This window comes from Lepisma saccharinum, chromosome 25 (assembly GCF_977018435.1).
Source record: "Lepisma saccharinum chromosome 25, izLepSacc3.1, whole genome shotgun sequence".
Lineage (NCBI taxonomy): Eukaryota > Metazoa > Arthropoda > Insecta > Zygentoma > Lepismatidae > Lepisma > Lepisma saccharinum.
This window is the reverse complement of record NC_139253.1, coordinates 41,152,272-41,224,360: the sequence shown is the minus strand read 5'-3', so window position 1 is coordinate 41,224,360 and position 72,089 is coordinate 41,152,272. Positions and strand designations below refer to the sequence as shown.

At 38.2% G+C, this 72,089-nt stretch overlaps 1 protein-coding gene across 1 annotated transcript; it reads right to left on the bottom strand.

Moving 5' to 3' along the window:
• Positions 1–30,867: 30,867 nt before the first annotated feature.
• On the bottom strand, positions 30,868–45,221 carry LOC145978969 (uncharacterized). Its single transcript, XM_083112008.1, has 3 exons — positions 45,109–45,221; positions 43,482–43,961; positions 30,868–31,426 (listed from the first exon to the last, which is right to left on the bottom strand). The coding sequence occupies exons 1-3, from the start codon at positions 45,124–45,126 to the stop codon at positions 31,151–31,153; spliced, it is 774 nt and encodes a 257-aa protein (XP_082968134.1). The 5' UTR covers positions 45,127–45,221; the 3' UTR covers positions 30,868–31,150.
• Positions 45,222–72,089: the final 26,868 nt, after the last annotated feature.

The following is a 72,089-nucleotide window of genomic DNA, read 5'->3' as shown; positions in this document are numbered from 1 at the left end:
CCGATTTTAAAGTACCAAGATTATTGTAACGAGGGAAAAGGTATGCAATTTGATGTTAAGAACCTAATTTCATGATTGCAACTCTGCTAATACTTCCAATTAAGCTACATTTTGTACATATAAGTGATAATCTTGACTTATAGAAGTTAGAGTTGCCACTAACTTAGCTTCGAAAGTGGTGAGTGACGATCAAGCATTCCACAAACTGTAACATTTCAATATAATAACACATCTCCATCGAGTTCGTATATTCTGACATGTCGCATACAAAACGATAGTGTTTGGTGGTACAAGGAAGAGAATACATTTAAAACAACAATGGAGAAATCTTATTAGCTTACGATCTTTGATTTGCAACTTACACAGAGTGGATTCTTGATTGGAAATTCACTCAACATACTATCCAATGCAAACATTACTAACCAGGACAGACGTTATGTAAATAAATAGGTCACATCCTCGACACTAGGAAATATTTAGGTACTCGCACTTGTGAGGACTAGCCCGTTGCTGCCTCGAAATCCGCCATTGTTCCCAGCATTCCGTGCGTTGTTATGTCGTTGAAGCATGCTCTCTTCGGACAGATCTTTTGTCTGCAAGACTCAAGCTGCCTTTGTGTTCCGTTGCTGGACAAGTGGGTACTTTTGCTTCGATGGCGTTCCGCACGTAAGGAAAAGCTTCCTGATTCAAATAAGCGTTCTCAAGAGAAGTATTTCTGTCTGCGAAATTTCTTATTCACACCCAGGAAAAATAACTTGCGGTTCCAGAGACTGTCGCTGCGAAATTTCCCCCTCCAGGTTTTGCCCGCCAGTCTTATCCATTCTGGCCACAAAATTTTCTTCCTTGGCGCGCGTGGTCTACAATTTTTCAATGTTCGGAGCATTTTGACAAGCCACAATGATAGGATGTGAAATTCGAGGGCCCTTTTCTTAACTCACTTTTAACACACACCATAAGCGTGTATTCTGTGTGGACACATGTAGCCTATTATTAACCCCCCCCCAGAAAGGGCGTCGCCAGATTTTTTTTTAAGGGGTAGAGGGTTCAGGCCATTGACAATATATCAGCAGGTAGGAATTATAATAACAATAACTTATTATAAAATAATATATGTTATCAACAAATTAAAATAAATCAGTTTCGTTTCAAATTCACTACTATTATTGGGGATATTTTTCTACTATTACCAGATGAATCAATATCAACATTATGTTTTGTACATTTTATGCAGATAGTGTACTGAAATGAATAGTTATTCTATTTTGTCATTAACTTTTACATAACACGCTCAGAGTTATGGAAATTTTAATCATAAAATGTATGTAGTGTGTAAAAATTTATTTTTTGTAATTTTGAAAATCATCAAGTCATTATTAAATGATAGATTATGAAAATGTAAACTGGGTTCCTGTTCTCTACACTCTATATTTTTGTTCAGACACATCTTTAACTTTAATTATAACTGTCCTTTAGTTCAGTTATGAAATTAACAACCTTGCTGCTTTTTTGCAACTTGAAATCAACGACATCAATTTCCAGGTTGTGAGAGGGCGGTAGACTGATCGGTACGAATCTCTTCCCGACGGCCGTGCACACAAGGTATACTTATGTTTTTTTTCGAAATATTTTCCTTTGCTTTATAGTTTTTCAACTTCTACTGCATCAATTCTGGTCTTATATCTTGATTTAATGAAAAGTCGTCCGAGTACATTTTCTTAAACGGTGCACATAATATATCTACCATAAATTCATTAACTATTATAAGTAAATCAAGGAAAACTACTTAAGAGAAACTGTGACATTACTGATTAACAATGTTAATACACCACAGCCAAGATAACAGTATCTGGTACTTCAACTTCATTCGTAGTGTTTATACCTACATCGAAAGTTTTAAACTTTGAGCAATTTTATGGTATTGTGGCTATTCTCACTAGTATGACATGGAAGACCACTCTAAAAGGCTTTTAAAGCTATGTAATTCAGTTGTTCCTTTCTTCAGCAGAAATACGACGTGAGCACCCGACGGAAATAATAATAATAGTAATAGGTATTTATTAAACAAGACCTGTTTCGGCCTCTTGTCCATGAGAAAGTGAACTAAAAAAATACATGAAAAATGAAAATACATTAAAAAAATATACATGTAGAATAAATTCAAAACTGTCAATAATACAAACACAAATAAAGTTACAGTAATACTAATAGTGATATTTGTATGGTAAAAATAATGATAATATTAAAAAGAATAAAATAAAAGAAATACATGAAAAATGATAATACATAAATATAAATTACAGAATAGATAAGAAGTGAAAATAATATAGACACAAAAAGTACATGTAATACTAATAGTGGCATTATTTTATGATAAAAATAATAATTATAATTTAATAAGGTCATAAAGTACAAAGTATAGTTCTCCAATACGTCCATTCACACCGTTTTATGCAATGTGTGACAGAAAAATTTTAACAAGAAAAACCAACTAAGCAGAGGACAAGTTCTGTTCTACTATCAGTGCAATGTCATTTCTTGAACAAACATGGGACGTAAAAGATAAGGAACAATAAAAGTGATGGACAATTTTGCAATCATATTTGCCGCTGGTTGTACATTAAAATTCACTTTATTCACAGAGGCTGATAGAGACTGGACAATTGGAACTAGGGAAACCATTAGCACTACGCGGTATCTGTATCCATGGAGTTCGTGAAAAGCTTACCTGTTTTCGACTCATGATATTGCATTATTTCAAAATTCCTCTTTAGACAGTCCCCCCTGAAGTCTAGGGCGCCATACGAAGCTTCTTCTTTTTTTAGGTATAATAAAGTCAAAATATGTGATGGAGAAATTTACACTTGGCAGAGGTAAGGAAAGATGAAAAATATACAAGCTGTTACTCTACCCTTGTTTCCATTGAAGATTTGCAAGTGATGAAGCGAACCCTAGATACTTCCTTTGGGGAGGGGAGAGGGGGTGCACCACGTGAAAATAGATGTCACCATTCAACTTGGTATAATTATTGTTATTAACCTTTTTTCTTATTTACTTGCAGGCTTATGTTCTGGTAACACAATACTGGAATTTTCTGTTCCCGACTAGTACATTTTTAAAGATGTTCTTCAGAAACTAAGGTGTAACTGAAATATTCTTAGATATGCTAACAGTTTTTAAATCAGAAATACCAACTTCGAATCTCAAATATAACCTATATAATTTTTTCAATAAGTATTCTTTGTTTCCTCATTTCAAAATGTGTGTGATGTAAATATCATAAACCATGGCTTGAGAAAGAAGATCGAATAACGCACATAAAATGTTGGTTCCTGTTTCTGTTTTAAGTCCACTTTATGCACATTAGGCTAATTGGGATAAAATGTTGGTGCTTATACTCTGTCCCAGCTAACTCTGGAGCAGGCCAACGAAAACAAGTCTCTGAGCAAGTAGTGACGCCAGACGGCTCCGCAGCAGCGTGTACTGCTTCGATTCAGTCTCCTCTGCCGTTATGCTCCACAGATCCCGTGGTTAGAGTATAGGGCGTTACAATATTTAGTACCTACGAGGATAAGCCATAGCTATCTGATACCAGAATTGTCACAAATGCCAAGGATCAGGAATACCTTTTGCAGATTTACAAGTCATGAAATTATACAACACTCCAGGAAGCGCAGCATGAAGAACAAGAAAAGGAAACAAAAAAGGATCTTCTGATCGAGAGTAACAGGCAGAAGAGGTGCTTCTTACTTTTTGCAAGGAGCCTGGAGCCTCATATAATTAGGTTTCGGTATACAGGTCTCTGGGGGTGGGTGGGTCACCCGAAGGCAAATCGTAAATTTCCGGTAACCACGCACCAGATAACAGCTAATGCCTTCCCCAGTTCTTGACACAGTGGCAGCTGTACCGATGTGCAACCCATCGACTTTCACTAAGGAAATAGAAAGAGCGGAGTCACGAGTTCCCAATCATGCAAGGCACTTGCAGACGCCATCCCACATGAAGCGTCGGGCTTCCTACACGTTGAGAAATATTGTTATTCGCTCGTTGTATCTCCCTCGAGGTACCCCCACACCGGTCCTCTAAAACACGCGTATTAATTTTCTTTGACATTGCTCCCAGTGGTTCTAATGCCAAATGTAATTGGCTACATGCTTTCGCAAGCAACGTTAATTTTGAATACTCGTACTGAATGAACCAGCAGAGGAGTGACTTGTCTAGATTCTATGGCTTTGTCTAGCTCCACGTTCCTGATGAACAAAATTATCAAAGGTAAACCTTGGGGAATTGCAATAAAGCGCGAATGCTCTGAATTTAGCATGCAACAAAGCCTATCCTACTTGCAAAAGGCGATTCCACAAATATTCTTTCACCTGAGCATCCAAGGAAGACACATAGTTGGAAACAGGGTTGCCAAATTTAGTTCTTCCCCACATTGCAAATTTTAAAGTTAACAATTTAAGTGTTGTAAAGTAACTGTTGATAGCGTTACTTGTATTGCAAGAATAATTACCCCACCAGGGTTGCCTCCAAATACCCAGTCATTTGAGGGTGGGTGAGCCCCAGAGCCGCTCTATGCGGGGACAAAGACGGAAAAATTCCGATCTTAGATCACCCACCCCGGGAATCAAATCCGGTTCTTCCGCAGTACGCCGTACTGAATTTACATTTTTTCATACGTATAAAATAGTACAGGGTGACAATTAATGAACTATATGAAATAAAACCGTCATAATTTCTAAACGGTTCGCGTGATGACGTTCAAACTGCGTGGCTGGCCACAGGGCATGTTGGGAATTCGTATACGTATGCGCACGCAACCTGTTGATGTCGGCCATTTGCAAGTGAAAATGTCCTGGAGGAGTATTTTGGGGACCGCATTCTGGCTCTGGGGTACCCAGAGGCCACTGGAAAGGGGCTATGTTAAGGATAAGGTGTACAGAAATAACCCCAAAACCATTGCCGAGCTGAAAACTGCCATTCAGGAGGTCATCGATGTTTCGACACTTCAGCGGGTCAGGCAGAATTTTGCTGTTCGTCTGCCCCACATCATCGCCAGAGATGGCAGACATATCGAACATGTCATAACCTAAATCCGAATGTCTGTAGTGCCGTTTACATGTGCAATACAGTTTGTGTACTACGTGGTTTGTCACTAATTTCCGTTTTATTTCATATAGTTCATTAATTGTCACCCTGTATTTTCACACGATGCTTTCATTCTATCATTAAACGAACAGTGCATATTAATATTTTTTATTTAAATATTTGAACACGATTTTCTGTAGGTAATACTTTTTTAGGATATGGACGATTTCAGTAGTTTGGATATATTAAAATATTTTCAAAATGATCCAAAAGTCAGCAAAAATCAGTTAATTGGATGCATCAGCATCCTATAAACTCGTGATATACAGTGCAACAATAATTTTTATCTGACGCGGGGTTTCGGTTGAGTGCCCAAGGTGCCCCTCCCTATGACCGGCTCTATTTGGCCGTACTGGTATTCTGCAAATTTTTATCACAAGCTGTTTCTATTTCAATGCCATAAGACGAAGTGTCTGGTAAATACCAATCTGATTGATACATTCTTCAGTAACAAATCTATCAACATTCGGAGTGTTGTTACTCATGCTCGCTGTGCATGGTTCTCATTAAAACGATGGTATCTACCATTGCGGAATTAAGCAACGGACTATCCTTGACTTTTTTCCTTGCGCTTGTCTTTTTGTCTCGTTCTACGTGACGTGCAGGGCTTAAATTGTAGGAGAAGGAGCAAATTGAAGGGTTCGGGGCCTTTCTCTTCCTCATTCACAGTGGAAACCAGTAGTGAACTAAATGTCAGTTTGTCTCACAGGGGTACACATCCAAGCGAACATTGCTTTGTTTTGTTTCAGGGAAACTGTGACATTGTTTGCAATCCCGGAGACAACAGCGATGGATAAGATATCTCACGGTCGTCCAGCACGTTACCATCAGATATTTCTGTTTCCTGGTTTTTTGCATTCTTCTATTGCTGCTGCATCTTTCCCTATGTGACCAGATAGTTGCGAACGCTCAAAAGATTCCATATGGATTTAGATTTAAGATTTATTCCCTTTCATATGCGAGCCATAGGATGTACGCACTACATAATATTGGAATTTTTCTACAATATTTTGTTACATTGAATTTTCTCTTTTATGCTGTCTCTTAGTTTGTACCCTATATACACATTCTTTCTCTTACCCCAACAGATCATTCACTGCACTCGTTCTTCTTCCAGTCTTTCTTCCTTCCTCCTCGCCTCACTTCTCTTTTCCTTCACTCTCGCCAAAAACACTCCCATTTCTCCATATTTTCCACACTTGCTGTACTCGGTTACACAACTAATTTGAATGCTCCATCCTTTTCCAAACCCTCCAACCATTTGTCCTGGTGGGCGCGTGTTCCCGGACATGCAAACAGGTGCTCCGGCCCGTCAATCCCCTTACATATTATACATTCATATGTCCCTCCCTCTCTCTCACCGCACTGTGTCTCTACCCCCAATCTCAGCCATACTACTCCCTATCTTACTTCCTTGCTTACTTTCTTCATATAATTAGCTTGTCCCCATTCCCGAATATCCCTTGCCTGGACGTCTAGTGATATTTCTGTTGCACTTCCCACCATTATTTCTTCCCTATCTACCTAGTCGCTGTTTAACGAACCCATATCCATCCCAACCCGATCTCGAATAGTTTGCCTTTAACTTCATTTGCCCACGTGTCCATTTCCTCTCCCCTTGCTTGTTGTATGAAAGCCTTCCATTTAACCCTTTCGGCGCGTATGGATATAATTTAAAAGTTCACAGCCAACGTATGATTTTTTACCCTTTTGTGAAAATTAATTGCTATGTTACTATTTGCTACATAGACATGACATTTTGCACACTAATTCAAAATACTAAGTGATAGAAGATATAATACAGAAACGTTATGTATATTTCATCAAACGTCAGTGTTGCCATCCCAAAATATATTTCAAAATCTCATTTTTTTTTGTTCCTACATATCTCTTTACTTTTCCAATTATCCAGTGGATTATGGATATTCATTACAGTAAGGTAACATTTTTATTTATTATTTTTCAATTAATTTTTTTTGTTAAGTGCGATTACATTGACATCGGACACGTAAAGCGGTTTCAACATCACGAGAAATAGAAAATTTACCATTCATCTGGGAAAAGAAAGATGGCATGAAGCATACAAGAAATAAATTTGACATTGGCATACAAATATATCTTCAGACCCTCAATTTTGTGTTTGAATACAAAATACTAAAGTTTACAAAATAACTTACAAAAGAGTATGTAGCATCAGTGTTTCAATCACATAATATTAAATTTTTTTAAAAATTTTCATTATCATTTATTTTCTAAAAATATTCAACCAATGATACATATTCATCCAATTAAGGTAATTTTTATATTTTTATGTGGTATAATTTTATAATTTAGTCAGTGTTGCAAACCAAATTACAATGTGAGTAAGAAATGTAAAAATCAGCTCATCACAAAAACAAATATGTGTGTAGCGACAGCCACTGTGGTGTAGCGAAAGCCGCTGACTTTTGCTGCCACCTAACAGGGGGAGAAGGAACTCCTTCCGCCTTACCAGACGCGAGGTCTGGAAGTGACCCCTGGAAGCAGGGGTGAAAGACAGGGGACGAAAAGAGCATAGAGAGACTCAAGACATCGCGGAGACAACGACGGGAGCGGTCTCCTTCGGTATTACTCAGTGTTTGTAGTGTAGCTGTAGTGTTCATCTAGAATAAACAATAAGGTAAGACAACATCCTTTGATTTGGTGATTCTACCCCAAAATCGTCTCATCACGCAACCACGAGGAACACCGCGAACACCTCCGCGCCCTCTTCGGACGTCTCTCGGACCACGGCATCCTGATTAACACCCAGAAGTGTGTGATTGGGACCCCCTCCGTCACGTTCCTTGGGTACGAAGTCTTCGCCGCCGGCACACGACCGCTTCCCGACCGCATCGCATACCTACAGGACTTCAAACGACCAGCCACGGCTCGCGGCGTGCGTCGCTTCCTCGGCATGATCAACTTCTACCGTCGTTTCCTGCCATCCTCTGCCGAACACCAAGCTCCTCTGCATGCTGCCGTCACCACCCTCCGAGGATCCCAGCCATTCCCATGGACGCCGGACCTAGAACAAGCTTTCGAGGCCTGCAAGACCAGCCTTGCCAACGCCACGCTCCTGGCCCTTCCGCATTCCGAAGCCCCGCTGGGACTTTTCACCGATGCCTCCGCCACCTCCGTCGGTGCATGCCTGCAACAGTTCGCCAACGGCTCGTGGCAACCCCTCGCCTTTTTCTCCCGGAAACTCACCACCAAGCAGACCGAGTGGCCACCGTACTACCGCGAACTTCTCGCAGTCTACGCAGCCGTTCAGCACTTTCGTCACATCCTGGAAGCGCAACACTGCACCATATACGTGGATCACAAGCCCATCACCTACGCCTTCCAGCAGCGGCGTGACAAACTACCTCCTGTGCAACTCAACCAACTTTCCTTCATCGCTCAGTTCACCACGGACATCCGCTACATTGAAGGCACCTCTAACGTGGTGGCGGACGCGCTATCGCGGGTGGACGCAGTTTGCGGGAACACTCCCTCCCCCAATCTGCGCTCCCTCGCCTCCGCCCAAGAAGAGGACGATGAGCTCCGTGAGCTCCTGAACGGCGATTGCGATCTCCACCTCCAGCTCATGGACATACCTGGCACCGAAGTCAAGCTCTACTGCGACACATCCACCGCGAAACCCCGGCCGTATGTACCCGCCGCGCACCGCCGCCGCATTTTTGATGCCTTGCACGGCCTCAGTCATCCCGGTACCCGAGCATCCGCGCGCCTAATCGCGTCGCGTTTCGTCTGGCCCAGAGTCCAGCAAGACTGTCGCGCTTGGGCCCGATCGTGCCAAGACTGCCAGCGCACCAAAGTTTCCCGACACGTGCACGCACCATTGGGCAATTTCGTTCCTCCGTCTGCAAGGTTTCAGCACGTGCACATCGATCTGATCGGGCCTCTCCCATCGGCGGGACCCTATAAGTACTGCCTGACAGCCGTGGACCGTTTCACCCGTTGGCCCGAAGCCTACCCCTTGGAACGCATCACCGCGGCGGACGTCGCGACGGCCTTCACATCGTGCTGGATCTCGCGTTTCGGTTCCCCCGCCCGCATCACAACAGATCAAGGGCGGCAATTTGAATCAGAACTCTTCCACGAACTAGGACGGACCATCGGCTCCGAGCGCCATCGCACCACCAGCTACAACCCATGCGCCAACGGCATGGTCGAGCGTTTTCACCGCCACCTCAAGTCAGCACTCATGTACCACCCTGGTTCCACCTGGATAGAAGCCCTGCCCCTCGTGCTCCTTGGAATTCGCGCAGCCATCAAAGATGACCTCGCAGCATCGCCTGCCGAACTGGTGTACGGCGAACCTCTCCGACTCCCAGGAGAGCTCATCGTGCCACCAACAGCCACCCGGATGGAAGACCCTTCAGACCTGGTTTCCAGACTTCGGCAACACATGGCTCGCCTGCGACCACAATCCGGTTCCCGTCACAATCAATCCAGCACCTTCGTCTTCAAGGACCTGTCAACCTGCACCCACGTCTTTCTCCGTGACGACTCCGTACGAGGCAGCCTCCAACCACCGTATTCCGGACCACACCAAGTCCTAAGCAAGACCTTCACCCTGCGTCTCAACGGTCGTGAGACCCGCGTCAGCATTGACCGGGTCAAACCTGGACGGAGGACGTCCCACCAACCAAGGATTACTCAGAGACACCAACGCACCCCCCCCACCAACCAACCACCATCGGCGCAACGTCAAGAGAGTCCGTCACCAAAAGGTGACTACGTCACCCGTTCTGGTCGACGCGTAACATTTCGCCTCCCACACAAGGTGTAACCCTTTTTCTCCGTGGGTGGCTGGTGTAGCGACAGCCACTGTGGTGTAGCGAAAGCCGCTGACTTTTACTGCCAGCTAACAGGGGGAGAAGGAACTCCTTCCGCCTTACCAGACGCGAGGTCTGGAAGTGACCCCTGGAAGCAGGGGTGAAAGACAGGGGACGAAAAGAGAATAGAGAGACTCGAGGCATCGCGGAGACAACGACGGGAGCGGTCTCCTTCGGTATTACTCAGTGTTTGTAGTGTAGCTGTAGTGTTCATCTAGAATAAACAATAAGGTAAGACAACATCCTTTGATTTGTTGATTCTACCCCAAATGTGGTATGAAAAAATGAGGAGTGTAGTTAACTATGCCATCCAAACAAATGCTACCTTATAGTTTTTAGAGTCTTTATAACTTTCGTGTGATAGTCTTCAAAGCATCCTATGAGGCACAAAGGAACTAGTACTTAGGTAAATTATTTATGAAATTTCAGAAGGAGAGATGTAAATAGTGTAAATTGTTAAAATATTATGTTTGTAAATAGTGGTACCATAGTGTATGAAGTTTCTGATGTCTCATGTGTCTAGATGTTTGATGTATATTGTGAACGGTGGTGTATATGTGAATGGGTTCAGCCCTTGTTGGGCGCCATTAGGTGGCATACAACTTACGGCTGATTAGTTTTAGCTGTTTTTTTTTAATGAAAATCACGCTATATGTCTCTTTTGCAGAATAACTTTGCTTGTATCGATCACATTACATTTTTTACACATATATCCGCCGGGAACAACCTTGGACATCATTGTGCGAACTCAACAAAAAGCACAGAACAGGCGTCACTCGTAAACATGAAAGAAAAACAAAGAAACCACACTTGGGCTGCACCTACCGGTTAAGTTATGTACTAAAATACCCAGCCTTTGCAGTGAAGCAATCGCCGAAGCACATAGAAACAAGCAAGAATTTTCATAAGCACTTAAAAACCAAAAACGTATATATACGTTATCCGCGATTTGAGCGAAAAAGGGGAGAACATATATACAGGGTGACTGGTAATTAGATGTATTCCCTGAAAGGGGTTAAAGTAGAGACAATTTGCAATAAATTTGACCATATGATACCCCGTCCGAAAATTAGTAGTTTTCGAGATAATCGAATTTCAATTGTTTTTTTTAAAAAAATGACAATTTTCCACATAAAAAGATGAATTGAGAAAACACTGCTCATTGTATGGAACTTATTTCAGAGTTTTCTGATAGCTAACAAACAAGTGGTTCGTTGAAAAAAAAGTTTTTCCCAAATAACAATCACATGTAAGTAACGGGTGGGTCTAAACTTACAAGTGATGATAAAAAAATGCACTCTTAGTTTACTTGGCAACGTATTAATAACAAAAATGGTATGACACGAAGTGTACAAATTACTTAAATTACTTTCTTGTGGCATCTGCTATCCAACACGCTACAAATGTTGCTAACATTCACATTTGTGTACAAGAAATAATACTTCATTCATCTTCATGTGAATGGAATCAATGAACAATACAATTAAAGAACATTACACGTCTGGCTCAAAGTGGGCACCTCCGTTACGAATGCAGGCACGCAGGTTTTTACGGACATTTGGTCTCTTAACTCGTGATGTGATGGTGTCCTTGATGTGTTGACCAGCTGTTCAGATTCTCTCCCTGAGCTCTTCTTGCGAGTTTACCGGTGTCTTGTCATGTGGCTCCAAATGTAAAAGTCGAAAGGCTTCAAATCGGGGGATCGAGCCGGTCAGGGAATCGGGCCGCCTCGGCCAATCCATTTCTTTGGGTAATTTTCATCCAGCCAATGTCGCACGCCCAGGCAGAAGTATAGTTGGGCGTAATCAACAATCATTTGATCGAGCCATTTTTCCTGCCCCAAATCTTAAATGGCATCACTTATGAACATTTTTTGAGGAACAGGATGGCAATGTTGTTGGAGGATGTGCCTATAGCTACAAGACGTGACATGATTTATCAGTATGATGACTGTTCAGCTCGATCCCCCGATCGATTTGATGCCTTGCCACTTTTACATTTGGAGCCACATGACAAGACACCGGTAAACTCGCAAGAAGAGCTCAGGGAGAGAATCTGAACAGCTGGTCAACACATCAAGGACACCATCACATCACGAGTTAAGAGACCAAATGTCCGTAAAAACCTGCGTGCCTGCATTCGTAACGGAGGTGCCCACTTTGAGCCAGACGTGTAATGTTCTTTAATTGTATTGTTCATTGATTCCATTCACATGAAGATGAATGAAGTATTATTTCTTGTACACAAATGTGAATGTTAGCAACATTTGTAGCGTGTTGGATAGCAAATGCCACAAGAAAGTAATTTAAGTAATTTGTACGCTTCGTGTCATACCATTTTAGTTATTAATACGTTGCCAAGTAAACTAAGAGTGCATTTTTTATCATCACTTGTAAGTTTAGACCCACCCGTTACTTACATGTGATTGTTATTTGGGAAAAACTTTTTTTTCAACGAACCACTTGTTTGTTAGCTATCAGAAAACTCTGAAATAAGTTCCATACAATGAGCAGTGTTTTCTCAATTCATCTTTTTATGTGGAAAATTGTCATTTTTTTAAAAAAAAACAATTGAAATTCGATTATCTCGAAAACTACTAATTTTCGGACGGGGTATCATATGGTCAAATTTATTGCAAATTGTCTCTACTTTAACCCCTTTCAGGGAATACATCTAATTACCAGTCACCCTGTATACGTTCTCCGCGCCGAAAGGGTTCTCCTGCTATTATCAGAGTTGCTCAATATTTAACCCTTCTCATTGTTAGTCTGGTGTTCTCCCTCGTGAGCCAGAGTTCACGTAGTACCCCGCTGTGTGCTGTGCCTGTGGTACCCCGCTGTGTGCTGTGCCTGTGGCGACATGCAGTACTATGCCAAATTAGGTGAGAAGCGATAGCAAAACGCCTGGTGTATACATTCCTATAGTGAACTTTAACTGCAAGAGTTTTGGGTTCGAATCCGACTGGTCCATTATGTTCATTCTTGTCTAATTCATCCCATCATTCATATATATCGTCCTCGATGAAATATTAATTCTTCCCAGATGGAGCAGCTGTAGCGTCGTTGCCTTGTGATCAAGGTGTCCCGGGTTCGATACCCGGTGGAGGCACATAGTGGTTCGGGTCTCACTTTAAACTGTAGGTCCAGTCCCGATTAGCCTTGCTGTGCATAAAGTGGACTTAAAACACCAAATCAATCAATCATCAATCGAAACTTAAGAAATAGAGAAGTGAGATAACCTATTAAATGTATTAAATACTATAGCCCGCTACGATTCTTCCAGACTCGACACTTTCGTGCTCACAAATACGTCATCATTCTGAAGACGTAAAGGAACTTAATCTGCAGATTTTTCATTTCAGTTGTGTTGAAATGCATTGCATCCTCAACGACACAAAGGTTTAAAAACCCAAAGACTTAAATCACAGGCTTCTCAAGCATAAAGTTCACCTGCTTTAGAAGTGTCTTGGTAGAAGCAGACCAGTCTGATATCAGAGCCCTTAGGTGAGTAGCGGTAGAAATTGTAAGTTCATGCAAACTTTATGATCACCACCAGTTGTAAGAAACTTCTGTTTCATCAGTACGTACTAAGTAGCCTGAACAGAGTATGCCGAAGGAGGAATTAGGAAGCTGTTAATAGTGCATCTCGAATTTGAAAAGAGCCTCTGGATGGCGTATTGGTAATGTTGTCGCCTTGTAATCAAGTGGTTCCGAGTTCGATACCCGGTGGAGTTCAGATCTCACTTTAAACCGTAAGCCCAGACACAATTAGCCTATCTGTGCATAAAGTGAACTTAGAACAAAAACTCGAATTCGCTTCAACTCTCTTCCTTCTCTTTCCTGGAACACAATCCCGCCCTGCTTTGTAGCCTACAATGAACTTTGCTTCGGAAGTGGAGTTGATTGTTAGGAAATGACGTTTTGGGTATTCTTAATACCTTGTATAATTCTTCTCTTGCATACGCCCTGAGCGAAAACTTGCACCTAATGAACAGGTCACGTTTTACATTAGGTGTGACAACTAAATGTCCTAAAGATCAAAGTTGCTTCGAGTCACATATTCATCAGTAAACACCCACATTTAAAAAAACTCTAAGAGGTTTGAGAGTTAATATGTGTTTTAAAGTTTTCGTGAATTTGATTGAAGACCGAAGAATTCTGAGACCAATAGTTATATCCTATTTTATATCTACATGAATATTTATTACATCATCTTACATTCGTTTTCTGCAGTCTTCTCTTATCAAACACAATAATACATATTATACCTACTTCTTTTTACAAACCCTTTAATATATCAATTAATATGTAATGGATAATATCTATACATGATTCATAGTGTCGTCTCTGTTAGTACTGTCAATTAATTTATCTTTTCGAAAGGATACTAGTAGATTTAAGATAGACTAATGCATAAAGCAAAATTTACATTAATTTGTTTTCTATTGTTTTGATGGTATATTTACCATGTGAAAATGATTTTCAACCCAATATTCGAAATTGGGACACCCTAGTGAATTATCACTTTTTGTGTGCCTCTTATTTGTTTTCCATTGATTGATTTTTTTTTTTAATAGGGACACTGAGGGACGAGGTCCTCCAGCCTCCTCTCGCCACTCACACGTATCACCCTCTCTCCTGGCGTACTTGGCGTCGATTGCTAATCTAGCTATAATCTTACCAGGAGCGGTAGTGTCCCAAAGGAAAGGATGAACGGAGGATACAGGTGGTGGTGAGGAGGTAATTAACCTTGGTGCCTATCGTGAAAAACCAAGGTGTGTTCACTGTTTGGATGTTTTCTCTATGTATAGTATTTGTGTCAGAACAAAGATAAGAAAGAATGTAAGAATAAATACTATGAATAGATTCAAACAACATATATAAATAATATAGAAAATAATAATGAGAGTGATATGTCAGAAATGATTGACTTGTTCAGTCATGGTCCTTAGACCTATTCCTATGATGTTTGCTCTAGTAAAAGTATTTAAGACATCACAATCACAATTTAGAATCCCTTGTCCTTGCTTAGCAACATATAATAGAATCTGATATGATATAAAATAGAATAAATAATATGATGATTATATAAGAAATATAATACAGTATACCAAGCACAGAACATCGATACATAATTAAGATTAATACTGTGGATCCTTAGATCCTTTAGCCTCCCAAAGTGAGGGGAGTTACTAGACCGGATGATGGCTTCTTCTTCAATCTCCTTTCTTCGGCTTGGATTTAGTCTTCCGCATCTAGAGGTTCCTGGACGTCATCCAATGGATAAATGTAAAGTTCATGACAGATCCGTGGACGAAGTTTCGCTAGTCCATGGTCCTTTACCGGGCTTCTTGGAGTGATCACACTCAGTATCCACATATCACACTTTACTTTTAAATCTACACTTAGAGATACTCATACAGTCTTCCACGAATACACTATCCATTGAGGTCCACTAAGGCCAATTGCGGACCGTCTTTTAGTCCATGACGGTTCCTTGGTTATTATGTCTGCCATCACCAGCCAGAGTTACGTTGTTGAGTCTTCTGGTAAGGTCCCTCGTAGTGATTTTACATAGAATTTCCATTGTTTAATGCTGTAGGGCCCATTTCATAAAATTTCACTTCACTGGATTCTTCAGACACTTCCAATTCTTGATATTGGGATTTCCTTCCCAAGTTACTGATTCTGCTACTCTTCCTTCTTGATAGAGTGAGTTGAATTGTGTCTTCATTACGCTTCAATCTCAATTCTGGGATGTAGCTCTCCTCTTCTAAGGTTGAGAACTGTGAAATAAGAAAAGGATATGTTCATTCATGCTTATAGTTTTAACCCTTAGAGCACCAAGGTAAAAATGTTACGTAAAGTACCAAGACTGGGTCATTTTGACCCAGGCACTACTTTTTAAAAGATACATTTACAATAGATGGATGCAGTGAGTTATAATTGGGATGTACATAACAGGACAATGTGCCTTATTGTATCATGTATTACAATACATGTTATATACATAAAATACAATAATATGTATTGTCTATATGAAAGTAAATAAGCACATACACATTTAGTGTGGACACAATTTTTAATGTACTCTATTAATAGCAGTTTTCTTTCAAACAATACTTGATTAATTCAAAGTTAAAAATATAAACATACAAATATGATGTATCTTTTAGAAGAAACTGGCATCACATATTCCTTTCTGATTACACTTGACAGTCCTTGCAGAGCGGTTCGCTGATATAGTGTGCTTTGCATACAAACTTATTTATTGGTATTTTATATACAAGGTGGTTATAATTAAAGTGACGGTGTTCAGAGTGGTACAGCACGGGCTGTAATGAGAGTAGCAGTCTGAAACTTCGTAGATATGATAATGAAGCAATGCGCTCGCGAATTATGCAAAAAAAAAAAAAAAAAAAAAAAAAAAAAAAAAAAAAAAAAAAAAAAAAAAGTTCCAATTCTCGCCACTAGGGTAAAAAATGGCGCTGTAAGCAGTCAAAACGTGGAATTTTCCGTAACTCTGACGTCAAAGTCGGTGATATTGCCTAACCATTGTGTGAGCTCCCTGGTTGTTGTTGGTGACGCTTGTTGCTTTTTCCTTTGGTAATGTTCATGTAATTCGAATAGTGAAATTGTAGCGATATTTTATTACAAAGAGTATTGTTTTCTGCGATTTATAGTGTTTTTCCTGTAACTATACCAAGTTTTGACTGCTTACAGCGCCATTTTTTACCCTGGTGGCGAGAATTGGAACTTTTTTTTTTTTTTTTTTTTTTGCATAATTCGCGAGCGCATTGCTTCATTATCATATCTACGAAGTTTCAGACTGCTACTCTCATTACAGCCCGTGCTGTACCACTCTGAACACCGTCACTTTAATTATAACCACCTGGTACCAATTTTAGTGAAATGATGTGCAAAAGTAAAAACGCATGTTGAATGAGGAATACCTATAATAATATGCCACTAAGGCTCTTTAAAATAGTGAAATTCCAAAAAAAAATGACCCAGTCCTGGTACTCGAAGGGTTAATGAACGTACGGAATTAAATGAACTTTAACGAATATTTTCCAAAAGAACAGATCTCGAGTGGTGCAGTCTGAATCCACAATTTACTTTTATATACGAGCTCTATGGTTATCCGCAGACATCATCTTTTCCTTCAGGTTTAGAAGGGCTACCTTCTTCTTTCTGGTCGACGCTCATATTTCAACTCTTATCACTGATGTTTACTGGCGATTGTATGGGAGTGTTGTTGAAATTAAACCTGCATAATACGCCAGGATGCATTCTACATGCAGATAAAATGCTATCTCTGTCCCTATCACTGTCTTGTGGGTGTAGAAACAGTGTTGGTGACTGTATTGTATTTGCTGCAACCATTACACGGATGGTTCCTCGTAATTGCATTCTGATCCACGTTGCAGATTATTTACATATCTACTATTTCACGTGCCAACTTGCAGAATCCATCCTTGTTATGGTGTCCAATGGCGTTGCCAGATAATTTTGTTCAGATGGGCTCTACTGTGGCCTTAATGGCTTCTCCTCTTTGTTTCTTCTTTCTTGCTTACTCTGCTTTTCTTGCTAGCTCTCTTTCCTTTCTTCTTTATTTATTTTTCTTCCTTCTTTTCTTTCCATCTTAAATTCTTTTTCATTTTTCTATTTTTTCCTTCCTTTTTCTTTATCTTTTCTTTCATTTTCTCTTTGTCCTTTCTTCTTTCCCTCTATTTTCTTCTTTTTATTTCTTTCCTTCATTCGTTTTCTTTTCTTTCCTTTCTACTCTTTTTCCTTCATTTTATTTCTCTTTTCCTTCTTCTTCCTTTCCTACCTTCCTTCTTTCTGTCATCCTTCCTCTGTATTTATCTCCGTCACCCTCCCTGTTAGTCACTTTGAACCATATGTAACTTGATTTTATCGTTTATTCTGTATAACGTGTTGTCCACCTGGTACTCAATGGTGAGAGATCATAGCAGTTTCCTAGCACACACAAATATTTTTCTTTCCACTGCTTTTTATTATTTGTGAACCATGTAATAGAAATTGCAATGCTAAATATTTTCGGAATAAAGGAAGAAGGAAAACGATAATTAAAAAGAATGGAAAGAGAAAGAAGGAAGACAAAGAAGAAAGCAAATAAATAAAAAGGGAAGTAAAGGGAATATATAAACTGGAAGGAAAGGGAAACATAAAAAGGAAGTAAAGGGAAATATAAAAAGGAAGGAAGAAAGATAAAGAAGAAAGGAAAGATAAATAAGAAGGTAGGAAAGGGAAATATAAAAAGGAAGGAAAATAAACAAGGAAGGAAGAAAGATAAAGAAGAAAGGAAAGATAAATAAAAAGGTAGGAAAGGAAAATATAAAAAGGAAGGAATGATAAACAAGGAAGGAAGAAAGATAAAGAAGAAAGGAAAGATAAATAAAAAGGTAGGAAAGAGAAATATAAAAAGGAAGGAAAGATAAACAAGGAAGGAAGAAAGATAAAGAAGAAAGGAAAGATAAATAAAAACTTAGGAAAGGGAAATATAAAAAGGAAGGAAAGATAAACAAGGAAGGAAGAAAGATAAAGAAGAAAGGAAAGATAAATTAAAAAGGTAGGAAAGGGAAATATAAAAAGTAAGGAAAGAGAAAGAAGGAACGAACGAAGATAAAGAAGAAAGGAAAGATAAATTTAAAAAAGTAGGAAAGGGAAATATAAAAAGGAAGGAAAGAGATAGAACGAAGGATAGAAATGTAGAATGAAGGAAATAGAGAGAAATATGAACGAAGAGATAGAAAAAGGAAGGAAAGATAATTTGAGAAGGAAAGAAATAGAGAAAGATGGCGGAAAGAAAAGAAGAATGAACAGGAAAAGAAATATGGAAAGAAGAAGATAGAAGAAGGAAAAAGAGAAAGCAAGATATATCAAGGTTAAATAGAGCCCCAGCCCCATTTTATGACAAATCTTTATAATGTAAAGATTCTACTTTTCTTTGTATTTATGTGTGGACCTATTTTACTTTATGGCATTTGCATTCATCGTTCCATTACTGTTGTGTTACCATTACTTTATTATCAGTGTCCATATAGTTATTGGCCCCTCCCAAAACGGATGACTAAACAAAATTCTATATCCTCCTATGCATATAGTACATTCTATACTTTGACAAACAAACAAAAACTATTGTGATTACGTGGAGAACTGCACTTGAGAACACACTGCAGAAAATTCTCACGCCTCTTTCACTTGCCTCGTCATGTTTCTTTGTTGGTTTACTTTACTGCAGAATAACAGACTTCCTTCCTTTGTTGTTTGGATAGGAGGATACATGCCAATGATGTAACTTAGAATCAGGGTGTAGAATTATTTTGTTCTCTTAAGTATTGCTATAAAATTCCATGCTGACTTATTGCTGAATGAAGTCGACCCAACGTGCATTCAGGGAACTTCATCAAGTTGAAGAGGACATTATTCCGATAATATTTTACTAGACTGTCGTTTCTCAAATTATTTTAATGTGTATAACGGTTCATTCGTGCAGCCAAGGCCTACATTCCTATGTAAGCCACCAGCCTTGTTTCGCTAAATAAGTTTTGTGCTGTGATGTTTAGAAGATACCGCTTTGGAAACTAGATTTCAGACCGAAGCTACAAGCGACACGCAACACACGTCGCTTAGGAACGAGCCAATCAGCAGCACTGTTTCACACCGTAGCGGCATGACAGGCCGCGCAAGCCTGCGTTCGATTTGTGAAATTTTCAAGCGACATGTGTCGCCCGTCGCTTGTCACTTCGGTGTGAATTCTTCCTAACAGTATACCCTTCAGGTTAACTGACACTTCGCTTTAATCATGATAAGTTAACGAAAAAGGTGTTGATCTTATAAATTATGTTGCACAGACGTAGCTGTACGTGGACAATTTGTCCATATTATTCGTTCGTAGTTTTGCTATTTGGCGTCACATTTCTGCAACTTTTGGCTAATTATGACTATGAAAGAATGAATTAGTTAAATTTTGGGGGTTCGTCGGTACGTATGACGATTTTGGACCTTTCAAAGTATTATAACAGGAAAATCCATTTATCTAAAATCTTTACTTGAAAGTTAAGAAATTGGTGTAAATAGCCTATTGAGAAAAGTTCTGTTAAAGTGAATTTTGTAAAGGGACGTGCACAGGACATATCCAACACGTTAAAATGTTAAGGAGACACTAGAAACTTTCTTAGAGATAGTGTAAATGGCCCGTGCTTCTAAAGATCTAAGAACATTCGTTAAAACACTGTACTGTTAATTACCTGAAATTGGCCAAGGAAAACTCGCAAAGAGCACCCATCGCCGGGCAGAGACTCGAACACGAGAACGTCGGTGGGGAGATTGAAAATGGACCACTTAATGTGCTCAGCCACTGAGTCGGCTTGTGTGAAATTGATATAAAAAATTACCGTTTGAACATATGCAGTAAGCATAAGTGTGCGCACAGAGTGTGCCAGAGGTGACTGAGCACCCCCTAATGTGTATTCAAAGATATATAAGGTGCGGAAACTATCATTAAAATAATCAAAATAGTATGGATGTTTAAAAAGTAAGCCTTTTCGTTTTATTTGAGATTGTTAACTATAATAATCAGTTATCACGAACAAAGAAGATGTTATTCACTTCAAAAAATTGCACATAGTATTAATTACCACGTGACTAGGTACAATATTATATTTTGTGAAGTAAAGCTCATTAGAAAACGTGAAAAAAAACTGAACTTACAGATTAATTTAATGAGAGGGATTCAGGTGATATTACCTGTAGAGATGTGGCCTTTTTTTGTATTACATTCGTTCGAGCTGGTTAGTCTGTACCAATATTGATTTTCAATTGTTTACTTTCTTATTTAAATTATATATATATATATATATATATATATATATATATATATATATATATATATATATATATATATATATATATATATATATCATTACAATGACAGGAAAACTTGTGCTAAAGTAATAACTAATACTAAGAAACTATAATGTTAAAATCATATAATTGTAGTTTCTGTGGAAAAGAAACATGAAGTTACGACAATTAGGCTAGCATTGCCTAACTATGTAGGCAATTGAAACTCCCCCATAATACACCCCAAATAATGAGTCAGCGCACGTCTATGGCAGTAAGGCCAATAAATTAAACTATTTTCGGCCGGGCAAGAAGTGACTAGTGGAAAGGACGAATCTAAACCCGAAACCGAGGTGGACAGAAACAACGTTGTAGGATTGAGATAAGTATTGTATGCTTTCTGATTTGTTGTTTGTTATCGTTCGCTTTGTTGTGTTGTGATGGCTCTTACGTATTTCGCAGTTGACGTTACCATGTTTCAGCAGTTTGCCGTATCCGTTCCATCCCTATTTTGCCACTGGACTCTTCCAGTCAGTGCATGGGCATTTGAGCATTTTGGGAACAGAATCTGGTGCACACTCAATCTACATCCCCATACACATCTCTTTGCAACCCTTGCCCGTATCCAAGGCTACGCTACACGTGTTTTTGTGTGCAATGACGTGTTAGCGTTAAAGTGAATGCATCGCTTGAATGTGAAGCCACATGAAGCGACAGAATGACAGTGCTGCAATATGTAGATCTTAAAAAACAGAATAAGATCAATCTCTAGGTGAGAATGTTTAACATAGCCTGTGGAAAAGGAGATGCAGCAGCCACTAGCGCCGTCAAAATAATATACCGCTGCTCAAGAAACTCTGAGTGATTTATTAAACTGCATCAATTTAAATTGTACTGTGTATTATTTTAATTACACTTTTGTGTTTATATTGTAACATATTGAAACAGAAAATAATCTTATTGCTCGGGCAATAGCTTTTAGTGCACGTTATGTATAATTAATAGCCGCTATCCGTCAGTATATTCATTTTATCTCAAGCCATAAATTGTACATGAGTATATTGCTTATAAAGAAGAGAGCACTTACATCAGGAAATGCGTATTCCTTTACTCGATTTCGTGTGTTCAGTTTCTGACATTTTTTTCCTATCTGCATATTGCAACACTAGCGCATAGATTTGGAATTCTTTTCAATGGTTAAATTCACCTCTTACCGTCGTTTCGTCACCACGAGGTAAAGAAGCGATTACCCAGCCCCCACCCCTCGTTCTCACGTTTGTAAGTTGGCGAAAATTCGTTAACATGTGCAACGAAACCTCCATATATTTTTCAAGTAAGTATTTATATTGATCCTGCACCAGAGCTTACAAGTGAATGGTATGGACAATTGATTTACGAGTACTTTTCGTAGCAGAGTTTAAAATATTAAACATCTTTGTAGTTAACAAAATTAAAACGAAGTTAAAAACATTTTGTAAAAATTTTACATATAGTATTTTTGACATGTTCCTTGTGGTTTATGTTTATACATTTGTCTCATGTTTTTATAGTGCCTTATCTAATAAATCTATGACGACGAATGTAAATAACAAAATTATAATGTTGACAACTTTATATACCACCATAAAATTTGGCGAGATATGTCTTCAGTTGACAGAGTTTGTTTACCGAGTAGACAGGTTAATCGTATGTATGAATGTTTTAACACAAGCTAATAAGTAAGTGTGTACACAATCCATTTCTTGACTAATAAATAAGGTTCTCTTAATGATTGAAGCGAGTGTTTGAAATTCAAACCATAGCGAGGCACCTGCACTTAAAGAAGAATGTTTGCTTTTCCTATGTAAATTTCAAACCTCGTTTACACCTTGCTCGCTTCTCTCCCGTTAACTCCCGCGCCGGTTTCATGTTTATGTTACACCTTAACACCTGTGTAATATTACAAACACGACGTAACAATTAATAGCTCGAAGAAAATACCTCGTTTGTTTTGCTCAACTCATGCGTATTCACAGAGGCGTGCAAGATGTAGATCTGCTAATTTCTTTCCGTAACCCCTAACCCGACTGCGAGGGATATATTGTTGCTAATGCTCTAATTCTTCTAAGTCACGGAATCTTCATGCATATATTTTCGTCTTCTTCGTTTTCTCACACTTTTCCATTGTGTGTCACCATATAGCGCATGCAAACTAAGCTTTTACGTAAGGATTCCTATTCAAACGGGTTGGGTGGAGAAGTCCTCACAGATTTTCACCGTAAAACTTTACACCTTGCATAAACGGTGGGGCATTAGTACAATTTGTCTTCTAAATTGAATAATGGTGTAAGGAGCTACTTCATAAATTTCCTCTAGTGTCGTATGGACATTAGTAATGTCCATTCATAATCCTCTGTCATTATTTCTTTAACTAGCATTATTTATATCCCAAAAAGGAGCACATTGCATTATGCGAGACACCTTTCACAAAATACTTGTCCAATCTTTGGAATGCAAGAACGCCGGATTCCTTTTCATGTCTTGTTAATAGTTCGTTACACAAAATATATGAGCCTTCCTGGGTTTGTAAGAAGTGACCTTCTGACAAGGCACACGAAAGTCAACCTTATTTCCATTTACTATACCTCATTAACTTCAGTCTTGCAGGCCAACGAAGCACTGGTCGTGCGGTGTGTCTTAAAGTTCCTGCAGGATTGTAAAAACCTATAACTTTTAAAGTAATATGTTTATTGCAACGAATATTGTTTGTCACACAGAAGACACTTTAAAATTAATGTTTGATCATCGTCAGATCTCCAGCTGGGCACCATTCACGTACAAAGACTCTTGCAATCTTGGTTTGAATCCGAAAATTGCATTCAGACGGTGCTCGTCCGGAATGTGGTGAATCACATTACGTATCAGGTCGTCAAGATCTGTCGGTTTCTGTGGATACACCTGGGTCTTGACATGCCCCCACAGCCAATAATCGCAAGGCGTAAGGTCTGGTGACCTTGTGGGCCAAGGTGTGGGTCCTCTGCTGCCAATCCATTCTAACCCCCCCCCAAAAAAAACAAAATTCGGCAATTGTGTCTATTCACTTTTCCCGAAACGTGGACCGTGGCCTCATCAGAGAAAAGAATGAGTTACTGAAGGGCACCATCACCATTTAATCGGGTTAACATTAATCCACAAAATTTCTTCCTAATTTCCAAGGTGGGTTGATTTAAATCAGGTGACTTTTTTTTTTTTTAAAAAAAAAAAAAAAACTTTAAATAAATAATTTATAGAGTTACGTACGTAAGGATTTTGTAGATAACAGAATCACTTTTATTGAAAATACTTTAACTTCGTAATCATTTAATAGTTTTTATTAGGCTCAAAGAAACAAAAAGAAACGAAACGAAATATATGTACTGATGGAGTGAAGCTCATACAAAAGGAAATGTAATGTGCAAACTGTAAACACACTTAAATTTCTCTTGATTTAAAATTCAATATTTTTTATAGGCAAAAATAGGACATATTTTTGGAGAAAAACGTACAGAATACTAATAATGTTAAACCGTAAATAATGTCATTATCATTAAACTGTAACTAAATATGACAGATTATAGTTTGCAAACTCTATCTATTAATTAAAAAATACAGAAATTCAGCTACAAAGAATTTAAACAAAATATTTTGTTACAATTGTAGAGTACATCCAGAATGTTTTATTTAGTGGAAATAAAATTACTGAAAATATGTATTATAGTTTCATTAACACACTCAACAAACATTTCCACAACAGGTTCATATGTACAGTATCAGAAACCGAAGAATCTACATTTACATATATTTTTTTTTTTTTTGCTTTAATCAATATTTTCAAATATTTTACAAGTCCGTTTTCTAGAAAAGGATTTTCTATAAAAAACATATATCTATATGTATGATGCCAAATGCCATACCAGCAATTTAGAGAGTTTTTTTTAAAAAAAATCGATATATATATATAAAAATATATTTAAATAAAAAATCATCAAAAATGATTTTTTTAAATAAAAATCATGATTTTTATTACCATGCTCATTTCACAATACAATATTTCGTTGTAATAAACCTATTACTATAAAGTTATAGCTTTTAAAATCCTGAAGGACTTTTAAAACACACTGTATCGTCCGGTGTTTATCCTTACGTGGGCTCAGTGCCCCTTTACAATCTCAGATTTTAACTAGTGTATGCATTTTTTTTATTCTCGGAGAAATTAAAAATCTCCATATACTAGTTATAGTTTTAGTTGTTGGTAACGAGTATATAGCAATATTACTTGAAATTGAAATAGAAATTGATTGATTTGGTTTATTTTGCTTCACTTCTGCCACTTTTGGTTAATTGTGAAGATGAGGATGAGTGATCATATGATGAGATTGATGAAGGGACACTCAGGAAGACCACTAATGCCTATACCGGGATTCGAACCCGGTACCACTGCTGGCGTCATTGCACGCTGTGCTGTCCACTCCACCACTACGGATGTCGGCTTTCAGAAATTGAGTGAGGAGATTTCGAACTGACTTATTATTTTCTTGTTAGGAGCCGTACTCAATTTTATTTTAGTTAAGGAGCCTATCCCAGAAATGTGTAACATTCATAAATAGCTCGTGTGTTGTGTTCATAATTTAAAAACCAATCAATCATATGAGATTTAAAATAAAATTTAAATAAAAATAAAAATGTAAAATATCTGCTCCTCAGATTATTATATTAGAATCAATTGCCCAAACACCGAGATTGAACGTCCACTCAATAAAAAATATTTTTAAAAACACGAATGCGCTGTGTTTACAGACAGATTAAATATTTGCATTATAAAGCATCATTACTACCTTCAATCAACTTGTAGCGATGTATTGTGGTTTTAAGACATTGCCAGAATGTGCTCGATTTGCGAGTTACCCTGTTGTAGAGGGCTTAAATTCGATTCCCTGTTAAGCCATGAATGATGGGATGGTTCTTTTCTCATATATTTATTATGATCATAAACAACTTTTATCCTCAAGATTAAGCTGCATAAAAGAAAGCGAACTAAAATTTGCACATAATCAGATTTCTAGTTCAAAATCTATCTTATAAATAAATTTGTGAATATATTTTACGCTTCAGATGATAACGTTGATGATGTCTTCTAATTTTTGTGCCAGAAAGGTGAAGTGGGCTTCCCAGCTGGCGTAGTGGTAACGTCATCACCTTGTATTAAAGGAGTTTCGGGTTCGATACCCGGTGGAGGTACACAGTATTTCGGATCCCACTTAAGACTACTGTATGTCCAATCCGGACTACACTATCTATGTATAAAATCGATTTAGAAACAAAAACTATAAAAGAAGACCCGTAGAGGTGAAGCATTGTAATATGTTTATTTATTTATTTATTTCACCTATAACAGAGCTTTCGCTCCAATTACAATAGGCTTACATATATTATAAACAATTAAAAATTACAATTTCAATAATACAAAACAAAAAAGGAAGAAAGTGCAAAACTACACTAATCATTGATTAAAGAATACTAGCACAAATTTTATAGAAAACATAAATCAGTTCAGTTCTTTATTCTCCATTTAACATAAATATGTGAATTCCTATCAAACGTCCGTAATGATATATTTTTGTACCTAGGGTTCAAATTTTCAGTTTCAGCTTGCAGTGTAATTATCATATTTTGGATGCTACAACTTGTTACAATCTTGCACAATTAGTAACTTTGCATGTACTTAAGTAAAGGAAGAAAGGTATAGTGTCACCTTGATTTCGTGATAATGTTTATAAAATTTACATGTTGTATGGTTCAGTTTGAGACGCAAACGTGAACGCATAAATCAGGGCACTTATGGTCTAATATATTAAACTATGCATTTTTCGAATATCTATCTGTTATAATTCAGAATATTTTATCAGGAAATTAATTAAAGGCCGGTGTTCGAGGCTGGAAACTTGAGTATAAATACGACGCATTTTGACTTGAAAAGGAGGTCTGTGTCAGTCTAGGAAGAAGTGATATACGTTCAAGCCGATCTTCTGTAAAACCTAGATTGGACAAATAGGAACGGTTCCAACCTAGGAAGAAGTGAAACAGGTCTAAGCCGCTCTTCTGTAAAACCTAGGTTGGCCTAATGTGATGAAAGTTTCAATTTAGGAAGAAGTGATATAGATTCAAGCCTTTAGGTTCAAGCCGCTCTTCTGTAAAACCTGAATTGGCCATCTCAGGTGATAACTGCACGTCTAGGAAGAAGTGAAATAGGTTTAAGCCGCTCTTCTGTCAAACCTAGATTTGGGCCACCTTAGTGTTGACCTTTCCAGTGAGTGTTATTTTATCTACGAGAACCAATAATTTCCAAGTTCCAGTTACGAGTCATCTACCTACTCGTCGTAAGTGTTCAAGTGGTATAATTAACATTTATCTAAAAACTTTACAAACCTTGGTTGGAGTCTTATTAAACCTACCTTGAGATAGGTTTCATTGTAGACCATTGGAGTCTTCATGTCCACGACTACAGAAGTAAAGGGTAAGAAGAATTACTAGGAACGTAGCAAACTGCAAATGCATAACCCTGGACTGTGCCATTTCCTCATTTGCTATTTTAATTTTATTATTTTATACATCTTCTTCTTCTTGTTTATGTTGCGTACCCAAAATGTAATATTATATCAAAAATCTACGTTCTTATACGAGCTGGTTTTAAAGTATTGATATTATATTATCTACAAGGAAGAAAGAGCCATAAATATCATGATTTTTTAATGTTGATTTGTCTTCAATTTGCTTCCTATCATTATAATTGGTGCATCTTAATTCCTTTTATTTGAAACGTCTTGCCATAGCTTTTTATAGTCAAGATAATCTTATGGATTAACATATAGTATTAAGTGTTTTTTTACCCAAGTTAAGATAGAAATTGGAGCAAAATTTTAATTACAATCAGTACATGTATGCATGCACTTATGGGAACTGCATACACAGTTCCAAATTGGGGTTTGCATCCATTGGTGTGTTTGATTAGTGATACTCTTAATAAAAGCTGTCGGGTTGGTTATCATTATCAGTCTCTAGATACCAGTTTTCAAACAGTTACGAGTTACTCTTCAATGCCATATTGGCTACGTCGTCACCTCGTAACCAACCTGGCCCGGGTTCGATACCCGATGGAGTCACATAGTTACTCGGATCCGACTTTAAACTGTAGGTCCAGTCCCGATTAGCCTATCTGAACATGAACAGGATTACAAACAACTTCAACCTGTCGAGAATCATACTTTAGTTTGGAATATGACGAATGCTACCCATTTGACAAAAGAGTGAAATTATAGGTTAACCCAATTGCATAAAATTGCCAAAATTCACTCGCCTTTAGAGTTAGAGGTCCTGGTTCCGATTTATCATCAGGCTGTTCACCTAGACCTCTTTTCTTCCCAGTAACCATTAATTTTAGCCTTCCCACCATTGAAATCACCCCAAAAAACATTGCGAAACTGAAAAAAAAGTACCTAGATATATGATAGCTTCTCATTGGGTAAACATTCTTAGCTTTCTTCACAAGCTATTCATATTGAGTTAATGAGGCTGAAGAGAAATGTTATGAGAAAAATATCCATCAGTAAAGGCTACGTCATTCGTCCTTCTCTGTGACGTAAGAAGATATTTTGTTGCCTCACGACGAGACAGACAGAGCGAGTCGGTCAAGTTCTTTTGTTACACGTGAGAAACCTTGTTTTGTAAAGAGTGGGTGAATGGGACGGTGGTCTTTGGAAGCTTTGAAAGCCGTTGAGAGTAATGTCCTGCATTAGGTAATTGTTTGTCTCGCATAGTCTTCAGCATGAAGCTTCTGCACAAATTCTTGAGCTGAGTTGAAATCACCCCTGTATGCTAATGCAGGAGTTACGTCTTTCAAGCGTACAGCTGAGACTAATTTTCAGCAATGACTTCAGTTGACGAAAATAATCCACATCTAGAATATCTGGTTGCCTTTGTAAATTACTTGCAATTTGAAAAGAAAAATAAGTATGAAATGTAACGACAGCAGAGGTCAGCCTGTATATGTAGAATAGTTAATCGAGTGCCACCACTATAGTCTAGGTACATGACAGAAAAAATAAGAATAAATTACCTAAATTCCTATTGATGAATTCGATTTTATTCAACTTCCTCGCTCAATAACGTTCAGAAATGTTTATGCTTTTCTTCTACCCTTAGACTGAGTGCTCATTTTATCATAGCATAGCAGATGCCAAAAGAGACCTACATACATAAAACTCTATTGAAAATATATGTCAACCATGTTAGTACTTGACAAGATAGGTTTCACTGATTTAGGGAAATAAAATCTGTCTCACCTTAAGGAATCGAATCCCCATAATCGAGTGAAATAATTTCTACAAATCCCTGAAACCTCTCGAGAACTTCCCTGGTCATTATTTGGAGACAATCTTGCCATCAGTCCGTTGGTAGGTAAGATTCAAGATGTTTTTTGAGTATTGTTGTGCTAGTCAAAAGTTCGAAAATTTCCCCTCTTTTCAAAACCAAAGGAATGCACTGCGAAATAAATTGAGCATTTCCACTCAATTATGAAAGATGCACTATTCCAATTTGAACTATTGATTTATTTCGAGCCGTAATGCTAAGAACTAATTATTCAAAATGTTAATTATGGTTCCTGCATATATTCCTTCTGTTGTTAAAACTTTTAATGAAATTCCTGACATCGAACGATTTATTGTACTGACAAAACGAGCCATCAATTTAAATTATCTAAATATGAAGTATGCTCTCTTAAAGGTTGGGTTTGTAATTTACAGGCTAATACATGAGTATATTTCTGGAATATTCTTCAGTTATCTATAGAGATTCGCTTTAATTCCGAGGAACAATCAAATTTCAAACTCCCATTGATAATTATAATCCAAGAATCAATTAATATATGCAAATGAGTATGCAATTAAATATTTTATTTAATTTTCTTGGTTTAAAATGTTTATCCTCACGAAAATTTTCACCAAATCTTATTTCGAATTCATATGGAATTGCAAATATGTTAACTGCAATCATGGAATGTGTTTACAATATTCATATCATACCTGTATTTAAGAAACCGTACATTCATAATTCTCATAGTATTAATGTATTTTATTTTTATAAAAGCTTTCTTTAAATTGTCTCCTTTTTATGAAAAGCTAAAAGATCACTTACTATTTCATTATCTGCATTATTTAAGGATTGGGAAAAATATTTCTGAAATGTAATGATTGCAAATTAACAAGATATTTTACTTACAAGGTTGATATTCCATACAAATTGTTGTTACCATGTATTGCGAAAACTCTGCTATATGGTACAGATGAGTTGTACGTACAGTGGGATCCTTGAGTATTACAGTGCAAATTGTCCATCACCATATTCGTGCACTTTATTTGACCCAGTAAGAGCTTAAAGAAGTAAAAGGAAGCTCAAAACAAACTTTTGACAATTTCTGTACCAGCATACATAAAAATCCATCCCTTAAAAACGCATAGGATGTAAGAGAAAAATTAATGAAAATAGTCATGGACAATTTGCACGGTAATACTCATGGATCCCACTGTACAAGAAGGGTGAGAATTGTATATGTATCTGGACAATTTATACATTGAAATTCAAGTTTTAACTTTCCTAAGTTTTAGCAAAGCGTAATCCAAAAGTGTATTTTTTCAAATTTAACACATTCAGCTTACCAAACAGGATGTTTCAAACAGATCCATTTCTTTCTTCATTCGTACAAAATATATCATTTAGGTTTTAATCGTTGGATAACATTTTGTTAACATTTCCCTTTATGTGCTAATGTACATTAATATTCAATTGACCGATGATGGTTCTGGAAATACCATTCTAATTATTCAATCATGTACATGGGTAATGTAAGGAATACCGAATTGTACCAAGGAGGGGTAACATTTTTGCTGGGATGGGAACTCAAAGTAAGGAGACGCCAACATTTTGAGATATAATAATAATAACCACATTTAATGCGTTTAAAATATTATCATTTTATACACAATATAATAAAATTACATAACTGCACACGCGTGTGTTACGGCGCCATATCGAGGTCTGGTTTTGTACAAAAATATTCACCTTCACGCTTTCTCTTTTTTTACATTTGTTTCTTTAAAAAAAACAGAAAATTGAACTTTCATTGCATAAAAAAGAGTTCTTTGTTTTATACAGTCGCACAGCAACATATTCGTAGTAGATTCTTCTTAACGAGACCTTTTAATAAGGACCACTGCTTGGTGGACCGTAAGAATTCACTTGATTGGTAGCATCTGGGTATCTGGCTTCTCCTTGGTAAGACACGTCGGCGTTAAATCCGTTCTGCCAATCAGCCGTGTAGCGGACAATCTGTAACCTACCATCAGGAAGGAGGACCTTGTATTCCCCGGTAACCACATTTCCATCGCTGACAGCTTGGTGTGAGTAGTCTGTGCCGTAGTAATCGTCTTTCACGGCATAGCCAAAGTCAAATGGCATTCCGGGTTCGTGGGCATGCTGCAAGAATAAAAGAAAAGGATGAAGCAATCGGCTTTCTACGCTGTGCAAAAAGAATTTCCCTCACGAGTTCAATTATTACTTTTATGGCGATAAGACGATGGAAGACACGGTGTTCGGGAAATAAATAGTGTTACAAAATTGCGCAAGATCAGGGTACATTCTGTTTCCGTTGTTGCCGCTAAGATTTTACCCATAGTTCCTTGTTTGTGACCACTTCTTTTCCATGCTGTGAGAGATTGTTATGATTGAATGATATTGAAACTGATGGATATCGTGCTGACAGTTTTATCTACCTCTTGTACCTCTTGACAGCGCATTTCGATGCCAATATTGATCTATCTATTACGATTTTTCTTTATTTGATTTCAATTCATTGTTAATGCTGAAAATCTTATCTTTTAATATACGAACTTATTACTCAAGTTAGTGAAAAATATGACATTTTCTCATGTCACAGAATCGGAACATAATATTTTAGATATTACTATTCAAATCTCCATATTTTATAAAGCAGTCTACAGTAATAATAATTATAGAGAAGCAAGCAATGTACTATATTTCTACATTATAATATATATTACATTGAAAGTTATGTTTGTCTATCTCTCTTTCATTGCAGCATCTCTATCTTGTATTGTTTATTTAAACCATTTCACAGTATTGCGTTCCTTTATTACCATTAAAAGAACTGTTATTTCTATGAATTTAATATTAACAGCCTATCCAGAAATACACAAACCATTCAAAGTATCAACCGATATAGAAGTATGAAATTCCGAGTTTTAGATGACTTGACTAAAATATGCTACATTTTGAAGAATTATAGATAAATTACAATACAAACCACCCTACAATTGATTAGTTTGTAAGGACATGTCCTTCAGATTCAGTGTTTCGAATCTCATAGTATCGTGAAATATACTTTGTGCGATATTTAAAGGAAGGCTGGAAACTCAAATACCGACAATATATGACATCGTAAATCAATGTTTTGGTGCTGGAGAGGGCGATACAAGAATACAAGTATGTTACTTTCGCATTAATTGTATTACATACTTTTCTTCTATTTATATTTGTTTCACTCCCTCCAACCGCAAAACATTGTCAGATATTGTTGGTAATCGAGTTTACAGCCTTCCTTTTATGTCTCACATTTTTAAACGATACTTTGAGATTCAAGACACTGAATGAAGACAGCACACTGATTTATAATTTTATAGTCTCTGTAATTTTCAATCCTTTCATTAAGATTAACATGTACTCCATGCTCACAAAGCTTGAAAGAAGCACAAGCAAAGCTGTTCAACTTTAATTCATTTCCGGATACCTTGCATTATATCACAACACGCAACCGCGCGTGCGTGTGTGCAAGCGGCGTTTAACTCTGAGAACATAAAATACAAGAAACAATGGCTTCTCTTCCGGCAACTATTTCACAATTTTCCACCCACGGTGGAGAGCTATTTAGTTATCTCATTTATTTAATTACAACTTAAGTCGTTATGCTCGTAAGTGTATCTTTCCTTGACTTCGAGTGAAGGCCACTATTGTTTACTCGTAATATTCCTTTTTTTCCCCTTTTTTAAATATATAGCAATTATATTCAGTAAATATATACACGAGGACCGTACGCCCACTGAGGGATATTTTTATTACACTCTCACAAACAATTTACAAGGTTACTTTTCAGATAACTCTCACAGATAATACAACTACTTCGTTGAGTGTTTATACATAATATACAATGTTCTTGGAGAAACGAAACAAATAAAATGTCATCTGATATTTCTCCTAACCCCTTTACCTACTCGAATAAAAATACCTGCGGCATTACTGATTTGGACAGATATATGAGGGGTTCAGAGCACAAACGATATAACTCCATTTTTCTTGAAAATTAAGTTACATGTATAACTTAGAACTTTGAAGTATCAACATTTCAGTGCTGGAAGTAAGTATATCATAAGTTTCAAATTCTTAGTCATAGAGGCACCACTATGCTTGTGCTCCAAGAGCTACACATGATACTAAGTTATTCAAATATGCCTTTTTCTCAAAACTGTCTTGAATGGAGTTACGCAACTTGCGCTCTGAACCCCTCATATATAGATTTAAAATCTTGGAAGTCTGCCATGATACTTGTCTGCAGAAGCAATTTATTAGTAGTAAGCTTTGTGTTATTTAGACTCTGTAACGTTACCATACACGAATAGTTATATTTTCAATCGCTTAAAATATCAACCAAGAAGAAATATTATTTCGTTGACATTCCTGAATGATGAACCCAATCTCTTAATGCATATTACAACATAGATACTGGCAGTTAACTTGTGCTGTGAACTCATTAATCCTGTGTTCAAATCTTATTTCCATTCTCGTCATTGTCAATTATCTACAAAAGTAATATAAACTAATTATATACAAGAGCAAATACAAATTAGAAAAAGGCTGAGAGAAATTCCATGTAAAATGCAATGGCAACTTATAATTGTTTTCCAATAATGGTGTGAACCTACTTTCAAAACTGTTGCTCATCTCACCGTTAAAATTAGTTGCACGTAGCCATAACTTTGATTGACAATACAATTCTTCACCGTTGAAATTTATAGCAAAACGTTTGTATACACTGGTCGGTGAACATGCAATATGAGAAAATGACTTAATTTTCATCTCCACGGTGAATAACTTTAATTTCAAAACGTGAAAGAAGCTTGGTAAAATTATAAATATAAAAGTACTATTCTATTTAGCTGGTATTGAAATATTAACATGTAACAAATCAATTGCCATAAAAGAGCCAGTGATGTGGGTTAAATTTGTATGTGAATCAAAATGTGTTATTTATTGTTCCATAAGTAACATACCTAGGTAGAATATCCTAAAAATCATCTTCTATCGAAATTCTACATCACGATTTTATAGTATGTATCTTCAGTCGTAATAATTACAGGGTTTTGAGTTCGAGTCCTTGTTGCGTCCAGTTGTGGTTCTAACCTCTCTTCAAATCATAGAACCAGTTCTCAATGACCTACGCGGGCATACAATTGACTTTATATTAACTTTGGCAAAAAATATCACCTATTCAATATTAATATTTGGATATTACGTTTGGAATAATTCATGTGATGTGTTCTGTTGAAGTCATTTCAAGTCTTAAGGTTTATATCTACAGCTAAAAAATGCCATGTTAAGTCTTGTGTTTTGAGAAAGTCTTTTCTCGAAGAATATAACTTGTTACTTCCGTAGATAACAGCAAATGTAGTAACTATTTCATGAAAAATACAGATAAATTCTACGTGAATTCTGATTATGTAGTTGAATTTGTCTAGAACCTTTCTGGGATCTTTTCGTGTGCAGCCATCCGGGCAAGTATAGCACCAGTGCAAAGATAGGAAATATCTGTACTTGCCAACGTCCAAACCAGTTCGACATCTTGCAAAAAAATGACCAGCATTCATTTAAAGTAGAACAAGTAAGAGGAACAGAAGTTGCAGACTCATTGAGGCAATGTCAAGGACCAATTGGATCGAGATCTAACGTTCGTAGTGACCTTACACTTGATATTCCACAGTGGCACATGCTGTTCAAAGACCTCCAGAAAGAAAGCTGAAGGGGAAGGTTGCGGCATGCGGCAACAAAAGAAAAGTAAAACCAGTTTGACACCTTCATTGGCACCAGCGAAAAGACTTACGATGAAATTTCAAGCACGTGCCACGGTTGAAATCATGAGATAAGCTACCCTACTGCATTTTTCCTCTGCAAAAGCGACGGTAATGCTGTTAGAATTTGCTATTAGTTGCGACGGAAATATGTGAAGTGGCCAGATATCATACAAGAGGCAATGGTATGATTCAGGTGACTTTACGTAACGAATTTGTCGTCAGAAAAATATGTCGGAAGCTGTGCTGTTAAGAATTCGATATCCATTCAAATTTCTTTAAATATACATGTTGGTATATGTCAATTGTTATCTTGCATTATCAGTTTATTTCCTTCTATTGAACTGAGATTCCTGTTGGAATGACTATGTTGCACATCCAGGTTCGGTTTGTCCATATATGCACGGTGTCCTTGTAAGTATGCATCTACTATAGTAGATGTTGTAGTATCTACAACTCACGAATGTGAACTGGAGTATCTCAGTTACCAGTAGGAATTATGGTCTTTGTAATCAAAAGAAGAAGTTAGTAAATTTAGTAATGTAAGTGAATCATATGAACCCGCATTTGAATTTTAAAAATTGTAAAACCATCTAGGAATGTCACACTAGACCTTTAGCCAGTAGTTCACTTATCTTTCACTTTTCCACTAGTAGATACTCTGGCAGTGCATGCTTAATCAAAAACTTGGCGGGCCTTTCCGATGGCTAAGTGGTAACGTCGTCGCGTCGTAATCAAAGGGGGCGGTTTCGATACCCGGTGGAGGGTGCATATTGTTTCGGATCCTACTTACAATTGGAGGTCCAGTTTCGATTAGCCTTTTTGTGCACAAAGTAGACTTAAAAATGAACTCATGAAAAAAGAAAACTTGGTTGAACCTATCCCTCCGATAGTGTGGTAGTCAAAATTATCGACTCAGAAGCCAGGAGAAGCAATTTATGTGTGCAGAAGCATTAACTTAAATAGCAGTATTTATATCAAACATCTAATTCATATATGGACCATTCCACGAAAAGTGGTCCTACCCCATGTAAATAACAAAATGAATTAATATGCAAATTATTATTGTTTTTAATTGAATTAAGGTTTAGATGTTTGTGATTGCATATAATTTGGCATTTCACCAATAAAAGTCACTAGCATCTGCACCCTATGTGCTTCACAGACCAATGAAGTCAAAATTTGCTACATTGTTAAACGGACTTTTTTGTTAATGCTTTTCTAGCATTCAGCTACGCCATCACACTCAAATTGTCTTCATTTGTTAGCAGACATGATAAAGTACTTCATAATTCTATGATTCAGTTTATTTTAAATATTTTAATCCAATCTTATATCTAGAACGTTAATATTTGTTAAAATACCATATACGCAACTGCCGTACTGTGAGAAAGTGTTTACGACCTTTGTTCCACAAATATCTTCAATGCTAAACGTGAGCTATTTTCATAAGAGTTCTCGCAGAAGTAATTTTGAAGAAATGTGAGAGCTTATGAGACATGAGCACAAAATTAAAACAAAAATGATAACAGCAAAAGTGCAACAGTATCCCTTTGCGTCTAGTAGCTTTCCTTTAGAAGAGATTAACTTCCTTGTATTCTCAACGTACATGATGATTCACAGTATCGCATTTATCTCACTCTTTTGGACGAAGCAGGAACATACTTATAGTTCATTGCAATCATCTCCACCCAGGAAGTTTCCTCTGGTTATGTAGTTATGAAATATACCTCACAATATTTTTGGACATACGAGCCTGTCTTCCTCAAACCTCTCACTGCAAATACTCTTGTTTCACTTTCTCTCCGCAAAATGACACGTCACTACCGTGTTGACACGATTGGAACTCTTGCAAGTGCAACGGAGCTGCAGGCGGGTTGATTTTGGGACCGGCATGGCACGCTCTTCACCAAATGCTCTCAGGATGACGCCTATTTCGTCACAGCTTCTTCCGCGACGGGAGTACTAGCTATTGTTGTTTTTTCTTCACAAACGTGAAGAACTTCACGCATATACCACAAGATACCCATGCGTTTCGCGCCTTCCTGACATTAATCATTGCAATCATTCCATTTATCTTGCTCACCCACGGGAAGTAATGGCGTTATTTAACAAAATGAAGGCCTTCCACGCTTCAGAGTTACAAGATCATTCCTGTGCCGAAAAAGGAACTCTTGTAAAGGCCAATTTAAATTACTGGGGAACACGTGCATTGTTTTTCTTTCATGTAATAATTCTTAATTGTACTCTCATTTTGGAGTTAACTTTCAAGCAGTATCTGCAGAGAGCCGGCCTCCGTGGTGGAGTGGTTAGCATACCACGCTATGGCGCTAGGGGTCCCGAGTTCGAATCCCGACCAGGGCATTGCTGTTCTTTGTGACTGTCCCGTCATCAATTTGATTGATTGATTGATTGACTTGGTGTTTTAAGTCGACTTTATGCACAGTAAGGCTAATCGGGACTGGACCTACAGTTTAAAGTGGGATCCGAACCACTATGTACCTCCACCGGGTATCGAACCCAGGACCCCTTTATTACAAGGCGAAGAAGCTACCATTGCGCCATCGGGGAGGCCTATCATCAATTTGATCATATCATTATTTATCCTCATCGTTGCGATTAGTCAAGAGTGACAGAAAATCCGCGTAAAATAACACAATTCAATCAATCAATATCTGCAGAGACATTTTAAACAAGACATTTGATATCAGCGAATATATTTACATAATTTGTTTGCATCACAATCTTAAATTAAAAGGTATATTGGAGCATGACTACAGTGGTTGTCGAAATTGATTGAATTTTCTAAGCATATTCGAAGACAAGAAGGGTATTCTTTATGATAGTGAAGTAGGAACCACAATATGTTCTTTAACGACTTATATATGCAACTATGTTAATGGAGGAAAAATAATGATGAAGTTGAACAAAATATTCAAGATATTCCTGTATAAACAATAAGGTAATGTATATTCATTTACGTACACTGGTGAAAAACTTTATCGACCATCATTCTGTTAAACAAATAAACAATCAAGAAATATATCAAAGTTGTTTCATCACATTGTTTATCCCTATAGCCCTTTTTCAAAGAAGCACTAAAATGCAGGAAAAGAATTTTCAAAGTTTTATTTTCTCGTACTCTTGAATACCGACCACAATATAAGCCATGCCTTTACCATGAATTCCTCTACATTCGATCTCTCCCAATTTGCGTAAATTCTAAATAAATCTTACTTTATTGACATAGGAGTTCCTCTCTGAAAATTCGTTTCATAAATACTATTAGTCATCCTCATTGTTGCGATTAGTCATAAGTGCTAATAAGCTATGCTAAATAAGACCAGTTAAGAAATACTCACCTTACAGAAATATATCCAGTCCGACAAAAGTATTCGTGATACGTCTAAGATCAAATAAATTGTTGTACATAAACGCGAGCGAGTTAGACTAAAATATGTAATCTTTGAAAATAATAGCCTATTTCGTGTATTGAATGGTCCAGTTCCAATTTTATACTTACTTTTTTGCATCACCATTTTACAAAAAATATATCTACAAAGGCAAATAACATAAAAGTATGAGAGCGGAAAATATAATTTATTTTTAAAATTCTAAATGGGTTGATTGCATTTTGTTAAATGCTTGCTTCTTAATGAAAAACTACGAAGGAGAGTTGAATAAAAAAACTAAAAGTCCGATAAAAATTATAGAAGAGAATATATAAGCTCAAATCTGTATGAGATATCAACTAATATTGAAAAACAACGTAACAGATTGGTTATCAAAGCCGGCTACGACATCGGGTTCGAATCCAGGCCTGGTAATGAGCGTTCTTTGTGAGTGTCCCTTCATCAATTTCATAATATTCAATTTCATCATTCAACCCATCTTCATCTTTGCGATTGGCCAAAAGTGGCAGATAAGCGATGTAAAATAATCCAAATCAAATCAAAAACAACCTCAAGGCTGCAACACTGATCAAGTTAGTTAAAAAAAACATAATTTCTGCCATTTTAAAGATGGCGCCTTCTCCACGCCCTTGAACAAGTGAAGAAAATTTTCCTTTACCTCCGGAAGCCTATAACTTATATTGAAATTCTCCGACAAATGAAAATTCAATATCTTTATACATGCTTTCCACACCAGTAAGTTTACAAATTGAGATTGAAGTTCAACAATGGCTATAGATAGGAGGAAAGATCTTCGAACTCGCACATAATTGACTGAACGTGCATTGAAAAGCTTCTTCTTCAAGTATACAGTACTAACTCAGACTTGAAAATACAATGTGAGCAATGCGGGTATGCTAACATGGAGCAAACTTGTGCACTCACATGTGAAGAAATTTAGTAGATAAAAAACAAGAGGAAATTGTGGTTTTCATTTTACACCCCCCTGTATAAAATCGTTTATGCAATGAATAAACCTGGAGCATCAAAATAACATTTTATAAGACAAGCTTATGGCCTCCAGGAAGTAGAAGACGTTGCAGCGAAAGAAATATGGAGCAGAACGGATGAATTCACTGAAAGAAAATGCTGCTAGGAGCTATTTTGCATAAACAGGTAATTTTTCAATTTTGATCGTGCTGGATGTAGGCGGGCAGAAGCATGTCACGCAAAGAACAGTTGTGCTTTATAGCTGACAGGATTCAGTCATTACTTCCTACCTCCCCTCGATTTTTGCTAAACTCTCACTCTTGTTTTCCTCGAATTCCATCCTTAGATTTTATTCCTAATTTGTTAAACACTACCGATGCTATAAGTATAAAATATCTTAATATTATTGGCCTCCCCGATGGCGTAGTGTTAACGATCAAGTGTTTGGTAGCCTGTGGAGGCACATAGTGGTTCGGATTCAACCTTAAACTGTAGGTCCAGTCCCGATTTGCCTATCTGTGCATAAAGTGAGCTCAAACAAACTCAAACACTGTTATTTTTATAGAATGACAGATGTTAGAGCACAATGGTACTGTATTGCTTGAATAAATATTCAGCATCTCGTTATAATACCGTGTTTATTGCTTTGTATAATTCATACTGTCATGCCTGAATAGATTGATATTTTATTTACCGTCGCTTTTCTTCAACTTTTGGATAATCATGACGATAAGGATAAGTGGTGATATGATAAAGGGACACTCACAAAGAAGACCCATACACAGCCTGGGATTCGAACCCAGGATCCCTGGCGACGTAGCGCTCTGTTTGAATAGAACAGAGGCTTCGGTGGCTGAGTGATCAGCATAACTTGTTAAGGAACCGGAGGTTCCAGATTCGAACCCTGGTCAGGCAGGAATGTTTCAATTAGTTTGTCCCATCATAAATTTAATCATTTATTCTCATAGTTGCGATTATCTCAGCTGGTAAAAGAGAGACGAAAAAGAACAGAAATATAAAGAAAATTGAAATAATAAAACGCAATATCAACTAAGCTCGCACTTTTTCCCTGGACGAAACATGCTTTGTGAAAATAGGTACTACTGAGAACAGATGTTATATTTGAGTAAAGAGTTAAATGTCCTTTCTCTTTGTCGAAGTAACGGTAAAGTGCTACTTTTGAAAGTAAATAACTATAACATGCTACTTTTTTCAGTAACATACCCAACTATTCTAAAAAGATCAACGTTATTTGCATCCTACATAAAGGACTCCATTTCAACTGTAAAAGGCAAGGTCTGAGTCACTACAGACGAACAGGTGAACGGAACGGCCAAAGTGCCTCCCCGAAAATTAAAACCGGTCGTGCGTTCGTCCCGAACCATCAAAACCGGTATTGGGCAGATTTTTCGTTCACCGGACACACACTCATGTGCTTCTGTGTGATAAAATGAGGGCAATAGATAAGAGGAACTTTTTATACAAGTACCAAATTACCGCCCCTATACTCCTCGACACAATGCAGAACTTTTCATTGCCACTTCTAGCTGATGCGGTATCGTCCGGTGCCAGGGATTCATGCTTAACCTAAAACTGTGTACGAGAACTCGGCCGTCAAATGGATAGCTCCACAGAGTTTTGTGTAGCTGCATTGTTTATCACTAAGTTGTCCGTAATGATTTTATATAACACAGGTCACAAAAAAACAAATACGCACAGCCTTTCATGAAATTGAACCCAGATGGCTATTATATCTAACTGTAATAAAGTATCCATCAGAAAGGCCGCTGCGGTTGATATGAAGTTTCATATTTGTTCTGGTTGATTGAATTTGTTTTAAGTCCACTTTATGCACAGTAAGGCTAATCGGGACTGGGCCTACAGTTTAAAGTGGGATCCGAACCATTATGTACCTCCACGGGAAATCGAACCCGGAACCCCTTGATTACAAGGCGACGACGCTACCACTGCGCCATCGGGCAGGCACTATGTTTGTTCTGAATATAAAAAATATTATAGAGCTCAATCAGTCTTATATGGTGATTAAACATGATTTAAATGTTATCCCGAAATTGTGCGACGAAATTAAGACAAACTTGTTTAGAAAAAATCATACCAAACATTATATACTCGTAGTATCATCATATCTTGCTCGCAGTATTTTTTTTTTCTGTTGTTGATGTAGATTGTTGATTGCACTATATGACATTGCATTCTGTAAGGTTATTTATTTACGATTTATCGATATTTCCCTAAAGTGAAGTTAATCCTGTACAACTTTTAACACTTAACCATATTGTGATATTTGCTTTGGTTGAACTTATCTTGAACATTTTCATCATGGTATAAGTTCAAACTGAGACGGAATTTCGATATCAGACACTTAATATTCTGCAATAACAAATGTTGCTGACCATCCGTTGCATCGTAGCGCACTTGGTTCTGCTCTCCAGTGGAACCCACTGCATCGGAGTGCATTCACTCCTGGCCAATAGTGAACGTTGCATAAAACTCTCTTCATTCGTAGAGTGTTGGTCCTGCGCAACAGCGGACATAAAATCCATTGCATCGGAGTGAACTTCTTCCTGCGCAATAGTGGTAGACACATAAAACTCACTACAAAGGGAATTGCTCAACTGAGAATATCTGTCTAGCAGAGAAACAAGCAGCTATAACTCACTGAAAATGAATTATCATTTTGAATTGTTAGTGCACATGTTTGTGTCGACACATTTTGCTATTCAATGATAACATGGCACAACATACTAGAAATGATACACTAGTAAGTTTCATCGGATTCGAATATATAAGAAACAGCCACGTATTTCCTACGCACAAGCAAACTTATGTAAGTTGCTGTTAAGATCCTAAAACCAGGGAAAATAATGTTGTCAGTCTCTGAAGGTTCCGAGATGGTTGGTGAAATAACAATTTTAGTTAAGTTACGTGAATGGGAATCAAATCAAATCGATATGATTTAAGGAAATCGAATAGAAAAATAGTTACTATTATCGTCAAGTTATTCTCAAAACTCCCTTTTGTTTTTTTTTTCCAAATTCGTGTTCTTTCATTAAGCATTTCTACTATGTGAATCCTGAATCTTTCGTCAACACACAGTGAGAACGAATTATTGAAACGAAAGATTTGTGTATGTACTGTATCTACTGAACAAAAGTTACATACCACTATATTCTCGTATTGCCTCTGGCAAATTTATGACCCCCCGTGACCCTCTCGTTCTTAACACAATATATGAATATAATATTTTCATTGATCCCAATTTCTTCCAATTATTTATTGTTCAAAATATAAATGAAATAATAATTTAATGTATCTGCATGATTACAGCCCAATCTTTAAAAAAAATAATGAATTTCTGTTTAATATAAAATTCTAATTAGATGCGAAATGTACTTACACTTATGGGGGATAGTGTTAATTTGAAAGAAACGGATTTTCACAGATGAGATAATTTTTCCAACAAAGAATGAGTGCTTCAAAATTCCTACGCGAAACCACCTTTTGTTCCTTCAATTACCACGTGCAATGGATGCCACGTGTAGTATTTTTATTCATATGGTATATGTACTTTAGTTGCGAATCATTCCTGTAAAGTTTGGTGTAAGTCCACTTTGTACTTACTAGGATAATGTTTGATAGGCCAGTTGAAGAACACTTCTGTAATATGACAGGGTTCTGGACTCGACTACTAAATCAAATTTTCCACTCATAAACGTGTAATATTTTGTTAGTTCTATGAATAGGAAACTTAGTTGGGGAAACATGTAAAAGATTTAAGGTACGGAAGAAGATAAAAAAGATTGACTCTGGAGTTACAAGATACAGTTCCAAGCATAATATTTTTGCCCAATTCCATCTTGATTATCGTTCAATGAAAGCGTTTAAAGGAAGAACTACTGGTAATTGAAATACTAATTAGAGCTGACTTACATTGCAAAGATGGCAAATCTTCAATGTTATAGCCGAAATATTTCTTGCTTATGTACTTACGTCGTGCCCGTGTTGAGAGCCCTGTGGAGCCGTTCCCTGCCCGCCATAAGTTGGTGGTGGTGGTGGTGGCCTGGTTGGTGGCCTGGTGGTGCCATAGCCAGGACCAAGACTATTACCAAAGCCAGAGGATGGTGGTGGTCCGTAGGATGGAGCTGGAGTTGGTCTGTACGATTGGGTCGGTCTGTACGTCTGGGTTGGTCTTGGAGCCGGGGTGCTGTACGAGGGTGATGGTGGGCCATATGAAGGGGATGGAGGTCTGGAAGAGGGTGAGTAAGATTGTGGTGGAGGTCTTGGGGTGCTGTATGAGGGAGGTGGTGGGCTGTATGAAGGCGATGGTTGCCTTGAGGGTGTGGATGGGAAGGGTACATTTGGTCTGTTGTAGTTGTAGCCTTGCTGTGGAGGTAGGTAGGAGTTCTGGGGTCCTGGTGGAGGTGGTTCTGCTTTTGCAATAACAGCAAAGGTCACCAGTATTACAATTCCCTGAAATGATTATAAAATAAAAATTATATAAACTATATCCTAGATTTAATTGGAAAGAAGTAATGTAATATTTTCGAGAACCATTAAGTTAAGCTCTAATATTGTAATTCTTTAATGAACAAATTATTAATTAAAATCCTTTAACCATAACATGATAGTCTCCTTTACTTAAAAAACGAATACCAACATTGATTGAATAATAAATTATCTTCGGCAATATTAACAATTTTATGTTAACTCTAAGATATTACTCACTGAAACTTCTAATTCATTCTTTCGAGTTATGAGAAAAACAACCAATCGCAGAATTTCAAATTTAATTTAAATTTTGATCATTTATTCAGAAGACCGACATCGTAAAATTTCAAATTACCAATTGTAATATTTCAAACTACTGATCACATAAATTTCCTCACTTTTTGGATAACTTTGTAAAATTTCAAATTACTTTTTAAACTATTCACACGTGTGTAAGTGTTTTAGAAGAATAAAATATTTAAGTTATTTAAAAAATAATTCTTAGAATTATAATTGCACTATAACAGTATTTACACAATTTTAGTCTATTATTGTCCATAATAACAATAAGAATTTATTTAAAACCTTTAATAGACTATAATAGGTTTTGTGAAAATGCTGCGACTTTGTTTTCAATTTAAAATATTTTTATGCTTTGTGCAACGTAATTTCAATGAAAGCGTTTAGTAGAGAATTTGCTCATATTTACAAATTTGTGTGCCATATTTTTCATAGTTGAAATGATTTAAAAAGCCTAACTAGTTAATATTTACACCGACAGTTCACTTAATGGCCTGCCTTTTATACTGTATTCGAATATAAAACATTCTTTACAAATATCGAAACCATTATTTAATATATTCCTTCCTTCGGAACTTGGCGTGGTTGTTCCGTAGAACGCAACGCACTATAAATACACTCCATAGAGAATGTATACTGTGAGCACTTGCAAAAATCCTTGGCAAACTAGCAACACTTGTAAACACAACCGGAGCATTCACAAACTTTTCACAATTTCATTGCGAGTTCCTGGCTTCGAACCTCGATACCACGTCCGAAGCGAGACAGTATCCAATTCGCAATGCACGAATAGCTTGTATCACAACAAACAAACTAAAAACAAACGCACCTTCAGTGACAACGCCATGGTTGTGTTTATGGACAACGACAAGATGCAACTGTGCTATACACTCGGTGGCCCCTTGGCCTTTTATAGGTCCGTGGTGTATTGAAAATTAAAAGTTTGGCCAAGAACATGGGTGATGGTTCAGAAAGAAAAGGAAAAGGGGTGGGTGGCGACTTGCAGAGGGGAGGGGGGATCGGTTTTGCCTTCAGGGAAGTGAGAGTGAGAGCAGAAGAATGGGAATTTCAGCTGTGATGTAACTCGCCCAGCTCTGACACACATCTCCCGTTCCATAGAGTGGAAAAGTGGGAGGAGGGGTGGTAAGAATCTTGCTCTTCCCCCACCTCGAGCAAGAACTCTGGTCTCCTACTTGCCGTCAAATATTGACCCTGGACTCTTACTGGTTCGTCCCAAGGCTGAGGGGGATTGCCACAACTGGAGCATCCACAACACCTCTCCTCCTCGCCAGAGCGTTTCACCGTCGCAGCGGCCAGCAACCTGGAGGTAACACCGTACGCATAACGGGACTTGCCGTTCACGTGAATCGGAGTTGCAGCAAGTCTAGAGTGCTTCTGTTGCCGATGCGCAGTCCTCGTGGAGTCTCTCGTGTCGTGAATACGCACCTTTCCGCAAGGACATTCCTCCTCTTGCGGACAACGTCTTTTGGTATTGCTTCCATCTGCCTCTGAAGACCGATACCCTTGGCGTACCTCGTGCGCTGGGACCGTTGAAGTTGGAATTTAACTAACTCGGTTACGAAACCGGACGTCCTGGGTTTGAACCTTGTCGCCTTCTTGACCATACTTATTGAAACAGCCACACTTGGCGCGACGGAGAAGATTTAGTGAGTGTTTCGAGAAAGAGACTCTTGTTTCGGAACAGTTGTTAGTGCTGAAATATTTATCTGTGCATACAGGCTAATCGAAACTGAACTTGTGCCTCCGAGATGGCGTGGTGGTAATGTACTCGCCTTGTAATCAAGGGTTCCCGGGTTCCTTACCCGATGGAGGCACATAGTGGTTTGGATCTCACTTTAACTGTAGGTTCAGTCCCGATAAGCCTTCCTGTGCATAAAGTGGGCTTAAAAACAGACTCAAAATAAAACTCGGAACTGAACTCGTAGATTGACATTCAGTTGCAGGTGCTCTAACCAGAAAGTAATCTAACCCGAGACCTTTTCATTATGTATCTTTTCGCTGACCGAGAGCGTTGAGTGATCGACACCTGATCTTGCTTTCGAGGGAACTGGGCTCGAGTCCCGACCAGAGCACGTTTTTGTCTTATTATCCAATCATGGTTCATCCGCATCGGCGCGTATCAAAATGACCTGGAATGCAATACCCTTCTTTATAATCGTGTAACCAATTGTCTCACGGGAGTTTCATGATATATAATAGCATGTTGCTCATTATGAAGGACATTTTTCAATATTTCAATTTCTATTTGCATTTATCTTGAATCGCCTTCCCACGTTTTAAAGATGTATTTTGACAAGGAGGTGAACGATGTGTTTATAATACAACGTCCATAAATGAGAAAATTCGAACCCATGGATTCTTGTTTCACAGCCTGTTAAACCACTTATATTGAAAGACGGTTGCTTCTATTTTATTCCTTACAACCAATAATACAATCAACTAAGTCAACTGTTTCCATTATTGGACTCATTTACCTTCTCCTCCCGGGATGCTGACAATCTGTAACAAATAAAAAAATAAATTCAAACAAAATTATAAACAATCCCAAATCTAACCGATTATAAACTAGTGAAAGTAAAGTTATCTTGTCATTTTACACATGAGAAAATTACAAATGATAACTAAAGATTTCGTCATGCAAAATTATATTGTCGTTCTTTGCGGCACTGTCTCAGCTCGAAACATTAACACGTGGTTTTATAAATGAACTGATACTGGGTTCAAATTCCGTTCAAGCTCCTAAAAGCTCACTACATCGCACCAGTTCTAAGAACACAGAACACTTAAAGAACACAAAACACTTCAATTAACAAATATTTGTTTTGTATAACTATGGAGAAGAACTTACTACTAATGCTACTGATCTTATGTCTCTATGGAGATAAACTTTGGTTTAATGTATGGTTTAGTTGATTAGCCCATGTCGCTGTACTCAAAGTATAGATTGATGTCACCATAAGAGTTATCCACAATTTGTAGTAGTATGCTTTTATAATTTATTTATTTATTTACTTATGCTTTGCACTTTTACAGAGGATTGAACCTCCAATTACAGAAGGCGTACAATAGAAATTACACGGAAATATACAAACACATATTCATTCATTCACGTACAATACATATAACATACAACATACGTAACACATGAGATATATATACACACTTATCTACATACATTTAGGCAAGAGGTTTATACGTAATTCACAAGTATTGCATACTGTAAATGGTAATATTTATATTACACAATCTATATTCTATCAGAGTTTTGTTTTCTATAGCACTGAATCTATTATTCTTTTATATCTGTCAAATGGAAGTGAAAAATCTATACTTTGGTTGCTTGCAACAAGTATATTGTAACTGTGACACAGTTAATAAAAATGCTAAGATATAAACCAAATAGATATAAACCAAGCAATAGACTAAAATAAAACAAATAAATAAATTGTCGACCTTATGCATACATAAACTTATTACATTAGTTTCTGCTTGTAATTTAGATTGAAAATATTTTTGTAACAACTTTATCACAATGAGAGATTTGACATTAAACGTGTCTTCCACCTGATCTTTATCTTCACTAGAACATGTCCTGCTTCATCATACACAATGATTCATTATTCTTTGCTCACAAACTAAGCTGTTATTTGTTATTTTCGTTGCACATATTCTAACAATTTTACATCACCTTGCTCTTGATTATAATGTTCTTGTGCAGTGTTTGTTTGGATGGCAGGTTTAACGAAAGCATGTATTTTTATTATAATATATTTTATCTATTCTTTGTCATCTAATTTATCCCCCGGTTACGGTTAACCTAAGTGTAACGTAACGCGACTTTCAGTACGTACATAAACACATTTTCAGTTTGCCTAAGTTTGATAAGTAAATGTAAATTTACCCCGCGCAGATATCACCAAGGCACATAGGAGTTGTGTGGAGGTAGGGCCTACATATTCACTATCTCATTTGTGGAGGTTATGTGATCAGCACCACGTCCCTATCATCTTTACGTCCCAAAGTTTCGTCCAGGTACTCCTTTTATTAGAGGCTGGATGAAACCGAAAACCACTGTATGCAGAGGTAAGGTTGAAAGAATTTCCGCCTTAGATGCTCAGCCCGAAAGTCGAATCTGGGTCTACCACGTGTCAGTTAGATTGTACAGTGGGATCCACTAGTATTGCTCGGCAAATTGTCCATGACTACTTTCAATAATTTTTCTCTTGCATCCTATGTGTTTTAAAGGATTTGTGTGTATGCTGGTGCAGAAGTTGTCAACAGCTAGTTTTGAGTTTTCTTTTAATTCTTGAAGCTCTTATTGGATCAAATAAAGTGCACGAACATGGTGATGGACAATTTGCACCATATGGATCCCACTGTACCACTGGGCCAGAGCAGCTCCGCTAACTCATCAATTTCATAGTTTTTTCATAACTGAGGATGAACTCAAAGCATTACGATATAAAAAGATACCAGGTATCATGATATGATTGAATGTATCATCAGCTTCTGAGATAAATCATGCTATTCACACCAACAATAATACCCGGATATTCTAAAGAACCAATCACTTCTCTAATCACCTCAAGAAATGGATAGTGGAGAGAATGCATTGGCAATTGGAATGATTGCGTAAGTTCATTGGTGCTGTAACCTTACCACTCTTACTAGAAAGAAAATCTCCTGATGATGTGAATGTCAGTACTTATTGCATGTATAAGTTTCTTGAAGCAGTTTCATGAAGAAATGAAAGATGACACCTGAGGCTAATTCATGGAGGTCTTGAAGACCCTCAATAACAAAGATGAATGACCAAAAGTAGTATGTGTGGAGACAGGATCAAAGTATATTGAAAATAATTAATGAATTATCAAGTTCTTTGATTGGAGAGTCTTGTTGGACCAACAAAACATCCTTGAGGATGGACGCCAGTAGCTTGTTATGTCAGCCAAGGAGAACAGGAGCTGAATGCGCAACACCCGATTGTCTCGAACCACAATACCTGCTCATTAGACGGCTTCAGTGATTTTATTTGCTATGAAATCAAGAATCCAATCAATATACTTATTGTTTGGAAACAATATTTGTTTCCTTCTCCAGATGATTAACAACCCATTTCTACCATGTACAAAACAAAAGAAGAAAATTACTGTAGCATGAAAGAAAAATACACTCTTGTTTGTATTTATTACGTATTGTACAGTCAGAAGTAAGAGAGCTACAGGAAAAACTGGCATTTTTGCAACCTATACCCTACCGTGGAAACCTTCGTGTGTTAACTCTTGATTTTAACGGTTGTATATCTTCTATGCCCAGAAGGAATATGAACTAAATGAACTTTTGGTTGTTTTAATGATTTCGTAACAATTACAGTAAATATGAGACAACTATATCCTGCAACACTCTCTTCCCTGTAAGGCATTATCTGTGTTGCCTACACTCTGTCTCCGGAATATGCGGAGCAAGGAGAGAAAGCGACGGCGCGGAACAAAGTAGTTCGCGTTTCTGCAAAAGGCTGGTAGCTGCAGCTGCGTTTTCCCCTCCATACAATCCCTTTCCTTTCATCGATTCATTGGTCGACCCTATATAATCACTACTTACGCAGAGACTTGTTTTCGTTTGGTTACTCCACAAGTTGCCGGAACAGGTTGTAACACTACTGAGGTGGCAGAACTTGATATTGATGCTTGCTCATCGCCGTAGAGTTAGACAACACACATAACTTCATGTAGATATTTCGGGATCTGGGTGTCTCATTATTATTGCGGATAACTGTACATACAAAGTTCGTCAATTGACCTTTTCTGCATTAGAACCATTTAGAAGATGAACTACACCGTGGTCATAATATTAGGCAGCAGGGCAGAAATACGCAACTGGTGCCACAAGGGAAGGAATAGAGAACGCAGCACAAGAATCGCTGGCTCTCTCATGCGATGTGGTAACATTCACCATGTAGGTTTGCCAATCCAGGCAATAACCTTTCCTCATGAGGGTTATTATCCCTGATCCTTGCAGCAATATTGATGGTATTTATGCATTCGTATATTACAGAGACGGACTGTAATGGAAGAAAATACGATACTACGATTTAAAATACGATAGTATTGTACGAGTATATTTGTTTGAAATTTCCGAACAAATACAACTCTGAACAAGTTCTCCAACATCGATGTGGCAACATTGGTATCTCTGGAGCAAGGCAGCGCATAGCGGCAGAGAAGGAGGCAAAATATAGTGGGCAGTGCGAAGCAGTACACGCAGCTACAATGGCTGGTAACTGCAGTCGCTTCCCTCTCCATACAATCCCATGCCCTCTTACGTGTTGGCGGAGCCGACTCCCGGCCGCCACTTCTTGCGCAGAAACTTTTTTCGTTCACTTCCTCCAGAGATATCCGGGACAGAGTATAGTTGTATCTTCTTGCAATATCCTCAATATACATTGAAATATAAAATTACAGTTACAGTTGTAAGAGTTTATGGAAACCCGTTACATAAATAGAGAACAAATAATTTGTAGTAGCAGATTTGCCGATAAAAAAGGAGGAATTTGAAAATGAACTAGTACAACGGGGATGATACCTATCGCCTACGCTATTCAGCATCAACCTAGAAGAATCAGTAAAGAGTTGTTTCAAGGATAAAAAGGCGGGTGGTTAATAACAGAAGAAAAAAGAAAGAAATATCTGAAATTTGTGGACGACATAGCCTTGTTATAGTAGAACCACAAGCAAAAAAAACCTGCGCAGAAGCACATCGCAGGGGAGAAGGAACATTCAGCCGGCTCACGTCAGCGTTGCCAGGCCTATTGATTTCTCGGGAGAATTCCTTAATAAACTATTGCTATGGAACCTCCAACAGCCAGCTCAAAAACAAGTTTCCTGCTCATCTTCCTTGAACATGGAGGGAGAGGTGGAGTGGAACTCCACTCAGCCGTGAAAAGTGCTGTTTGAACTGTGAAATTATGTCAAACGCTAATCAATTGTGCTAGAACATTATTTTATTACTTTTACTACATTACTGTTTTCAGATGGCTGTATTTTATCCCACCACAAAGAAACTCTATTTCTATTTTAGTTTTTTTACGTCGCTTGCCTCTACGGGTAAGTACGAAAACAAGGATGAATGAAGAAGTGATGACATGGATGAAGTGACACAAACACAGTGAAACGTCCATGCCTGGCTAGGTAGAACCTCTGACTTCGTAGGGTGGGCAAATTATTTTTATATATATGTGGGGGGGGGGGTGTTTATTTCTAGCAGATGGGTGAACCCTAGTATAAGCGTTGTTATCTTCAATTATTGAGGAAGACATACTGTATAATTCACCAATATATTTCACATACGTAATTCATTTTCTTATTATGGTGCAGGACGCGTGCCAACCCTTAACGATACCTGTACACCGAACACCAGCACAAGGCAAATTAATTTGTTATTGTTAGCATTCGACTTGAAAGATTGTGGAAAATCTCCGACAACCAAGGGCGGCACGTTAGCTTCATTTGTGAACACAACTTTCTACGATTTACTGTCCGAAAATAGAGGCACGGTAGACCCCTTGTGTCGGTGCTGAGAAAGGGCAAACTTGAGGGTGTTTTCCGTACATCCTCTTACATTTTACCACCGGGAGATGCGGAAGAGATGAAAGACATTGGTCGGGTCCCTCGGACGGTTTATTTCTTTTGTTTGAAACACGTCCACTCCTGAAATGGAGATGTTCGGTTTCTTTTCGCCAAACACAGGGTGCTGGGTTTAGCACCATTGTTACAAAAGTATCTGTGACGTTCACACCGTAAACAACGCGCGCCACTGCAGCAGGGGGCTTTTGTTGTGACCCTTTGCTTGGCAACTCTAGGTTATTCACAACCTATTTCGTTCCCTTCCCTTCTGGAAAATGAATGTTGACATAAAAGTACCTATTATTTCAGACCTATGAGTCGATTTCAGTCACAGTAATTTACATCCATTATTATAATAGGAACGTGGTAATTTCAAACTCAAGTCATGTTTTCTGAGAGGACAACGCTATTACGGGTTAATATGCCCAGTTTACCCGCCTGATAAAAAAAAAAAACATTGTTTCTTCCTCGCTGGAAAAAAAATTGCGGACGTTCCCTTGCCCCCAAGTGTGCACGCCTATGCCACTCCCCCCCCCCCAAAACGTCGTTTATCCGCTACTATTAGATCATTGGATTTTGTAGCAGATCTGGTTTCTCAAGGAACAATCTCCTGATTTTTTCAAGTCTGACCTGGCAACACTGCCCCGAGCACCGACAACGGCAGGGAAGATGCGCGAACGCTTTCGACGGAAGGTTTTTTTCGTTGTGGTCGAACTATAGCAGAAGACGTCAGAACTATGCACAGTACGAGTATGTTAGAAGATTTAAATATCCAATATGAGCAATTCGAGATGATAATAAATGTGAACTAGACAATGATTATAGAAGAAAGAAGGAAAATGAAGATGGGACTTGAGGCAAAAGAACTGAACAAGTTGAAAGCTTCGTATACTTGGGATGCATCATAAACTCAAGAAGACAAAATGTGAATGACAATGACGAGTGAAGCCTTTAATACAAGAAGTGTTTTCTGTGCAGTGTAGCGCTGTAAGGCGTAAAAACCTGGGTACGACGGGGAAGTGAGAAAAAGCTGCTAGAAGCTTTAGAAATGTTGCTATGGTGAAGGATGGAGAATGTGAAATGGACAGAGAAAGCAAGAAATCAGTGTTGAAAAGAGTTGGTGAAAAGAGAGCAATGCTGGGAGTGATCAAGGAAAGGCAAAAAATTAGCTGGGGCACTGGTTAAGAGATATCTGCCTGCTAACAGATTCTCGGGAAGGAATGGTTAACGGGAAAAGGCAAGACAAAGATATAGATGATAGATAATATTAAATTAAGTGGATCCCACGTGGACATGAAGCGTAAGACCCAAAATCATAAAGGCTCGAGGTTGCAGAGAAAAAAATACTCGCGGAGAGAAAAAAAAACAATAAAAGAATGGGCAGCTCCTGGTAGATGTGCAGTTGCTTCTCTGTCAGGTATTGAAGTAACAGACGACAAAGAGTTGACAGAAAGATTCAAGAGGCGAAAGAGTGAATCCAACGTAAAGGTGACTGGGCCAGATCACAAATGGGCAAATGACATAACTTAAAGTTGTTGTTCGGAGCTAATTTACATGTGATTTATAGGTAACCTATCATTAGAATTGTTTGATGAGAAGAGTGCCAATTATCTATGTCCTGTCTGTCAAATCTTGAATGTGTGTAATTTTAAATATCGATATTTCCTCAAAATATTCTCCCTCCTTTTTGCTCTACTTTTTGACAATTGTGCAAATGACGACGAATGATGCTGGAATGAAATTGGTGAAAACATACACACGCGCCAAAGGGATTTGGACCCATAACTTCCGGTAGCGAGATGTGAATCACTATACGCGCTCGTTTACCAAGAAGGTTCGGTAGTAGACATATACAAATCAAACCATTACGTATATTAACGTTGATCAATGCATGTAATGCGAACTTTGAAGTGAATTGAACTTCGTGCCAGAAGAACCCTCTGAGGCCCAGAGTCTACGAGTCGGCTTTTCATTGGATGATGTGTGATCAGCGAATCAAGTACCATAGTCGCTGTTTTGTAGACGAACTTTCCTCAATCTTAAATATATTAAATGCTCTCTTAAATCAAAGGCTGGGGCACAAGATACCTTTGAGAGTAAATGCCTATGATAACACTAGTCAACAAAAATAAACTTTGAAAAAAAATTGCATGAAAGAAGGTGTTGCCTTTAGTTTTCGAGCTGCAGAAGACGAATATGAACTTGGTTTTTGTCCTGCGCCCTCAGATATAGAAATAATGCCAGTTATACGTAGTATCAACCTTTAGACTCCGGCCAAAATTTGAAGGAATCGCAGAGCTTCATGTTGGAGGCCTTTGTGCCCCTCTACTAATTATACCAGAATCACAAACGATACCTCATTGGAAAGCTTATGGAACACAGATTCCAACGAGGTACATTTGGGACCCATCACGTCCAATTTGTAGAAGAAGAAGATAAATATAAGAAAATTGGGGGGAAAATTATTTTTGGAGAAACACTTACAGTTGCGACGCAAATATAAACTCAGTAAGACACACCCAATACATTAAGTTGGCTAACCGAAGTTGTCGTGTAGGACGAATTTCAATGAAGAAACATATATAAATTATACATATTGCAATATACAGGGTGAGTCAAAAGTCCCTGACCACCTCTTATAAAATGAAAGGGAGTGTAGATTCCAGCAATTGGTCATGGTAGTAATATGTTAGGTCTACTGGGAAACTTTTTGGCGCATTTGACCATTGTTACACAAAATTGAAGAACGCATCCAAGCAACGAAACGTCCGCGGACGGAAATTTGTGGATATGACTCAATGTAATGCATAGAGTTTGGTTATTTTCAGCATCTCCATCTGACGCCACGAGTCTAGCTAGCGAGCCATCTAACAGTAAGAGTGAGCAAGAGGGTTAGCGATTGGTCCTGGGTTGAGATGACGTCAGATCCTCGCAGGTTGATTGGTGGCTTGGGGAGGTATGAATCGCCCCCAATATGCAAATGCATAACAACCAGAAAAGGTATGGAATGAATCTCTCTCTACCTAGCCAGTGAGCTTACCAATAGTGCAGAGCGTGAGCAAAAACGTTAGCGATTTGTGCAGAGTTGAGATGACGTCAGCGGCTTATTTGTTGATTGGTAGTTTGAGGAGGTATGACTCGTTCCCAAGCTGCCAGTGCATAACTGCCAGGGATATTACTAGAGTAATCCGACTCTACGAGAAGTTTACAAGCGAATGTTCCTAAGCCCAGCTTACATATAAAAATAAGATTCGGACTCAAAAGCAGCGGGCTTACTTTCCCACGGGTGCTACGTGATGATCCATTTGATATTGGAAAGCGACCTTGTAACCAAGAAGGTGAGTTTGTAACCGGAGTAGTCCTGTTGCAGCGGGTTGTAGGATGAGTTGAATTACAGGATTCTGTTGATAAATAGGCGGTGCAGTTTGGAATGCGAAGTCCTTTGTAACGAAATGGTAGAGGTCGCTACGTGCTATAATGAGGCGAATGTTAATGAAAAGTCCAAAACCAGTTTCGTGATTTATGTCTGCAAATTCATCTTTGAAAGCTGGTGCGGGACGCATGTACGATTGAAATGTGAATAAAGGAGGGGGTACACCAAACGCCCCCACTACATTTTACACGCTTTGTTGACACTTTTTCTTATACTGCTGGCGGATTTAGAGGGACACGGGGGCACATGGCCCTCTCTGAAAGGATTAGTGTGTACTCCGCGCCATTTAAAAAGGAGGTTGGATGGCAGTGGTAAAAGTGACAGCCTTTTTGGACGACTGCCCCTAAACTATGTTTTTTATCTTTACAAAAGTCATAACAAGCACAAGAAAACGAAAGCAAAAACTGACAAAAGTTGTTCATCTACTAAAATACATTATAACCACTCTTAGAGCAGCCTTCCTAGCTGACGTTCACTTTAAGTATTATGAAAAGTAATTATACATACTATATCCTAACAAACAAAAGGTTGTTGTAACAACAGAATGCAGAATCCTTCAATAAAACTCTTCACTAATATAACTTGCGGTCATAATAAGAATAATCATAATAATAAAATAAGTTTACCACAGATAGGCCAATCGGGCTCGTAGACACTGAAATAGAATCCTGGATATGGGAAGTTCCTCATACCATAACGTAGTTAAAAACTTATATTTTCCATTTTTTAATATGTAGAAAATATACGCATTACATTTACAATGTATCACATACAGCATATTGTGTGCCCCTACAAGAAAAAAATCTGGATCCGCCTATGGAAGAGGCTAAAAATACTTTCAAATACCTTTTAGTGAGTTGGACAGATTTAATGTCTCTCGTAGTGTAAAAATATTCGACATGGAAGTCGCATGTGAGTAGGTTAGGCAGTTAATGTCTGAAACTCTCCCTAAGGCAGCTTCCAGACCGAAGTAAGAAGCGACACGGGCACCTCGAGTCTGTAAGACTAAGAGTTCACTGCGCATGAGCAACCACCAGACCGAGGCGACACTATGCACCCCATTAAGAAAACGGCCCAGTCTGAGAGAAATGCAAGCGACAAGCTGGCCGTATAGCTTGTTAGGTTGCTTCGGTGCGAAAGGTTGCATTTACTTCTGAAGCTCCGTTTCCAAGCGACAAGTGCCGGTCCTTCGTGGCGGAATGGTTAGCACATCGCGCTACGACGCCAGGGGTCTTGGGTTCGAATCCTGGCCTGGGCATGGATGTTTGTGACTGTCCATTCATCAATTTCATCATCACGCATCCCCATCTTCGCACGTTAGCCCAAAGTGGCAAAAAAGGTGAAGTAAGATAAAGCACATCAATCAATCAATCCAAGTGACAAGTGTCGCTTCCTAAAAATCATCGGTTTCCTCATTACATAACGTGAATGTGATTTCAGTACAAGCTCTTTCTACAGATACATATAGCTGAGGTTTGCAGTCAAATCAAATTTTGAAAAATATAATGAAAATATACCTCTTAACAGAAATAACTTGAAGATAGTATAGAACTATTGTGAGAGGGATTTAAGATTTCGTCAGAGTGGTTCCAAAAGGAGAGAGATACTAGAATTTTTAGTTTCCTAAAAAACATTGCTTAAATTTGAATTTATGATGTTAATGCAATAATTAACACATATTATTGTGGCTAAAATGAAATTATATGTGTGAAATACATAATTTTTGGTTGACTTTCGTGTTCCAGGGGGGCCACGTCTCCCCCTTGCCCCCCCCTTCCGGACACCCATGGGTGAGAAGAAGTAGAAAACTAACAAACCATTGCTGTGATTGGTGAAATCCTGAAGATGAAAAATGAACGTTTCCAATCTCCGTAATAAATATATGAGACTAGAAACACATTTTTTAATAATATTTTAATCAACTTGATCTAGCTTAATAATCAGTACATGAAAAGAAATGCAGTGGTGTATAAAACAACACAGACAGTGGTCCCAGAAAGTCCGCACCACATTTTGGTCAACGTTTAACCTCAGTGGTTAAAACAACACAGATAAATCGTTAAATTAACATTTTAACACAAAAGAGGTTAAACATTGACCAAACTGTGGTGCGGATTTTCTGTAACCACTGTTTGTGTTGTTAAAACACCATTGAAGTTAAACGTTGACCAAAATGTGGTGTGAATCTCCTGCGAACACTGTCTATATTTGACACCACCGATTTTAATTGTTGACCAAATGTGGTATGGATCTCCTAGGACCTCTGTCTGTGTTTCTTAACATCATTTAGGTTATACATTGACCAAAATGTGGTACTGACTTTCTGGGACTACTGTATTTGTTGTTAAAACACCATTGAGGTTAAACGTTCACCAAAATGTGGTGTGGACTTCCTGGGACCATTATCTGTGTCGCTTTGACACCAATATCTTTACGGTGTAGGACTCCATATCATGTTTCCATTATTCCCACACATTTTGAAAGAATGGTAATAAAATGGACATTATGCGATGTATCCACGTCCTTGAATATGAGTAATTTCAGAAGCACATACAGTCGCCGTTAATCTACACACATCAGTTGACCTTGAATACAACCGTTTAGGTCAACTGTTGAGAAGCACCTTTTGGCAAAACCTTTAAAACCTATAACCATCAACAATAGGCAAATTCAAGGAGAAAGCATAGCGAGCCAATGTTCACAGCTATTGCCTGGATTACGGTGGACTTTCGCTTCTTCGTAGCTCCCACCACGTATGTTGCTTCGAAAATAGTCAGCAATTATGCTTACGTAAGCGGTAGGTGGGAACAAACAAGTCAATCTTTCTTCCAGTCCGGCAAACGTCCAGCATGCAATTTCAATGTACACATGTTAGTGTCCTATTGCGAAAAACGTAGTAAAGATTCCCTTATGGGTCGTCCCGTGCGAATTGTCGCTGCCAGCAATTGCATGAGCTAGAAAGATGAAAATTGGTGAGCAAAGTAAGTCAACATTCGAAATCAGGTGAGAAATCGAGGTTCTGTTATTGATATGACTCTTGCCTTTGGTGAGTGCGGTCCCTGGTTCGATTGCTGTGGTTGCAAAATTTCGGTGTCGAATCTGCATCTTGAAGTCAATTGGGGAGCTACAGTACTGGGATCTGGTGTACTATACCAGAAAACAGCGGAGATGAGATTCGATTAGCTGACCGTGTTTTGGTTAAAATAGTACCCTGTGAATGTACGTATCTGAGTCTCAGCGCAGATATTTTTTTACGATAAGTATATCGACTAGTACTATTAATGTTGAAAACACAAAATGCTCCATGCTGTTTTGATTGGGTCTATCAACTTTCGGGCTTTCTCGTCTTTGGCCACATTGTCTCCAAATATATTGAATGAGCAAAGTTATACAATCTCTTTTTTGTTTATGATAGTGTGTTGGTAACAAATTATACAGGGTGAGTCAAAAGTCACAGGACATAATTTTATTTCGGAAACTCAATGAAAAATGAAATATTTGAATACCCAAGCAAACGTAAGGTGAGGGTACATTTCAGGATGAATATAGCTGTCATATATTGAGACAGTGACGTGCCCAGGGGGGTCATAAACCCTACCCCCTTTGGCCCAGTTTTCTAAAAAAAAGAATGTCAAAGGCAAGAAAATACAGCAAAATCAGGGCTGACTACTAAACATGTACACGTAACCAACTCCTCCCTTTCGAAAATCCTGCGCACGGCACTTATTGAGACCTAACTGTAGTAACAGCAGAGACAAAATGTGGAAAATATGGTTAAAATATTGACTTTATTACATAAAAGACGAGGATTAAAATGCAGGGTTCATTTTCCTTCACAGTATTTGAGAATATGACTCATTCATACTCAAATAAACTCTACTTTTAATTTAATTCGTCTTTCCTGTAATGGTAATATAAGTTTAATCGGAATACAAGGAAGGTAACTTGAAAGCATTTTTAAACATGTGGATTGAGGGTGCACTTACTTTGGATTAACGAATACTAATACTGTTGCGTCTCAACTTAACTCTATTTGCGCTAATGACAACTTTTCCAAAAGCGACTACGGTAAAAAAAACCGCTCCTATATACTAAGCCATAAAGTATAAATCTATCCAAAATTGCACTGAACGACATACATATCCATACAACAGATCATTCAGTTCAGACGAAAACATCAAAAGAGATCTAATTTTTCGTGATATGCAATATCAGTTCACTTTTTCGAGGTAGGGAAAACACTTTTGTGAAAGCCGTTTCTGACACGGCCTAATTGCTTGCCGAATTTTATCTTTGCGACCACTACAACTCCTGAAATGACGACAGGTCAACGACCAGTCAGTTTGGCAGCTCATTAGTACGTACCTCAAAATGCATTTCTAATTGAAAGTTTTGTACTGCTTAATTATAATGTGGTGGACGGAAAAGACCAGTTACCTAGTGAAAACCTGTCTACAGATCTACTTCCTTTGTAGGGAGAGTGCAACGCAAACATGTGCAATTTGTTGCACTACTTGACAATTTCTACGGTTCTTAATTTAGATGTGAAACAAGGGTAAACCGTGTGAAGTTCCTGCAGACAAAATTCAGGCCGGCGACTTCCTGCTTGTGTAGACGGGAACAGAAATGTTGGTTGCTGAAAATAGTCTCTCGTTCCGTGAAGGTTAAAAAGAAACCTTTGGGTGGATGTTCCTTAACCTGAGATTTTTGACCTGTCATAGATATCTCAATGACCACATTCTTCCATGAGGTTCTGTTAAGACGGATATTATTTGTGGAACTGTTCGTTCCATAGCTGTTGATGCCGAATTTCATATAATTTAAAAAATTAATTGGATATTTACGTTTTCGCTTTACTCCGTGGCGTGGTTGTCATTATAACACAGTACATAGCCGAGACTCCATGTTCGAACCCTGAAGGTGTGGCTGTATTGTGTTTGTCTCAGCATCCATTTCATTAGTTCATCTTTCATCCTCATCGTCAGGTGGACCTTCGTGGCGGAGTGGTTAGTACAGAGCGTTTAGATGTCTTGGGTCCCAGGTTCAAATCCCGGCTTGGGCATGGGTGTTCGTTGTGAACGTTTCTTCACAAATTTCATCATATGATCACTCGTCCATCTCCTTGAGATTATCCAAAAAAGGCGGATAAGCGACGCTAGATACAAATAATCAAATTAAATCTCACCGTCGCGATTAACCCAAGTGTTAGAAAATAAACGTAAAGTAACAGAAATGAAAATTAAGATATTTCAGTTTATCGGTTAATTAATATTTTTTACTTTTATTTTTCGTAGTACTGAACATTCCATAATTTTATAATCAGTAAAAGATAATAATTAAAATGTAATGAGAAAGTAAAAGGAAAAAAAATGATTTCCAAAGATTATCGCCTTGACCGTGTATCATCGTTTATTTTAAAGTTTAATGTACAAATTCTAGGAATCATATATGTAGTTGTTCTATTATTGTATACTTTCTATTTGGAGCCCCGGCGGTGCTATTCGGTAGAGCGCCTGACTTCCACACAGGTGACCTGTATTTGATTCACGGTAAAGATGATCCTAGGTGGAAAAAGTTTCGGGCTAGGTCTGCGCAAAAGGCGACTCTGGGGTTCACCCAGCCTCTAGAAAGATTGGTACTTGGGGAGAGGGGATAAAGTCGGTCGGAGCCTGGTACTGTTCACATACCCTGCAAAATGAACGAGATTGTTACTGTGCCCCTCACCCCATTGAATCTCCTGGTTTGTTGTACTGTGCAGGGGAAGGTGAAGATGGAAAGTGTACGGTTGAAAGTCACACTTTGTGTAAACATTAAATGATAATGGCGATAGAAAACATAATTTTACTTACTTGAATTCACCATTCAGCCATTTGAACTTGCGTATCCCAGATATAGCAGACATCACAAGTAGATACATGGTATATGCTGCATCTCCTGGTAATATGCTATAGCTGCGTTAAAGGTAGAGACAATGACTGGCAGAAATGCGTATTGAGAGAAATGCGTTAACAGTGGCTTTGGGTTACTGCATGAATTACCATCAAGATTCTCCCCCACATTTCTTCAATAACCGTTTGAACTTCTCCTTCCAGATATAATAATTGAATGCCAATCAATGCTTCTGACCTGACTTTGAGGTTAATGACAGCAATTATTGTTTTTATCCTCCGCAGCTATAATATCACCACTTAGCCCATAACCTTCGTCTCTGGCTTTGTCTTCATGTTGGAGTATTTACTTCCAGAGTTCCATAATGCCGCCACTTTTCTTTTGTGACCAATTGTAATGTTAATGAACGATGTACTTGGCATAACTGATCGGAAAATGGATTCTGTTAATGGTTGTTGATTACAGAACAAACCCATGTCCAAACGTCAATTGCACGCCGTTCAAAGGGTCGGGAAACCTTGAACCTCTAAACCTTGCTTGAGAGAGCGAACCTTAAAACACATAATGGAATCCGAGTCAAGTTTATTTACACAGCAATCTATGTAGACAACACATTACAAGTAATGAAGAGCTAACGGCACTCAGTTTCTGAGTGACTGCACATTAGAAAAATAATTGCTATTGTTATTCTAGCTGAACACTTAGTAATCTTTCACCACCTTGAATAATTATTAATAAAGATGACTTTCATTGTCTGAAGGTTTGAATGAAGGGTTGCGATGAAAAGGTATCTTAGTTCCAATGCAGATTAAGTTTATGATACTCCCGTTTGTTTCTTGATAAAGATCATCCGATAAAGATGTCATTACAGGCTTCTATTTTTATTATATCATTTGAAAAATCATGACATTTCCATCTCAACGGCTTTGTAATTATCTTGTACGACCTGTCAACGTTATTTTGAAAGCATATTGGATAGCCTCAGACGCTATTATTTTATAGTTTGTATACTGGTTGTTTTGCATTATTTTTCTACACATATACGTTAACCACGCTCATAAGTATGAATGAAGAATTGACGAAACAAATGACGGTACGCAATGAAACGTCAATCTGGCACTCAAGTTTAGAATCTAGGATCCCTGGCTTATTAGAATGCGTATTTGTTGACCTACACACTCAACGCTTACTTGAATTACCCTTGTATATATTTACTTTCCGGCTGTAAGAATATTTGTTGACAATGCAACACCAATAAATATTCTATGAGCTGATTTCATATTGTAATTCTTCTTTGCTCTACAGTAACGTTGTCACCTTTTAATCAAGGGATCTCAGGTTTCGATACCTGTTAAAGGCACAAAGTTGTTCGATGCAATTTTAAACTGTAGATCTAGTCCCGATTAGCCTCACTGTACATAAAATGGACTTAAAGCAGCAATCAAAGCCTTCCCTCAATGCAGATAAAATTGTTAGTTCTTTGTACAAATACTTTCATTGTTACAGGTTTGTAATTGTTGTAAATGCCTGCATCCCTGCCATGGAAACATATATTATGAAAGAATAGCTTTACTGAGATAAGACATGTTAGTGATTTTGGTGAAACCTTTCGTAACAAGTTTTCCACCACATGTTAAAATTTGGGAAATTCTGGCAGAGACTGACATTCACTACGCACCAATCCGAGACAGGTAAATCTTACAATTACATATAGAGAGAACTATAAATGAGCAGTGAAATTGTAAATAGAGAAAAGGATATCGGCAGATGAGAGAGGGAAATGATTCAATAAATAGAGAAAGAGAGAGAGGGGTAAATTAATATTTCAAGTCGAAAGTATTTTCAAACGTTGTATAATTTTTCGGGAACATATTTTGTAACAAAAAAAATCATTTTATAGTTTTTTTAGTTTTCAATTACGAGCAATAAAGATCCCATTTCACACCTTAGATGGTAAATTCACTTTTCTCTCCCAGCAGAAGATTCATCTTCAGAAAACAAACCGACTGCATTTTATTTCCCCATTTCCGTTTCGCCCGGCGCTTAATACTCTATTTCAGGCGTTTTATTTGGCACTAAAACAGTTTATTTACTCCGCCTATAGTGTTTTCTCAAGCGAGAAGGCTTAGGTCATATGGCAAGGACAAGCGGATAGTGTTACGTGGTAATGTCGTTTATAGGCACGAATCTATTGTTCCGCTCTCCGTTTCGGTGATTTATTTCCTCCAATACGATTGAATCCAAACCCAACACAACCTCTCCTGTGTATGTGTCTGGCTGTAGATTTTACTTAGCAGGGACAGCTCTCACTGAACATTAAGTGGAGAGGTTCAAATATCCAGCTCCACATGTCTGGATGAGTAAGTAAGTATGTGACTGCCAATGCAAATTTCAATGCAATCTAACCAATTGTGTGCCCTCAAGTTATTCCGTGTTATTTAATTTTTATGCGATTTTGTGAGATCACAGAGCTAATGTACTGTGCAGTAGATTATTTCATATGGAGATAAAATTTTGATGGAATTGTATGATCATTACGTACGAGAAAGTGGCAGTTTGATCACCAGAGAATTTCGTTCTGGGACAAATTATTATCCGAAGTTCTGCTCTTCTCTAATCCCATCTTTCTCTCTATTATTTTTACCTTTCAAATTGCCTTCTCTATACATTTCTTTCTCTCTTTCGTCCAACATTTTTCCTGCTCTCTTCATTTTCACGCTTCTATCTTTTGCATTCTCTCTTTTGTGTCACGTTTCTATCTCTCCTACTTCCTCTTTCTTTCCGCCTTTCTACTTTCCTACTCTTTCCTTGTTTCCACGTTTCTACGTATTTGTCCAACTCCTTCTTTGTTTCCATGTTTCTGTATTACCTACATCCTCTTTCCTTCCATGTTTCTACTTTTCTTATTCCCTCTTTCTTTCCATGTTTCTACTTTTATTATTCCCCCTTTCTTTCCATGTTCCTATCTTTCCGTTTGCACGGTTTTGAATTACATACCCCCTCTTTCTTTGAACATTTCTCTTCCCTGCGCTCTCCTTCTTTTCGTATTTTTATCTTTCGCACTTTCTCTTTCTTTCCAGGATTTTGTATTTCCTGCTCTTTTTTCCACGTTTCTTTTTCTTTCTTTGCGCGTTTCTATCTTTCTCTGTCGCGCATGTAAGATGAATGACATTTTTTTAGACTGGCGAGGTCCGTGTCGCTTCACTGTGTCATGTCACTTGTCGCTATCGCTTCGATCTGAAAGCTCTCTTAGAGAATAGACTATGAAAAGTGTGGATAACACCGGTTCATGAACGAAACACGTTTAGTGGAGAGAGTCAAATCTGTGATTTAGTGGAGTTAAATAAACGATCGCTTTAATGTATCAATCTTAAGAATTTTGTGAACATAACGGTACGTTGCATCTCCTAAATTCACCAAATTAAACTTGCAATTGAGTACTCTGAACAGTGGATGCATTTTAACCACGATGCTGATATATTTTCTCTGAGATGAACTGTCACTCGGTCCGCAAGAAACCTTTAGCTTGCCGCATGGGACACCGTGACAATTTTCTCGCGTGCGATCGGTGGTAGAAGTTGACATGGAAAATTAGATTGAGTTAAGACATATACAAATCTGCACAGAAAGTCTATGAAGTTAGCAAATAAATAGAAATGAAACAAATGCACGAATCGAAACTATGAATGCAGACCTTCCTATTTTATATTTTATTAGCTATCTTCTCACGGGTGTCACTGAATCAAGATACATTTTACCTCAGCATTGATAGGATGTTACATCACCGCCCCTGCATAAAAACCTTACCTATTTCATAACATTAAAAGTGGCATGCAATAAAAAGCTGACAACAATTGTGAGGATTTTTAGGGACACACTTGTTCGAATCGAACATGATGAGACTCCATTGATGTGTGGCTCACTACTGTATCTATATATGTATCTCCACAGTAATTCAGCACTCACTGCATGTCAAGATGAGTTCATAAATTATGCTCAGGTACTTCTGGAGTAGCCTTGAGTACTGTAGTGAAGATCCATTTAGATGTGGAAAAATTACTGACATAAATACCTGGCCCTTGTTTCCATTGTAAATTAACGATGATGAATGCCACTGATGCTATCTGCATACCCGACTGAGGAATTCTAATTTCCATCGTGCGTGATGCAAAATAAGATTAATGCACTGCTTCTGAAGCGAGTCAGCATAGAGTTATGTCTGCAGCACTGCGATAGCAGAGGAAAGGTAATAAAGTGACATCACAATTGGCTACTTTTCCCTGAGTCTTGACCTCTACCCTCAATTAAAGGCAAAAACACATTTTAGTACCACAGTATTTTACCTTGTCAATACGAATTGGTTTTTTGTGCTGCATTGCGTTAGATTGTGCTTTTCCCGTTATGGAATCTGGCTTCACTTTGACACTGTTGGTTGCCACTGTATTCGAGGCAGAAACAAGTTGAAACTGTAGAAGAATATTTCACAGCGACGGCGAAAGATCAGGCGATACCAGGGCAGGCTCGGTAGCTTAATTGGTAGAGGAGTGGCACGGTATGCCAGATACCCTGGTTGGAGTCCCAGTAAAAACTTTCATTTTTTGCTGAAACTTCTACATAACTGTACTGTGTTACGTTTCAATTATTATAGCTTTATCTACTTTTGATATTGACTGCAGGTAACTAACTTCCTAACATGGAAAAACACTTTTGTTAATGAGTCATTACATGAAAATGAAGTGTGCAACAATTCACTTTTGAAATATAACTTTTTCATCTCCAACAGGTATCGAAGATTTAGGAGTTCGTTTTTCTTCTCTATACAATTACCCTCAACTCGTGAAACCCTGTTGCAAATGTCTACAAAGGTATGTACCAAACGACTGTAACTACAGGGTGGGCCAAAAGTCAGGTGACAGCATTGTCATAGGAAAGGCTGCTGTGTTGGAGGTCCACTTTGGCTACATATGATGTTTGGGGGGAGGGGCAAACCCAAGGACACATGTGACCACCCCGGGCGCCATCTTGGAATCCGCCATCTTGAATGCAACTTAGGTTTCTTAAATGGAACCATAGGCATGTGGCATATCATTTCCAATTGTTTTTTCGTCAGGAGTTCAATGCCGCAAACCGTTTTGTCCTATCGTGGCCCTTTTCCTAATTATGGCCTGTTTTATGTATGCAGGTATCACCGACTGAATAATGGTGCTGACGACCGAAGAACGTGTGGGGATCATCCTCATGTGTGGAAATCGGAGCTCGCGTTTGGTGGCTGCAGAGTTTAATGCATTACACCGCGATATGGAGTCCATTTCCCACAATGGTGTGGCCAAACTCATCAGCATATTCCGAAAGACGGGATCTGTGGCCGATAAAGCACGCAGTGGTCGCCCGAAAACTTCAACAGATGAGGCAACCATTGTCGCTGCCCTCGCATCCTTCTCCAAAAGCCCCCAACGTAGCACCAGACGTATCGCCCTTGAATCTGGAGTTAGCCGAACGTCCATACGGAGGATACTTGCCGTTAACAAGTAGCACCCATACAAAATTCAGATGCACCAGCATCTGACAGAGGGCGATCCAGATCGTCGGGTAAAGTTTGCCGAATGGGCGACGGAGGAACTGGAGACCAACCCGGAACTCCCCTTGCAAGTGTTGTTCTCCGATGAGGCACTTTTTTACGTAAACAGAGAAGTGAACAAACAAAACCACCGTTACTGGAGTGACAACAACCCACACTGGATTGATGCATTGCGGATCGTTGGTTCGGAGAAGGTTATGGTATGGTGTGGTATTTTTGGCACGATGAACATTGGCCCATTTTTCATCTTCGGCACGCTTAACGCCGACCACTACCAACGACTGTTGGATGAGGAGATTTTTCCGTCGGTTTTGTTGGAGGACGGTTCATACCCAACGTTCTTCCAGCAGGATGGAGCTCCTCCCCACTACGGACATTGTGTACGGGACTACAGCAGTTCCCTGGGAAGTGGATCGGGCATCGGGGACCGGTAGAATGGCCCCCACGGTCACTGGACCTCACGCGTCTCGACTTCTACCTGTGGGGCCGCCACAAGGCCATGGTTTACACCGTGAAAATCCAGAATTTACAGCATCTGGTGCAGCGGATTGTGAATGCCTGTGCTGCTGTGCGTCCAGAGACATTGCTGGCTGTGCATGAGGACTGGAAGAGGCGTGTGGCACAAACCATTGTGCACGAGGGTGGCCATTTCAAGCATCTGTTGTGAGGAGACACAAAGAAGGAAAGACAGGCCATAATTAGGAAAAGGTTCACGATAGGATAAAACGGTTTGCGGCATTGAACTCCTGACGAAAAAACAATTGGAAATCATATGTCACATGCCTATGTTTCCATTTAAGAAACCTAAGTTGCATTCAAGATGGCGGATTCCAAGATGGCGCCCGGGGTGGTCACATGTGTCCTTGGGTTGGCCCCACCCCTCAAACATCACACGTGGCCAAAGTGGACCTCCAACACACCAGCCTTTCCTATGACAATGCTGTCACCTGACTTTTGGCCCACCCTGTACTGTTAATCTGCTACTGTTTGTATTATAATGCTTTCTTTTGGAGAGTAATTGATTTGATTTATTTTACTTTACTTTTCTGTCCTATTTCGCTAATTGCGAAGATAAGAATGAATGGTGACAAGATGAATCTGATTACATAGACAGGACACACCGCAGGGCCCATGGAGACACGCCAGAGCCTGCAAAATTTAGTTTAATGCGTACTATGTGGATGAGAGGTTGGCATTCGGAGGCATCCCGAGTCACCGCCACCCCCAACCCACACGCTGTGTGTATATTATATAAAGTAATATGCCTTGGAAGGTATATGGAGAACACGAGGAGGTAAGACCTCACGCATTCATTATGCTGGACATTATTTTATGGAGCTGATGTGACCATCAACACTCTCCCCTACCTTTACCCTCCCGGAATCCATTTGTTGGAGCCTAGGTGAGTCCCAGAGCCACTCCATGCAGGGACTTTACTGGAAAAACTCCAGGAATTGAACCCGGCACGCACGCCCACGCACGAAACATGAAATCAGGGAAAACATGTCCATTACATTTCATGGCATTATTTAACTCTGTTCAGGAACATTTCTATCCTGTACTTGTGATAAAGTGCGCTTGAATTCCACATAAAACTGTAGGTCCAGACCCTGTTAGCCTATCTGTACAAAAAGTTAGCGTAAACTTTAGAAACTTTGGATAAAGTGCAGTCGTACAACAGTTTGGATAACATCGTGCAAGTTTGGTATTTTTAAATACAATTGAACCACCTTGAAAATAATTAACATGTGAAAGATGTCAAAAGATGAAATAGAAATCCTCGATATATTTGCAGATGATAACTTGTTGGGATTAACACCATGAGTTAAGTGAATACTCATGGCATAAAAGCAAAGTCATCCTGGCATTTCCTTTTAGAAATTAGGGCGTGAGCATTGAATAGCAAAGGGGCGTGGTCCGGAAAATGTATGACGCATATGATGAGGAGAATACGCAAAGCTTTCTACCCTATAGGAGATTTAGCTATTGTTCAATAGTACAGTTAAAATTGTTGGAAATAATTGTAGCTACATACTGGGTTAGTGGTTACGCAATGGTATGTACGTAAAACTTTTGGTTCGGTCTCGATTTGAAGATGCTTACAACAAAATATAATTTAGATTTTTTTGGAATTCTGGAATGTTACCTTAAGGCAGTGCCATTGATACCTTTCCGCATTTCGTGTCGAGATTCGTGCTTCGAACCTCGCCTGAAGCTTTGCCTGCCATAATTAAATATGAAGAAGGTTAAGAATATACATTTATAAGTAAACAACTTGAAGGACGTTTGTTTGTAATTGTCAATACTCAATTTTCATGAAAAATAAGAGAGAAGACTAGTTTTTCAAATCGCGTTTCTTGATTGGCTCTTAATCTGAGTACATATTTTTTTTAGAAAACAAAATCATTAATACCTAATGGCTTAAGCATTATTTTAATTGTGAAAAGTATTTTATTTATCTAAAAGTTATTCTTCGTATTACAAGACTACAGTTATTGCCGGTTAAAGAGGATCTGGCGATTGGGAATACAGCATGTTTTGTAATCTGCTATATTTGAATCGTTTTGTATTGTCAGTTTTTTGTGTGCTGATTGTCCCATTACAGCCTCGACTTTATTGCAGGGACATTTTGTGCAGCGAATCTATTTTTCCCGTCTGTGGAACATTTTCCTAGAAATTAGATATTAGCCTCGTCTATTTCGCTGCTCTTTTTAACTCTCTCTGCACTCGTCTACTTCGTTGATTTGGTGTCTTCAGTGGAGAAGCTGGAAAGTCTTATAAGTGCAATGTATGGTTGCTCAAAATCCAAAATGCGTTTACAAGGTAACAAAGAAAATAAAAACATAGGAAGTTTTACTTTTCAGCACGCCCTCGTATATATACTTTATTGTAGATCCATTTCAGGATTGAAATGTTGTTCATTGACATTCCAAATTACAATTTGCAAAATTTTAACATAAAATGTTAATAAAAAAATAAATTAGGCATACCATATTTTATACTAAATATTTAATTATTCACGAGTTTTGTATCTCTTAAACCAATTAAATCTCAAACTCAACATTTTTACTGAAGTTACGTATCATGGAGTACTGTATTGTGTACAAATTTCAGATTTCTAAACAACTGCCCACCAGAGATATTTAACCCTGAACTTGGAATTTTTTTAACAAGAAGTACATGTTTATGACCCTGTAGAGAAAGAAATATTAAAGTCTCAAACTTCAAATAATTTTGACATACTCTATTGGTACACAGGTACTTGCACAAAAAATTCATTTGTCAAACAAACTGCCTTCCCCCCCACCCCAAATGTCCGAAAATGTCATTTTGAGCGATTAAAATATACAATTTTGACCTTAAAATTTATTATGAAGAAATAATATTTAGAAAATTACACAGAAATATAATTGTAGCTTATAATGTGCTTAACATCACAGATTTTGTCTCATTGTCGTAGGACTTACCAGAGCTGAGATAAAAAAGTTGCCGCTGATGCTTACGAATGGAGAAAATGACGCGCGCCATGATAAAAGAATGCCCGCCATCTTCAAATCGGTGATAGTAAAAATAAAATAACAGTGGTTTTGAACTGTCAACATATGAGGCTCACGCCACACAGAAAATAAAAATTTTTAAAAATGGTCAAGCAACCATGTTGTATGACTTCATATGGATTGACCCTATAGCAAGACTTAGTTCTCCCTCAGTCGCGTTTTTAAAAACTGATGAAGAAAAGCCATTTTTTCTCCAGGCTTCTACTCAAGTATCTGAAAGTGTAGCATAGGACACATGTTTTTTTTTCGATTTTGTTCATACCTATACGTACTTACAATCGGTATTACTGTATGTTCATATCAAGGATATTTGTAAATACAAGTGCGGGCGCACGGGGGTGTGTTTATACTGTATAATGCAAATTTTTCTTGTCAGAACGCAGTTTCCGATATTGGCTAAGAATCTACATGTAACCGCAGATAAACGTATTACCAGGTGTGCCGGTTTATAATTCTTAATTGATCCGAAAGAAAACAAGTGCATCTGGGTAGAAAGGTAACAAATGCTTTATTCAAAGTATGAGCCATCGCTATTTATACATTTTGCCCATCTGTCTGTGTGGATGATCTACCAGAAAAATCGTTCACATTTTGAGGTGATCCAGTCAGCAAGCCATTGTTCGACATCTTCGTAATTGTTGAAGTGTTGTTGGGAAAGTGAGTGAGACATCGATGAAAACAAGTGGTAGTCCGAAGGGGCTAAGTCTGGTGTGTATGGCAGATGGGGCAAGAATTCCAAAGAAAGTGCAGAAATGGGGTCTCTGACGCCTTTCGTTGTGTGTGATGAGGCGTTGTCGTGCTGCAAAATCACTTTTCCGTGTCTTGTCTCTCAATCTGGATCTTTCCCATGGCATGAAGACGATCAGATATGGTTTGGCGACCAACATTTAACTTCTCTGCCAGTTGTTGTTCCGTTTGCGTATCGTCCTCGTACAACAGTGCTTGCAATTCGGAGTCTTGGAATTTTTTCGGCTGGCCCGGGCGATCTTTGTCTTTCAAGTCGTAATCACCACTTTTGAATTGTCGAAACCAATGCACACACGCGTCTTGCGTTAGGACATTGTCACCGTACGTTTCCACAAGGATACGATGGTTTTCATTCGCGTTTTTCTTTTGATTGAACAAGAAAAGCAGGACGTCCTGCACATGCCCCTTATTTGGTTTGAAGGTTGACATGTTTACCACACAACGCCATATCACGATCACTCGCACTCGGTTGCACATCCACGGCGTTTAGACAGGTACTGTGCTGGCAACACACTGACGACACGCTGTTGTTGTTTTCCTGTTGATATAGTTTCAGTATAAAATAGTATTTCAGCACTGTATCTGAAATGTTGGTAAATAAATAAATAACAGACACCCTCTCCCCCTCCACAAGCAGCCACTTATTTCAAGGCGGTTATTAATTATTCTCCTCTAAGGAGAGCTTCCATTATTGCATGGTTTCAATGTTGTCTCCTTTTAATCAAGGGATCCTGGGTTCGATCCCCATTGAAGACCTATTATCCAGTGGTTCAGATCCCACTTTAAACTGTATTTTCATTCCGATTAGCCTAAAATTCAACGTAAGGGAGTACTGGTCTAGAATATGTGCCCTCCTCTGCGACCTGTTAGGGATGAAATGTAACAGCATTACTATTTTTAATACCAGATATTCACTGAAATAGAATATATCTGAAGAGTATATTTAGATTTGATATCAAGTTC

Bases quoted from the DNA above. Each gene is read 5' to 3' on its own strand.
- LOC145978969 (XM_083112008.1), bottom strand. The intron at 31,427-43,481 runs GTAAGTACATAA...TTATTCTTGCAG, and splicing joins GCTCTCAACACGGGCACGAC to CATGCCCACGAACCCGGAAT.